Genomic DNA, 72,089 nt, shown 5'->3' on the forward strand with positions numbered 1-72,089 from the left:
ATTCTCCCAAGACTGCTTTCTGCAACTCAAAAAAGGGGCAGAAAGTCAAATTTTGCATGTATTTTGACCTTCTGGAGGCCCAAAACCCCATAAAAACTCAAGTTCATCCATGGGAATATGTAATTTTTCATGAAAAATCTAGAAATGCTGAGTTTTTGCAAAAAGGAGCTGCCATGACAAAGGGTCTCACCGGGGGTGAGACCCGTTGAGGAGCCAAAACCTGTAAATTTCCAAAAATTGCCAAAATTACCCAACATTCTCAAAAAAATTTGGGATTTGAGATGTGGCTAGGCTATTGAGTGCCATGATCTTTGAGTGAAGCCTCAGCCAAGATACGGAGTGGATTGGTCTTCTTTTTCCTTTTTTTGTGCCTTGGCCAACCGCCTTGAATCCGGCAATTGTAAGTTTGACATTTCTCTAAAACCATGACACCTGTGCAAAAAGTGAAGGAGTTTTTTCTTCTTTGGCATGTTGTGGAAAAAAACCTCTCTCAGTTTTCCAAAATTCATCTTTTATTGCTCTGGAACATCATTTGAGTGTGACTTGTCCCGATGTGTGAAACAAGGAATTTTGTCGAAATGGAGCGAAATGAAGGGGATAGGGGGCTTCTAAATTCTTGGGGAAATTTTTGGAAGTAGGAAGGGATGTTAGGAAGCAGGGGAAAGTCGAATCTCAGATATTGAGTGAGGGGAAGGGGTCCAAAAGGGAAAAACACAGGCCCAACCTAGAAAATTGCCAGGTTGTAGCTAGAAACTAAGGTTTGTGCAAAAATGAGGAATTTGGCGGATCTAAGGGATGGGAAGTGTTTGATAAGGTACTTTAAGGATAGGGGAAGGTGTATGAACATCAGGAAACAAGTTTTTCCGATGATTTGACCGTCCAAGAGAAATTAGCTTTCAAAACCCTAGGAGAGGGAAATGACCCTGCCTAGGCGCAACTGAAGCATGAATAAGGTGTAAAATGACTCATTCGACACTGACATGATAATGAAAACCCTCTGGATGATGATAGGCTCAGCTGAATGATGACATGGACTGACATTTGGGCAAACCCTAGACCTAATGCCTAGTGACCAAATTTTGCTTGAAGACTCACTGAAATGACAAAATTTGACCTTGACACTCTGAGACCACTTTGTAAGAGTGTATTTGATCACTGTAGGAAGGATGGAAAGACTGACACTAACAACTGCCACCTGTGTCCACAAGATCTCCTATTTTTCAACTAATCTTAGAATGTTATAGTTTCCAAATACCCTTCCACCAAATCTGAGATATATTGTTATAAAATCACTTGAAAATTACAATTTACTTCTCTTTCTATCAGTTCTCTGCTTTTGATTCTCCTTTGATTATTCTTTCCAAGCCTAAAAAACTGGAATTGGTGATATTGAAATTTTCTAAATTTGTCCTCAAGCCTTTAACTGCTAATTGATTCCTATTTTCTTTAAGAAGTAGAATTTGGATAGAATATCATCAATTGATTTTACTATTATTCCTTTAATATCATTAGCATCTTGATTTCTTGAATGACTTGCATGCTACCTCTCTTCAATTTAAGCCCCACTTATTTTTTATTATCCATTGTTTTAAGAAACTCCTGGAGTCCATATTGTACTAAGCTGAAGAACATTTTTAACAACTATAGCATGCCCTGATTAACACGTTTCTTGTAAAGAGACTTTAAAAGTTGTACTTTATTTCAAAATTCCCCATGTATATCTTATAACCATGAAAACCTGTATATCAAATACACCAAGAAAGAAAGTCCCAAGCTGCCAGAACATTGATCTTCTCTTTACCTTGACTTCAAAAGAAAAATGGTTTAACAAATTCACCACATATTCTTTAGAGATGTGCTAGAACTTAATTCCATCTCTATGTCTTCATACCATGATGGCAATCATCTTCTAGATATTTGTTAAGCAGTTCATCGAGCTCTAAAGAAAAAACTTATTACAAGGAAGACCACATGGAGAGACCTTATGGATAGAACTGACATGCTTAACTTCAACAAACCTTGAAGAATTGAACAAATTTCTCCTCGAATAGGGCTTTGATATACTTTGAATATTTTTTTGAGTGTTACTCTAAAATTTTCAATGTCTCTTTTAAAGAATCACCATCCAAAATTGTTTACTGGGCATTTTTGAGCTAACCTACATGAATATGGACCTACTCAAGCTCCCTCTCCACTGCTTAGAATTTCTTAAATTCTCCATTTGGAACCATTCTTTGAGGTGTCATGAGAAAAATTGTAATTGTAACAGCCATAATCCTAAATCCAGTAGAATATAAGTTGACTTGATAAAAGATAAACCATTAGATTGACTAACTACAAATTTCAAGGATTGTTGATTCAGGAAAGGCTCCAGAAGCCCACACTAATAGATGGTTTTGTCCAACATAGATTTTCCAAATTGAAGCTTGGAATCCAACAATGTATCAACACTGAGTATTGTGTTTGCTTCTTTGTAAAGGGAATTACACTTATTGATCCACACTCATAACTTGAGAAAAACCAGCTTGAGATTTCAAATATAAGGGAAAAAAAATGAATTCAATCCTCATCAAAATCTACATGAATTTTTTCACATATGAGAGGGCTAATAATCACTATAGAATCTAAATGTATGTACACCTTTAATACCTGCAATTAATTTTTGTGGAAACTTAGAATAAAATTGATCAAAACACAATCTCCATCAAGAAGTCTGTGGTTAATTGCTTCACCTTTACTAGACAAATCGTCAAAATCTACAAACAACCTCCAAAAAAATACTATCTCAAATTGTTGCTAACTGTATGCAATAAAACCCCATCAATGCAATGAACAACTAGAACTATTCCATATCTCATTGCATACATTTTGTTTTCTTGTTTATAGAAGCTCATCAAGACACACCTTTGTGCATGTATTTTTCAATAGTGAATTAAGAAAATGAGATACACTATTCTTGCATTGTGTATCCATTTATGATTTTCAATTTTGAAAAATATATAAATAATATTTTCAAATTTAATTTATGATTTGTGAGATGCACATGGACCCAAACCCCTTGTAGCAACATTTTTCTTTCACCAAGTCATATAATGGCATAGAGGATTGGCTTCAAATAAAATCGATTATCACGAATCGTAACTATATTTTCCGGAAGTGTAATTGATAAGCCTGTTTGATGTGACCAATAACCAATACCATGAAATATTGTACCAACTACATTGATAATCTCAAAAGAAGAATTTGTGGCATCTAAAAATCTCATAGAAGATATACTTTTAATCACAGCAAAGTCAAGCCTTCCATAGGAATCAATATAGCATACCCTTCTTTTGAGACTTAGCCACTTCAATAAATTTGTTGTAACCCATCACCTTACCTGGCAGAATTAACCTTTGTATTGTCACTTAAATAACAAGTGGATTGCAAGAGGGGGTCTAGGTGGTAAGTAGTTTTTTAACAAGGAGGTGCCGCAATCCACCTGAGCTTACCACATAGGAAAAATGGTTTTGGCGAAACAACCATTGTGGAACCCCCCTCCTTGTTAAATGTCAAAAAGCACGGTCATCATGCATTTGAATTATTATTGATTTTCAAGATCCAACACCCTCTATTGAAAATTTATGGCATTTTAATCATTTGGAATCCCTATCTTCATACTTGATGAATTTGATAAACGTGATAACCCATGGCATGATTTTGTTCCCTTTACTATGCTTTAAGCCAAGTATTCCTACAACAATGGTGTAATACCATATCATTCTAGTTCCAAAAAAACCTTTAAAACCACATCTTCATACTCGGATATTAAAAATGGTATTTTTTCTCTGTTTTTATATGTTGTGGGTACTATCCCACATTTGGGTAAGGAGAAACAATGTAATACCTTTATGTACTTGGGTACCCTCATCTTATTTTGATGCATATTGCATGCAGTTCTTCTCATGAGCTTCTCCTTAGCTTGTATCTTGATGTGTTGGCTTGTACTTGGCTTAATACATTGAACACATAAAATTGGAGATTTGGCCACCAAGCCCAATATTTTTGCAATAAATTAATATTTTAAATAAAGTATTTTATAAAAAATATAAGATTATATTTTTTATAAAATTAAATTTATTTAAAAAATAAAATCAATATTAAAAATTAACCCAGTAACTGGTATAGGAAACCTTATGGCCAGAATATTTACATATGTCTCAAAATTTAGTCAAAAAAATGAATTAGCAAATTTCAGAAAATCGATTTGAAAATGGAGGAGGTAGCCAATTTCCTCTTCTCCAAAAACAAACAAACAAGAACTGTTCTGATGCTTTGCAAGCAAAAATGGGTGTTGACACAAAACAAGATTTTCCAAAAGTTATCTTGATGTCATGAGTTAGTCTTCACATGTAAACATAACATAAGCAACATAATATCACATAACTCAAACAGGGATCATCAAGAGCATAACAAAGGATTTATTGATGAATTTCACCCCTCCTGAGCTACATCTTTGGGCCTTCCAACATAACTAGATCCCTCCATATATTCAGTAGAAAAGGGAGTACAAAAAAGTTTGCTGGTGAAAATGTGTGGCTATTGCCGCTACAAGGTAATGTTCTCCTGTAAATAACTCTCACATAAAGCAACAATACAAGGCATCTCCTACAAATATCGTATACTCCAACTGAAATGATCTTACAGGAGCATATGAGCACTTCAATTCCACATTGAAGAGTATAAACAAAACTTCTCTCAACATAACATAATGAGAAAAGTAAACCTGAGCTAAAACCTGCAAATAACATTTGTTGCAGTAGACTTCTAAAGGTGAGAAAACCCCTACAAGGCCTTTTCCATGCTCAGACACCTTCCAAAACTTCTTCAAAAACTTGATTGATCCATACACCCTTGGTCTTCAACCTACAAAAAGACTCCTTAGATGTACTCAAATCAGCAATTAGAGGTCACCATTGGATCCAGAATATCGATAAACCCTAGGTAGACTCTTCTTGAGCTCCAAAACATTGAAAAATCCAAAAGATATGGCTCCACAAGCTCTCCCCATTGAGTTTTGTTGTTAACTGTTCTACAAATCAAACCAACAGACTAACTGTCCTACAAATATGCCTTATTTTTCTCTAGCGGGGTGCATTTTCTTAGATGATTAAATTGTTTAATGACCCCTTAAGGTAGAAAATTTAGGCCATTTGGCCACATAAGATTGTGGGTTGGGCCTTAACATTTGCCTCCACTAGCCTAGCCCCTTAAGGATCAGGGTTGTAGTCACGTTGACACCCACGGGGCCGAGGGTCGGACCAATGACCCGCCCTAACTATTGGAGCCTCCAATGCTATGGCGCATGGTCTTATGCAGGTTCATATGCCCTTGTACCATGGCTAAACCTCTGCACCCTCCATCTAACGCCTTCTAGAATCTGCCATGGTCCTGTGGCAGGTTCATGTGACAGAGGGCTAGGGGCTAATACTTAGCCCCCTCTCCATTTGCACTCCAGTGGCTTTGGCCATGGTCATGTGGGATTTTGTGACCAAGGACCAGGGCTAGTCCTCACACCCCATATCCTTATGTGCTATGGTAATATACCGAGAATGTGACCAGGGGCAGAGGCTGGCAGCATTACCCCTCCTCCCAAAATTGCACCATATAAACTATAAATAACAATTTTAACCATAGTAATATAACAACCACCATGAAGGCCTAATAATAAGTCAATGCACTGCTAGTTTGGAGGTCGGGGGTTCGAACCACCCGCACCTCACTTCTGCCATACCATAATTTTACTTGTCCAAGTAAAACTTTCATGAACCAATAAAATGAGCCAAAACCAGCGAGCCAAAACATGCCAAGTTGTAGCACCTAGTTTCCTCAGGGTACACACAGTCACCCTGCTGACTCACCGTATGGTCCTCAGTTAATTGCCTAGTCAATAGACCTGCTAAAATTTTAATTGTTGGGCCAAATGGTCAACATGAGATAGCTTGAGAATACGGTGTTGGGTTGAGGTGAAATGAATGTCATTGGATTGAGAATGACGAACACCTCGACTTGACGTTGATTTCAATACTTTCTAGGCACTTTAATTTTTAAGCTAAATTTTGATCACCCGATCACACCTCCCCACTAGGAATTTTTGGTCTCCAAAAGTTACTTCCCTAGTAAATATAATGAGGTTGAAACTCAAAATCACCCAAAACCTCAATCCAACATTCTTAATTTTCAATTGGTTCCCTTCAAGCCCCAATCAAGGCACTTCACTTATCTTCTTCATGAAGACCTATTGTCCTATTAAGAATTGAGCCAATATTCTTATCATTGATACTAATGAGTGGAATCTGAACATTATCTTTAATCTCATCTTTGCATGGCTTAAATACAACTTCATCTTAAATATAAACTGCTAAAGATAAACTTGACTCCATCTTGGAAATCAGAAGCAACATAAAATTGCTTTACCATCCTCAAACTAAGCTTGTACATAAAAAGTACACTACTACAAAATTTAAATCATATAATTGGCTTTCCCCACAAAAACATAGTCATCTTGTACAATATTAAAAATAAATATTCTATTCACAATAAGTTTCATATCGAATACTTTCATTGGTGAGTACATCACAAACTTGTAGAAAAACTTGGATGACAACTTGGACATTCCATAAGTCCTTAAACATGTGGACTTATTAACAAGCCACTACATAACATCAATGAAAACACATACTTAATGGCCATAGTGACAATTATTGTTCACTTTACTAAAGTACACAAACAGGTAAACAACAACAAGTAATTACAAATTTACAAAGCAACTTTACAAACAAGTGTACCCCATCTCTCCCTCTCTTAGGCTTATAGGTCTCTTTTTGCATCATCTTTTCCTTGAAGGTTGCTTTTGCAGATTTTCCTGTAGATTCACAAGATCATTTAATCTACTAAAACAAGAGACAAGAATCTACTTCTAATTTCAACCAGCAGAAGACAATAGATTTATGAAAACAATATCAACAAAAAGAAGACAAATCAATGACACATAACAAAATAAGTTTTTATGGGAAGCCACTGCTCAAAACCTCGACTATCTATACTGAATTAATCAGAAATATGAGTGAAGATACAAAGCTTGTTCTCACTGGAACAATACTACACAAGTATGCTAAAATCTCTCCCTCACAAGCCTACTCTTAGCAAACACTTAGCCAATTTCCACTGCTTTCCAAGCCCCTATTTCCTCACACAATTCCTAGGTTGAATAGCCCATATTAATGGGAATCCAGTGCTTCCAAAACTATGCAGTTCAATCTAGGTCCTCTTATGCATGATATATACAACTCAGTAAATCATACAACTGATAGTACATTGTCCCTATACTCTAGTCTCAATTGGGTTTTTCTTAGAACTGACATGCATGAGTTTCCGATGAGAGAATATTCAGTTAACTAGAGTAGCACCTGTGGATGCACCATTGCACTAACTGACTGTTAATCCTCTACTAGTTCAAAAAACAGTTAGAACTAGTTTAATTGTCTATAACTCAGTAAACTGAGTCATCTAATTACAACTCAATCTAAACTCATAATGGACCCATAAAATTTAGGGAGAACACTTACATGACTTCCAACTCAAAATTACTAAGCCAATTAAGTCAATTAAACTTAATTAACTATTTACGAGTTGCTATGAGAATAGATTCTATTTTAATTCTTAGTTTAAATTCAAGGACAAATTTAAACTGGAATTTCTTGTTGCCATTTTTCTACTACCCCGATCTTGTCTCTGTGAAACTTGAATTTACATCTTAACAATGCCTTTTTCAAAAAATCAGTATCTTTCTCCTCCATGAATTTACTCTAACAACATGATCCACCTCAATACACAATCTCGTAGATGATGATATCAGATATCAATGTGCTTGGACCTATCATGAAAAAATAGATTTTCAGAGAGCTTGATACAACTCTGATTATCACAGTAAATCACTGTCAGATCCATCTGCTGACCAAACACACCAACCATGATCTTCCTCATCTAGATGGCACTACATACTGCATGACTTGCAGCCATGTACTTTGCCTCTACCGAACTGAGTGCAACCCATCTTTGTTTCCTATTGTACCAAGAAATTTCCACTCACCCAATACTGAAAATCCCTCCTGATGTGATTTTTAGGTTGGATGAACTCCCTGCCCAATCTACATCTGTGAAGCCTTGAAGCTTAACTCCCTCTACCTATCTGTACCATAATCCATACTGAGTAGTGCCCCTAAGGTATCTCAATACATGCTTTTCTACCTTCCAATACAACTTGGTATGCCTAAACATCGCTTGACTCAGTTGGTTAACTGCATAGCATAAATCTAGTCATGTATTCACCAAGTACATGAGTGAACCCACAAGTTTTCTGTAAACAATATCTTCCACTACCTCTCCCAAAGTAGAATCCTCCTTTCTCTAGTTACCAGCTAGAGGAGTCTCCATAGGCTTGCAGCTCTCGATGTGGAACCTCCTAAGTATCTCGTTGGCATACTTTCCTTGAGACACAAACAGCTACCCATCACCCTGCCATACTTCCATGCTTAGAAAGTAATGCATGAGCCCTATGTCCTTCATCTCAAACTCTCTTGAAAGTTCCTCCTTGCAAGATTTGATCAACTATTCATCACCTGTTAGTATGAGATCATCAACATAAAGTACAATAATCAACAATTTACCTTCCACCACTATGTGGTATAGGTTTGCATCCACTTCACTCTTTGTGAAGCCCAACCTGGTGAAGTAGCTATCTATCCTAGTGTACCAAGCATGTGGTGCTTTCTTCAGCCCATACAATGCTCTCTTGAGTCGACACACATGCAAATCATAGTTGAAGGTTTCAAAACCTTTAGGCTGCTCTATCTACACCTCTTCCTGAATCGTTCCATTAAGGAAGGTTGTATTCACATCCATCTGGTGTATCTTCCAACCCATCTGCACTGATAGTGCCAATATAGATCTGATCAATGAGCACTTTGCAACAGGAGAATAGGTATCATCATACTCAATACCCTCTACCTATGAAAAGCCACGGGCCACAAATCTAGCCTTATGCTTCCCCACACTACAATATGCATCTTTCTTTACCTTGTAAAGCCAACGGGAGCTCACAACGGACTTATCCTCCGGTCTTGGGACCACATCCAAAACACTGTTATGAACTATGGAGGCATACTCCTCCACCATGGCATCAACCCAAATCAACTACTGTATTGCTTCCTCAAAGGAAGATGACTTTGTCATAACACATTCACTCATGAGAGCCATGTATCCAATGTACCTGTCAGGTGACCTCCTCTTTTTACGCTATGATGTGGGTGCTCCCACATTCTCTCTAGCATCTAGAAACAATATATCCACCATTCTAGTGCACTTTCTTCCATCTCTGGAAGACTCTGCTTGAGTGGATGTCTCCACTCCCAGATCCTCTGCATGTGGTTGCTCCACATCAATCTGAGGCTCCTCCTCCTTAGGAGTTAAAATCTCCTCAACCACATGTAGTTGAAGCTCCCTCTCAAGGGAACATCACATAGACTTCTCCTCATCAAATATGAGATCTCTGTAGACCACTTTCATCCTGTTGGTCGGAAAGTACACCCGATATTTGTGGGGTGTATCAATATACACCACAAATATCCCCAACTCTGTTTTTGGATCCAAAACCTTCTATGCATATTTTGTCCCATGGAAATATATTGATGACCCAAAGATCCTGATGTGACCAACATTTGACATCTTAATGGAATAAGCCTCCTCTGGTGTCTTCATCCCCAATATATGGTGCGGCCTATGGTTATGAACATAAATCATTTTGTTTCATGCCTTAGCCCACAAGTGTAGTGGGAGGCCCTGAACATGCAACATCGCCCTTGCTGCCCCAAATATGCTTTTTTTCTTCCTCCCAGCCACCCCATTCTGATGAGGGTTATGGGGTGTTGTCAACTCCCATTTAATCCCTTCCACTGCATAGAAGTTCTTAAACTCGTTTCAGACATAATCACCACCATTATCACTCCATATAGCTTTAACTTCTTTCCCAACTCTTTCTCCACCAACGCTTTAAACTCACAAAACTTTTTGAAGGTTTGATCCTTTTTCTGCATGAAAAATATTCAACATTTTTTAGAAAATTCATCAACAAATACAACATAATACATGTGTTTGGTTGTGGATGTTGTCAAGAATGGTCCATACACATCTGAATGGACTCATTCTAGAATAGCCTCTGCTCAACTATCTCTATCATGAAAGGAATACTTAGTGTATTTACCCAGAGTACACCACTTGCATGTATCAACTTGCTCTAGTGTACCTTTGGTCAAACCGATGGAGATCCATTACATGATATTCAAAGCCCCATGATGTAAGTGACCCAATTTCCTATTCCACAACTTGCCAACGTATCATCTTTGAACGATCTCTTCTTTAGTACTCAAAGAAACACAATCCTCTATCTCATATTATAGATATTCTTAACTCGAATCTCTATCTTCTTTACTTGACCTGTGGCTATGTGTCGAAGGAATGCCTTTCCTTTCAAGAAGATCTCATCATAGCCTCTATCCTCAAGCATGGAAATGGATACCAAGTTCTTATTTGATATGGGCACATACATAACATTCTTCAAGATGAGTCGAACCCCATGTTCCCTCTAAAAAGTAACCATGCCCAATCCAGTAGAACTATACCTTCCATCATCACCCATCTCGATATGCATCTGGAGATCTTTCATCTCTAGGACATTGAATAACTCCTTTTCGCTAGTCATGTGGAATGAAGCTCCACTGTCTAAGTACCATAAACATCCCATCATTGTTGACACCATACATGTAATGAGGGAAGAGTCCAATTTGAATTGAGAGGCCAAAGCCTCACCTGCCACTCCTCCTGAGGACTTCTTCTTGGACTTATTAAGTGGACAATTTGTAGCAAAGTGTCCCAACTCATGATAATGTAATCATTTCACTTTTTCCATGTCTTTCTTCTTTCCTCCATGATAAGAATCTGATATGGAATGGGAATCTTTCCCTTTCCCCTTATTCTCCTTAATCGCTAAGGCACTGTTCTCTTTATCATCAGTCTTTAATGAAGAGCCATCCGCAGTGTTCCTCTTGATCTTCTCCTACATCAAATCCGACCATAATCATTCCCAATCTGGCAGCTTCTCCCAACCATTGACACAGTCCTAATAACTATGCCAACCCTTCAGGAGTCCTAAAAGAGAAAGACTCACCATATCATCCTTGGAAAACATGATTCCAACACTTCCAAACTCATCACAATATTGACTAGACTTGGTCAAGTATTTTCGAATGGTCTTGCCTTTCTCCATTTTGATTTTTTGTAGTTTGTCCTTCAGCACCAATTTCCTTTGGTCGCTGTTATTCTGATACAAGTCCATCCATTATTTCCACATAGCATACAAAGTTTCCTTTCCAAGGAGACTCAACACAATGTGGTCTCCAACTCCCTCAAAGATTATCCACTTTGCCTTCGCCACACACTCCTTCCATTCAGCCATATTCTGTGCATCTGATGTCGTTGGCTTAGGAATGCCTTGATCAACGAATTCCTTCAAGCCATTATCATCTAACACAAACTCCATTATTTCCTTCCAGACTATATAATTTGAGCTACCTTCCAAGGCATACTTGAGCCGTAAACCGTAGAACACCATCTGTTGATCATGAAGTATGTATTGCAAATTTGAATTTCACCTGTAACCCAAAACTCAAAACTTCAAAGTCTCCTCTAGGATACTATCTTCAACTTTGATGCCATGTAGATTTTCCTGTAGATTATCAAGCTCATGTAATCTACTAAAATAAGAGACAAGAATCTACTTCTACTTTTAGCTAGCAGAAGCCAATAGATTGATGAAAATAATATGAACAAGAAGAAGACAAATCAATGGCACATAACACAATAAGTTTTTCTGGGGAAATCCACTTCTCAAAACCCCGCCTATCTTTATTGCATTAATAAAAAATGTGAGTGAAGATACAAAGCTTGTTCTCACTAGAATAATTCTGCACAAGTATGCTCAACTCTCTGCCTCACAAGGATGCTCTTAGCCAACACTTAGCCAATTTCCATTGCCTTCCAAGCCCCTGTTTCCTTGTAAAATTCCTAGGATGAATATCCCATATTAATGGGAATCCAGTGCTTCCAAAACTGTGCAATCCAATCTACGTCTTCTTCCTGATTGCATCCATGATCTATATAACTTAGTAAATCATACAATTGATAGTACAATGTCCTTGCACTCTAGTCTCAACTGGGTCTTTCTCATAACTGACATGCATGAGTTTATGATGAGAGAATATTCAGTTAACTGGAGTAGCACCTATGGATGCACCAATGCACTAACTGACTACTAATCGTCTACTAGTTTAACAAACAGTTAGAACTAGTTTAACTATATATAACTCAGTAAATTGAGTTATCTAATTACAATTCAATCTAAACTCATACTGGATCCCTAAAATTTAGGGATAACACTTATATGAATTCCAAAAGACTTCCAACTTGAAATTCCTAAGCTAATTAAGTCCATTAAACTTAATTAACTATTTACAAGTTTCTATGAGAATATAATGCTATTTTAATTTTCAGTTTAAATTCAAGGACAAATTTAAACCGGAATTTCTTGTTTCCATTTCTCAATAGCTTTAGGATTGTTGTGAGTCCTTTTTTCTACCTGTTGATTCCCTTGCATTAGTTTTCACAATATCTTTTCCCTTCTTGGAACGAATCCTTGGATGTAATTTCTAACATCATCCATTGCCATGGCCATGCATCTTACAATGGGTACAAAATAACTTTCTCTTGCTTGCTAACAAGGAAGTCCTCTAATGCGAAGGAGATTCATTATGCTTGATTCCTAGAATCTGATCCATTATTTTAACCATTACCATTAGTTACTCATAGAAAGCCACCCAATGGTCAAATGCATCACAAAAAGTACAAGGATACATATTCCACAATCAGTCAAAATTATCATGCATTGGAAAATACCCTTGATATTTATACTTGTCTCTTGGACTACAACTTTGATGGAGTGGAGTGGATGATGAAATGCAAGGTCCCTTCAAGAATTCATCTTTCTTGAGAGATAAATGAACATTTTCACAAGGTGGTGGTGACATCTCATCCTCAAATGGTTGACGTGCTTCAAACCATTTAGAGAATTCTCCAAACTTCCTTTGACCATATCCCAATCCCTGATACTTTAGTCACTCCTCAACCATGATTGGATAATTTAGTGATACCTTGGCCATTTATGTCGATCCCTCCTCCTTCATGACCCATCTTGGATATTATCTTCACACCAATACCTTTGGTATGTTTCTCAAATGTTACAAACGAGGTCTTATGCACATAAACAAAAGGAATTGTACTTGAAATTTTTATTATCTCCTTAAATTTTCCATTCATCTTTTCATCTTTTGATGATGACAAAATTGCAGATGACTCTAGCCACCCACGCTTATCAACTAGAATTGGTGAGATTCTTGAAGATGCTTGCAAAATTAACATGCATCATCTTCCTCATATGGTCCATAACCACAAGTTGAACCATGACCACATATTGGTTTCATTCTAGAGGTTTCTCTTACTGTTACAGGAGTGGAACTTTAGAAATTTGTTCTTTAAGCACATACTACAATTGAAGGCACATATGCCTCTTCTCCTCTTCAACCACATCTAGGATTCTTCTCTCCATACGAAGAGCCAAATTCAACTCCTCTCGATCTTGGACAATCTTCTTGTCCATTCTTGCAACTTGGTCAGATTATGCTCTGATACCAATTTGATCTAAAAATGGAGGAGGTAGTCAATTTCCACTTCTCCAAAAAAAAAACAAGGATCTTTCTGATGCTTTGGAAGGAAAAATGGGTCTTAACACAAAACAGCTTTTTCCAAAAGTTCTTTTCAAGTCATGAATTAGTCTTCACATCTAAAATTAACATAAGAAACATAGTATCACATAACTCATACAAGCATCATAAAGAGCATAAAAAATGATTTATTAACGGATTTCACCCCTCTTGGGCTACATCTTCGGGTCTTCCAACATAGACAGGCCGCTTCATATATTCACTAGAAAAGTGAGTCCATAAAATTTTGTTGAAGAAAACGCGTGGCTATTACCCTTACAAGGTAATGTTCTCCTACAAATAACTCTCACATAAAGCAGAAATACAAGACATCTCTTACAAAGATCCTATACTCCAACTAAAATGAGCTTACATGAGCATATGAGAACTTAAATTCCACATTGAAGAGCATAAACAAAACTTCGCTCAACATAAAATAATGAGAAAAGTAAACATTAGCTGAACCCTAAAAGTAATAGCTACTGCAGTAGACTTTTGAAGGTGAGAAAAACCCTACAAGGCCTTCTCCATGCTTAAACACCTTCCAGAACTGCTTCAAAAACTTGATTGATCCATACACCCTTGGTCTTCAACTTATAAAAATGCTCCTTAGAAGTGCTCAAATCAGAAATTAGAAGTCACCATTGGATCCATGATATCCAAAAACCCTTAGGTAGACTCTTCTTCAGCTCCAAAACACTAAAAACTCCAAACAATATGGCTCCACAAGATCTCCCCATTGAGTTTTGTTATTAACTATCCTACAAATCATATCAATAGACTAATTATCCGACAAATCTACCCTATTTTCTCTAACGGAGTGACATTTTCGCCCTCTGCCGGTGCATTTTGTGGTATGATCAAATTTTCTAATGACCCCTTAAGGCCGCAAATTTAGACCATATGACCACATAAGGTTGTGGGTTGGGCCTTAACGCTCACCCCCACTAGCATAGCCCCTTAAGGCTTAGGGTCATGGTCACGTTAGCGCCCATGGAGTCGAGGGTTGGGTCATCGGCCTGCCATAACCACTAAAGCCTCCAATTCCATTGTGCCTAGTCTTATGCAGGTCCATATGCCCTTTTCCCACGAACATATCATAACAGTCTTCAGCATCTCCTCCATAAAAAAAATTCTATTTACAGAACAACAACTAAACCTCCGCACCCTCCCTCTAATGTCTTCCAGACTTCTCCACGATCCTGTGGCAGGTTCATGTGACCATGGAATAGGGGCTAATCCTAAGCCCCCTCTCCATTTGCGCTACAGTGGCTTCATCCGTGGTCATGTGGGAGTCTGTGACCAAGGGTCAGGGATGGTCCTCCGGCCCCATACCCTTATGCACTATGGTCATATATCGAGAACGTGACCAAATGTTGAGGCTGGCAGCCCAACCCCTCCTCCCAAAAGTGTGTCATATAAACTTTAAATAACAGCTTTGACCATAGTAATATAAGAACCACCGTGAAAGCCTAATAGTAACTCGTTGCACTGCTAGTTCAGAGCTCGATGGTTCAAATGACCTGGACCTCGCTCCTTCCATACAATAATTTTACTTGACCTTGGGGTGCCACGTCACCACCCATGAGTGGGCCACATGGTACCATATTACTAGTCCAAGTTAAACGTTCATGAACCAATAAAAATGCACCAAAACCAACAAACCAGAACATTCCTGCACTTGGTTGGCTCAAGGTACACATAGTCACCCTGCTAGCTCATCATACAGTCACCCAGTCAACTAACTTGCTAAAAGTTTATCTCTTGGGCCAAATGGTCAGCATGCGATAACTTGAGCATACGGTGTCAGATTTAGGTGAAATATAGGTCATTGGATTCAAAATGACGAGCAATTTGACTTAATGCCAGTTTGATTACTTTCTAGTCACTTTCATTTTTGAGCTAAAATTTGATCACCTGATCAAAAATTTGTAGCCATTTCACTCGATCCCTAGGGCAAGAAAAAGATACAACACGTAGGATTAATTGTCAAGATAGAGCTCCAATCCATTCCTCATCAAAGTATTTATTCGCTTATGTATATTCTTCAAACATTAAACAACATTTCCCATTTGTATCAATTCTAGTTATCGTCCCATCCACCACTTAGTTTATGACTTACTAAAAAATTATTGTTATGGGAATATTTGGTAAGGTTTCCATCACTAAAATGATAAAGTCCATAGGTGAACCCTAATAAAAGAAAAATCTAAAATTTTTAACAAGCAAATATGGCACCAAAAGGCTTATTAATACAATGATGTGGTACTAACTTTTGTAACATTTGGAAATTCTTCTAATTACAGGCTAAACTGATCTCATAAATATTAGGGTAACTTAAGTCATTTAATCTAGTATTTTGTGTTATGCATCTCATATTTTTGGATGGATTATTTAAAATGAAAATATATTTCGATGGGTTGATTATATCTTAGAAGCCTTATTATTGAAGTAAGTTCCATTAATCTAGACTAGAAACGATGACCAATTAGTAATAGAGAAGAAAAAGGTGTTGTATAAGGGTTCATACTTCAAGAAAAAACAAAAACATGGGAGGTTTCTTTAGTGAACTTAAAGACAACCCAAACTACATGGTTTCCATAAATTAAAAATGAAACTCTATTATACTCCAACCATTAAATACACAAATTATAATAATGGAAGGTAGAAACCTCTATAATATTGAAACTATAATTTCATAGATTCAAGCCAAAACCTATGACTTTTACCAATAAAAACTGTTACATTTCCCAAATATGAAGCAAAAATATCAAAAGGGAAAAGTATAGTATGCAAGCATAATTGGAATGTGGAACAAATACACAACATATTGAGAGGAGTTACATGTACTACTATGTGTTGAGTATTGACTTTGAAATTCAAATTCCATATCTTTGCAAACAAGCCTCGTGTATTAGATATGACTATGAGTAAGCATATGAAAAATCCTAAAATGGAAAAAAGACTATTGAATCTTTAAATAGAGACAACAAGATGACTCTTGAACTTTTATATATAGACGAATCATTCTTTTATGACCATATGTTTAAAAATTGAGGGCTATTTTCTCCAAATTAATCCCAATACCATGAAAAAGGGGTGAATCAAAGAAAGAAGCTCATTTGACACCAAATGGGGAGGGCATAATAGCTATTATAAATACCCATTCTATCAAATTGGGGTGAATGGAATGTTGTAGCTCCTAATTTTCGGGGCTACATTTTTTCCCCTCTCCCTTAAGAAAAGGTTAGGCTAGCTTCGATATCTAATTTTTTTACTAAATAATTTTGTGGTCATTGATAATAATGCACTATGATACAAAAAATTCACCCAATCAAAATTTTAAACCCCTTAAGTTTTCCCAAGGGAAAAAATTTTCCACTATAATTTTCCATGTCCTGCGCATGCCACCTTTGGTAAGATGACCTAAGGTTTGGCCACTAAGCTACTTTTCTCTAGTGTGGGTGAGATAATATCATCTTTTGGGTATCGACCAAAGATTCAGAGACCCTACCAAGAGTTTGAAGAATCAAGGAGGCCCATGATAATATTTGGTCTAAGCCTTCGCCCTTCACACGTTTCCTCTCACCATTGGCTTTGTGACACTATATTATGGAGGAGTTAAAGTTCCCTAAAATAAAACATTCTATGTTTCAAATGAAAATGACCAAGTAGAGTTATTTTGATGCCTACCCTTAGGGTCCTAACTTCGACTATAAATTTCTTTTGTGACCCCATGATGGGGTAAATTATTGTGTTTAAGTTACGTTCATGTTAAGAGGCTATGAATTTGAGATGATGACCTAAAACTCATATGAACTATGATGTGAAATCAGTGAATCAAGTTGTATACATTTTACATTCTAATCCCCCCAAATCACTTTGGGTGCGAGAGGAAAAGCATGCTAATCAAGTAAGAACTAAGTGATTTTTTTTGTGGGTGGGGTGTAGTGGGTGCAAAGTGTCGAGAAAAAACCACAAATGCGTATCAGGTTGTAGAGATATGTATAATGTGGGATCTGTTACTTTAAAATCTAATTATATTATGTGTGTTGTACCTTGCAAAAAAAGATAAAATGTGTATGTGACGTGATTCTTACTTTCCTCCTATTATACTATGTGGTTTAGCCTATAATACTAAAGGAAGATGAAAATGGACTTCATATTTTTTATTAATTCCCCTAGATCACTTATATGTATAGGAGGAATAGCATACTAAACAAGTAAACCACTTCTATTCCCTATTCTATAATGATATGAGCAATAATGTAAAGGTCATCCATGTGGAAAAGGAAAATAAACTCGTATAATCTAGTGGTTAATTAAATGAAAAACATCCTAACTAACTTGTTAGAATTTATAGGAGCAGGGGCATATTATTAGTGGCTTCCATCAAACAGAGAAAATAGGAGAAACTCTCAATTCTTTGAAGCTTTATAAATCCACATAGAAATTGTACTAACAATTGTAAGGGAATTAGTGCAACTATTCTTTTATACCTTCACAGACTATCCCCAAAAATAAATAGAGTTAATTTCCATCATGCACGAGCCAAGAGGGACCTAAAATGAAAGTAGCATAAAATTAGAGATATGTAAAATAAAATTGAAATGAGGAGAGATCCTAGAAACAAAAAAAATGAGTAAGAAAATAAAGTGGAGTCATAAATTTATCATGTGGTTTATGGAGCAAGGATGTCCCAGAATCCACTCTATTGCAAGGTTGTTGTTCCTTATATAGAACCAACGAGAAAATGGTCAGAAATCCAAAAAAATAAATAAATAAACTATATCATGGAAAATTTTAGGGGTTAATATTCGTAGGTGGGCTAATACTTCATGTTTTTTCAAAATAGGTTTCGCTAATTTCCATTTCTTTTAAATGATTCACCCAAATTTTATAATATAAAATTATTTTACCATAAAAATCACCAAAATTTTATATATGCTATATAAAATCCTTAGAAAATTTAATATTTTCACAAAAATTTTGCTAAACATTTTATAGCTTTCATATTAGGGACTAATAAGATTCACGAATGTTTCTAAACTTTTAGATAAATGTTCATCCTTAAAATGTTCCCTGAACTATATCTAAACAAGATCAAGAGTTACAATGTTAGAACAAAGAAAAAAATGGAGGTAGGGAAGAAAGAAATCTCTTATATTTCTTGATTAAAAGTGTTACAATATTATCCCAAAGATACTAAATGGAATTGATAGGAAAATGGTCCATGTAATGCTATGAAAGGAAGGTCCCTTTTCATCATCTCTTTGCAAGTCTAATGATCTCTCATCAAGAAGTTATTTGAGAGCTCTAATGGTGAACTCTATAAGCACAAAAATATTCCAATTGCAAGATAATTTTGTTACATAATATTGCTTTTAACTTCCTTCTTATAATTGATATGAAAATGGAGAAGGAGGTCAATTTCCTCTTCTTAAAAATAGGGATCGTTCTCCGATACTTTGCAAAGAAAAATGGGTCTTAACACAAAACAAGTTTTCCAAAAGGTATCTTCTAGTTATGAGTTAGTTTTCACATGTAAAATTAAGAATAAGTAACACAACATCACATAAATCATAATGACATTCGTGAAGAGTAGAACAAAGGATTTGGTGATGGAGTTCACCATTCCTAGGCTACATCTTCGGGCTTGCCAACATATCTAGACCACTCCATATATTCAGTGGAAAAGGAGTACATAAAAGTTTGTTAAAAAACACATGGTCATTTCCCCCCCAACGAAATATTCTCCTACAAATAAATCTCACATAAACATCATGAAAACCTACATTCAGTCATGAAAACATTATCAACACAAGGTGTCTCCTACAAAGGCCTTGTACTCCATCCAAAAATAAGCATACATGAGCATATAAGCACTTCAATTCCACATTGAAGTACAAATAGAAAAATTTCCTCAACAAGACATTGTGAGAAAAGTATAGAAGAGCTGAACCCTGCAAGTAAAATCTGTTGCAGTAAAATTCTGAAGGTAAGAAAATCCTTGCAAGGCCTTCTCCAAGCTCAAACACCTTCAATAACTGCTCCAAAACACTTATTGATCCATACACCCATGGACTTGAACCTACAAAAATCTCATTTATATGTGCTCAAATAAACAAATGCAGGTCACCATTGGATCCAGAATGTCCAAAAACCACTAGGTAGACTCTTCTTGAGCTCCAAAATGGAAAAAAATCACAAAGATATGGCTCTAAAAGCTCTCCATGTAGTTTTGTTGTTATCTGTCCCACAATCAGACCAACAGTTTAACTATCCTACAAATCTACCCCATTTTCCACTATGGAGGTGACAAATTTTGCTGCCGAAGGTGCAATTTGTTGGATACTTAAATTTACCAATAACCCTTAAAGGTGAAAATTTTGGCCACATGGGCCATGTGGCTGGGGACCATGGCTAACGGCCGACCCCTACTAGCTTAACCCTTTAAAATTCAGGTGTGTAGTCACATTAATCCCATGGGGTCAAGGGTCGGGAAAATGACCCACCCTAACCATCGGGCTCTTTACTCCATGTGTTAAGGTCACGTCAAAGGCCATATCACCTGGGCCTAGTCCCCTTCACTAGCACCCATCTGTCAAGCCCTTTCCATGGTCCTATAGCACCCAGGTGACCTAGACCTAGAGCTTCCACCGAGCCCCCTCTCCATTGGCACCTTCCCGAATATGCCTGTGGTATCATTGGAGTTTGTGACAAAGGGCCAGGGGCTTAGCCCCAACACCTTCCTCCATATGTGGATTCAATAAAAATTAAATATAAGTTTAACATTATTGTTAATAAGAACCATCTGTAGAGCAGTGAGTAGAGCTTGGCATTGGTAGGATTGAGGTTGGTGGTTTGATCCCGCCCTGGCCTCTAGCCTAAACCATAAAAGTTTAGTGCAATCTAGAGGTGCCACATGGTAGCCCATGACTGGGCCATGTGGCACCATTACATTTTTCACACAAAACCAATCAAATTCGACCACCTGCATGAACCAGAGCTTGACCTACTCATTTTAGCTTCTAGGCCAAACGATTAGAATGCAATAACTTGAGCATATGGTGTCAGATTGAGGTGAAACAAACATAGTTGGATTCAGAACAACAAGCACTTCGATTTGAATCTATTTTCAAGACTTTCTACGCAATTTCATTTTTGAGCTAAAATTTGATCACCTGATCACGCCTCCCCCTAGGAACCTTTGATCTCCAAAATTGTACTTCTCCTAGTAAAATGAGGCTGAAACTAAAAATTACCCAAAAATAAATGCATATACTATCTCTTCAATTGGCGACCTTCAAGCGCTAATCAAGGCACTTCACCTATCTTCTTTGTGAAGACCTACTCTCCTGTTAATAATAGAGCAAAAATTATTATCGTTGACATAGGAACAAAAACACTTATGAGTGGAATTTGAACATTCTCTTTAATCTCATCTTTGCACGACCTCATCTTGAAGTTCAAATGTTGAAGATAAACTTGAATTCATCTTGGAATTCAAAAGAAATATAAACTTTCTTTACCGTCCTCAAACTAAGCTTGTACACAAAAGTACATTGCTACACAAATTCAATGACATAATTGGCTTTGCCTAAAAAAACATAGTCATATTGTACAATCTTAAACAAATATTCTATTCACAAAAAGTTTCATCTTGAATACTTGCATCGGTGAGTACATGAAAAACTTGTAGACAAACTTGGAGGACAACTTGTACATTCCAAAAGTCTTTACACATATGGAATTCTAAACAAGCCAATAACATAACGTCAATGAAACATACTTGTTGCATATAGTGATTATTATTGTTCACTTTACAAAAGTACTCAAATAGGTAAACAACAACATGTAATTACAAATTTATAAAGAAACTTTACAAATAGTCTACCTAATCTTTCCCTATCCTATGATTATGGGTTCTCTTTTTGCATTAACTTTGCCTTGAAGGTTTCTTTAGGATTGTTGTGATTCCTCCTTGCCACCTCTTGATTCCCTTGCATTAGGTTGCACAATATCTTTTTCCTTTTTGGAATGAAGCTCTGGATGTAATTTCCAACATCACTCATTTCCATGCCCATGCATCTTGTAATGGGTACAAAATAACTTTCTCTTGCTTTTCGACAAGGAAGTCCTCTCATGTGAAGGAGATTCATCATGCTTGATGCCTAGAATTTGATCCATCCTTTTAACCATTACAATGCATTTATCACACACAACCACACAATGGTCAAGTGCATCATATAAAGTACAAGGATACATATTCCACAAATAGTAAAAATTACCAACATTTGGAAAACACCCATGAGATTTATGCCTCTCCCTTCAGCCACAACTTTGATGATGTGGGTGAAAATGACATGCAAGGTCCCTTCAATAATTTATCTCGCTTGAGAGACAAATGAACATTGTCACCACCATCTTGGTGTGAAAAATCATCCTCAGATGATTGTTGTGCCTCAAACCATTTAGAGAAATCTCCAAACTCCCTTTGAACATATCCCAATCCTTGATACTTTGGTTTCTCTTGTACCATAATTTAATTGGTGATCCCTTGGCCATTGATGCTTAGGCCTCCTCCTTCATAACCCATTTTAGAAAGCAACTTCATATCAATGCCTTTGGTATGTTACTCAAATACTGCAAAATAGGTACTAATTGTACTTGAAATGCTTATTACCTCGTTGACCTTGCCATTCATATTTTTAGATTCTTATGATGATGACGACATTACAGATGAATCTAGCCACCCACTTTTATTGACTAGCATATGGTGAGAATCTTGGAGATGCTTGAAAAATCCACATGCATCATTTTCCTCATATGGTCCATAACTACTATGTTAACCGTGCCCACATATTGGTTTCATTTTGGAGGTGTCTTTTGCTATCACAGGAGTGGATATTTCAACAACTCGTTCCTCAAGAACATGTTGCAACTGAAGGCACATATGCCTCTTCTCCTCTTCATCCATTTCTAGCAATCTTCTCAACTCAATGTTCTCCATACAAAGATCCAAATTCATCTCCTCTAGCTCTTGGAGACTCTTCTTACCCATTCTTGCGACTTGTTTAGATGATGCTCTGATACCAATTGATCTAAAAATGGAGGAGGAGGTTAATTTCCTCTTCCGAAAAATATGGAACGTTCTTCGATTCTTTGCAAGGAAAAATGGGTCTTAACACAAAACAAGTTTTCCAAAAGGTCTCTTCAAGTTATGAGTTAGTTTTCACATGTAAACTTAAGCATAAGAAACATAAAATCACATAACTCATACAGACATTCATGAAGAGTATAACAAAGAATTTGGTGATAGAGTTCACCCCTACTAGGCTACATCTCCGGGCATGAAAACATAGCTAGACTACTCCATATATTCAGTGGAAAAGGAGTAAATAAAAGTTTGTTGAAAAATCATGTGGTTATTTCCCCTTCAAGGAAATATTCTCCTACAAATAAATCTCACATAAACATCATGACAACCTACATTCAGCCATGAACACGTCAACAACATAAGGTGTCTCCTACAAAAACCTTGTACTCCATCTGAAAATGAGCATTCATGAGCATATAAGCACTTCAATTCCACATTGAAGGACAAATAGAAAAGTTTCCTCAACAAGACATAGTGAGAAAAGTATAGAAGAGTTGAACCTTGCAAGTAATAGCTACTATAGTAAACTTTTGACAGTAAGAAATGACCTACAAGCCATTCTCCATGCTCAAACACCTTCAAGAACTACTCCAAACACTGATCAATCCATACACCCATGGACTTGAACCTACAAAAAGTTCATTTATATGTGCTCAAATCAACAAATAAAGGTCACCACTAGATCCAAAATGTCAAAAAATAAAAAAGATATGGCTCTTCAAGCTCCCCATGTAGTTTTGTTTTTATTCATGCTACAAATCAGACCAACAATCTAACTGCCCTATAAATCCTCCCTGTTTTCCTCTACGGAAGCAAGAAATTCACTTGCCAAAAGTGCAATTTGTTGGATACTTAAATTTCCCAATAACCCTTGAAGGTGGAAATTTTGGCCACATGGGCCATGCGGCCGGGAGCTAGGGCTAACGTCCCACCCCAGTCGGCTTAACCCCTTAAAATTTGGGCACGTGGTCACATTAATCCCTAGAGTCTAGGGCCAGGCCAACAACCCATCCTAACCATTGGGCTCCTTTACTCCACACGTTGGGGCCACATGAAAGGGTATATGGCTTGGGGTTGGCCCCCTTCACTAGTGCCCATCTATTGATCCCTTTTCATGGTCCTGTTGCAACTAGGTGACCTGGACCTAGAGCTTCTATTGGGCACCCTCTCTGTTGGCACTTCCTGGATATGCCTATGGTCTCATTGGAGGTCGTGACTAGTGGCCAGGGGATTAAATCTGACCCCTTCCCCCATATGTAAATTCAATAAAACTTAAATATAAGTTTAATACTATGGTTAATAAGAACCATTCGTAGAGCAACCAATAGAGCTTAGCATTTGTATGCTTGAGGTCGTGGGTCCAATCCTTCCCGAGCCTTTGGCATAAACCATAAAATTTTAGTGCGCTCTAGAGGTGCCACGTGGTAGCCCATGATTGGGCCACATGGCACCATTCCATTGGTCCACACAAAACCAATCAAATTCAACCACCTACATGAACCAGAGCTTGACACTTGGAAACACCTAATTGGTCCATACCTACACAATCACCCTGGATGATGTCAGTTGTATGGAAGTTGAGTCAACTACCTAGTCAGTAGACATGCTCATTTTTTAGTTGTTAGGCCAAATGATCAGAATGAAATAACTTGAGAATATTATGTTTGATTGAGGTGAAACAAATTTCGTTGGATTTAGAATTACGAGCACTTCGACTTGACATCAGTTTCAAGACCTTCTAGGAAATTTAATTTTTTAGCTAAAATTTGACACCTGATCAATAATCGTCCCAAATGCAGTGATATTTATAGGCCTAAGCTCATGCCTTACCTACCCTTTCCTCGTTGATGAGATTTGACCTTTCAATGAGCCAATGGGAGACAATGGGAGTCCTCTAGAGGATCCTTACCTGGTGATTTCACATTTAATTTGATTTTTCCCTATAGGTTGTTGAAATGTCACTTTTATGGATCCACACAACTATCAAAGAAACAACTATGGTGATCCCTACAAAACTGCTTAGCTAACTCAGTGTAGTTATATTTTTAAAATGGAAACCTTAGGAACCTTTATTTTTTTCTTATTTTTTATTTTTTCCAACAATCAGTAGTGCATTTACACATGTTATTCTTCATTGTTGAGTTCACTGGCTAGTGTAGTTGAGTGCACAATTTTTTAGTTATAAAACTCTACTGTTAGGTTCCCTTTGTACCAAAATATTATTTTCCTTTCTCAACTTAACTAAGCCAACCTATAAGAAACCCCATCCTCCTCAAAAAAACAGGCTCTCCAATCCTCCTATTTCCATATTTATCTCCTTCCTCAAATTGATTTATTTCCCATTGTTTACAATCATTTCCCTTCCTCAAAAAGGAATATGTTGTTGATAATAACTATTTATATGAGGATGTAATTCTAAGACCCAGGTGGAGTTATTAAGTGGAATTACTGATGTGGATGTAGAGATATCATGTGGTGTAATATATAAGGGTCCATTTCCTTACAGTGGAACAAGAGTCACACTCTCCAAGTACTCGTACTCTATTCCTTAGTGAATCCCATCAATATTTAGACCCAATCTCTAAAACACCTATTTTAAGGTACTTTTTAGAATTACTACAAGTGTATGAGTTTGAGAAGGGGACCCAACATGACCAGGTAGATTTGTGTCATCTATTCTAATCTAGATAATATAGTTTGGAAAATAATATGTACAACATAGTAAAGAATGGTGTATAGGTTTGGTTATACACCACTAGATCTAAATGATTTTAGTTTCAAAAATATATACTAACTTATACAACATTTATTACTCTAATATGAGGTGCATATTGATTATTGTATAGTTTGCATCATCTAAAAGGATAACAAGTCAAAAGCCTCAATGAACTGCATAAGCCATCAATCAAGATTAGTCAATCCAATGATGTGTTGTGAAGTTTGACACTCTATCACTTTCTACCCTTTGCTTAAATTTCTTTGCATCCCTTGCTATGTCTCCACATGGCTACATGGAGTGGCTTCTCCATAAATTCACTTGAACTTTGAACTCTTCATGTCATTCGAATCATACCTTAGTAGCCAAATAATTCTCTCCATGTAACTTTGGATCAAGATTCTACAACTTAAGTTATCAATCACAATATCCACCTATTACTTTCGTTCATGATTGCAATGGAACTTTATCCAAAACCACAAGTTTTGGTTTTCCTTTAGATCCTTGGTTTTGTTGAGATCCTTGAGCAATTTTGTGACCTTGTAGGTTTGATTCTCAGCTATGGGTACTTCCTCCACAAGGTTTATAAAAATTTTCTTTTAGTTTCCTCATATTCAAATTGAGTCTTCAAAATGCCATTTCATTTAATGGTGTTGCAGTACTCAATGCATAGGTAAACTTATGGGAATTATAAGTTCTTCATATTGAATTTGATTTATGTTCTCTTTAGGCCATGTAATGACCCAAAATTGAATGTGCAACTAATAATCAACACACAACTATTCAACTAGTTATCGTAGAATTTTTGAAGAACACGAGCAAAGACAACTTACTTATAGCGATGATATTCCTTACTTGTGATTTCAGAGTTGAGCCTATTTGAATCTTGTTAACCAAAACAATGTTTTGGGGATGACTCTCCACCCAATTGTAGGATCAACTGCACATAAATATTTCTAAAGTTGGTCACCCTCGATCTATCAATGTACTACTGCTAGAAAATATTTTGCCTCAAACACTTTTCTTCCAATAGAAGGAATGAATAATATCATCCTCCTCATCATCCATTAAATAGACCAAACGATTTGAAAAATGGAAAGTGATCTACATGCACACATTCCATGTATCAACTTGCCAACTTTTATTTCTTTATTTTAAGTTTTACCTACTACAATATTTCTCTTAATTTTAACTCTTTCTTGTTTTATTCATTTTTTAACTTTTTGTTATATTTATTTATTTTACTATGTACTATTTATTTTTGTATATATTCATTTATAACTCTAGTTTATTATTTACTATTAATATATCCTCTTCATTATTTATTACTTATTTACTATTATTATATTTCATGTTGGGTGTGGATCTTGATTATCTTTATGATTTACAGGTATTGCTTCAGTTGGGTGTATACCCCAGGAAAAACGTATACCTCTCCACCTGGGGAGGGGTGCGAGGGAGTGAGCTAAAAACAGATGAAAATTTGCCTTGTAAAATATTGTAATTTCACAGTCAGTTTGGGTCATTCATTAGGAAGATGATCGGTATAATTTATGTTAATTTAGGTTTTTTCTTTTTCGCTAGAAGGAAACCGTTGGTTTATATGAGGGAATTATAATGCAATTGTGGATTATTATGAGTGAGAAAGGGAGAGGAGACTATGTGAGAACAAAGAGGAAATTATAACAGATCTGTTGTAGGTTGTATCTCTTCATTTTATTGGATAATATAAAATGAATGATTTTTTGTTTCTCCATGAACATAGCCCAAATTGGGTAAAAAATGTATATCTTTGTCTCTCTTGATTTATGTGTTTCCGTGTTTTTGTTTCCACAATATTTTATATTTTCCATTGCTCTATCATTTAATTTTCTAGCATTTCCTTTATTATTTATTATTTATTTACTATTACTATATTTTCTTTATTCTTTATTCTTTATTCACTTGTATATTAATATTATATTATTATTATTTATTATTATTATTGTTACTATTATTACAGGGCATTACATACTCCCCCTCTTGAAGGAAGATCATCCTAAAAATAAGTTGAATTATTTAACTTTTTATTTTATTTTTATTTAGTTATTTATTACTTTACGTTTGCCCTACATCCTCTGTTGAACTAGTATACCAAAAAATATCTAAAGTTTTCACATTACTAGGGAAATCCCAAGGAAGCTTAAGTCATTCTTCCCAACTTTCGGGACTAGTCATAAAGCCTCATCGATCTATACCATAGCCCAAGGTTCACGCTCAGGTTCAGATCTCATCTTCTTCAAGGAAAGCACCTGGGTTAGTAATCCATCTAGTAGTACTTCAAGCATATCGAAAGGATGGCCCACTCCCTCCAAACTCACTAAGGCGAAAACCCCATCCATCAAAGTCCTTACACCCCCACTATATTTTGGCATCGAATTCCAATAACAGGAACTTAGAGTCCTCAAGATGGTCCCATAGCCCCTTAAGAGATATCCATCAAGAGATATACAAGACAAAGGAACCACTAACACATGTAGTCTTAATTGAGTTTTTCCCCAGCCCATATGGTGTTATACATTCTCCCTCATAGGTATGGGATCCTACGATATCATAAAATAAACTAGCCCTCTCGACCCATTTGTGGATTTCTTATCAATCTTCACATCTCATCATGTAATGAATGCATTATTTATAATCACATTATCATAAAAATAATCCACATGCCAAGTCTTGCATGTCATAACATCATTGTTAATCACAACATTATGATAAATAACAAACTGCATGCTCATGCATGCCATAAAGTCTGCATGCAATTACCACATAATTCACATCATGAAATATCATCATAAGTTATAACATCAACATATCTACATCAATGATATATCATGATGTCTCATATCATATCATCATAAATATGACAAACATAAATATCAAATATAGAGCAATAATACACTATATTTTTATTATCACGATTCAAACATAATCAATTCTCTTTGCTTGTATGAAAATGAATACTAATGATAAGATTATTTAACATCCATTTAAGATCTATGCTATCTCATTGATGCTATCTTCATTTATAGTTTTTAAGAATTTTGAACCACTCTTATCATTATCATCTATATAAAGATTGTATATGATTTGTTTTCTTGGCAATAACTTATCTCAATGCTAATGACACAAGTTCATATATTATGAAGTCTCAATATATCATTAATCCAATCATGAAAACTCGGTGAAAATTAATCAAGTTCACATTTTATTAGTTGATTCTCATTTCTTTTGTCAATTTCTAAATAACCCTCATCACCCATTATCTTGTTTTCCTAATGTATAAAACACAAGTTAATATTAACAACTACAATTAACATATAAATTTGCTAACCTAAGAGTTCATCTTGAATGGACTAATAGAATCTTCTTCAATCCACCTTAATTTTGAAAATCATGGAAAGCTATTAATCTTTATGAATTATCCCATTAGCCTAACCATAACTAGATTCACATCAATATTATTAGGTTGCTATCAACTATCTTTTCCAATAATTATGGTCTCAATCATTGCATCAATTTTTCAGTCAACATTGTCACTATGTAAAGTCAACTTTATATTACAAAATGGCTTTCAAGCCATTTTATTAATCAATAAGATACATATATAATATTTATTAATACCTTATCATAACTCACCAAAATGATTTCTTATTTCTATATGTTTATTTAAAAAAAATAAAAATAAATAACCTCTTTTTTTTCTTAATTAAAAGTATGGAAAGAGAACTATTCAAGAGATAAATTTCAACTTTTGATTTGTAAAATCCTATTAAAAATATTTTAAAATATTTCTTGAAATTTAAATTTAAATCCTTACCATTGGCCTAATAATTATTGATATTTGAATTAAAATTAAAAAAAATTTATGTTAAAATAGTCCAATCTATAAATTTCTAAATTTTAAACGTTTAAATAGCCTAAAATATAAATCAAATATCTAATATGGAGAACTTAGCCAATATCCAACCCCATACAAATTTGAACCCTGTAACCTTTAAATAGATGAATATAAAAATAAAAGATGAATATGAAAGATTTTATATATATCTTAGAGCATAAACCTAGTGTGTCATATAATTGAATATGTAGTAATTTAAGCAATGAGCACTCTTTATAATTACAAAACTATTCCGATTACATTTATAATATTATAGATTTAACTACTTTGCTTTTGTCCATTTCAAATATAAAAATTAAAGTTAATGCACAATTGAAGTAAAAAGGAAATTGAGATTGGTCATGCACAAAGAAAACAACTTTCACTTCCATCACTTCCATCAACATGCATCTATGCTTTGGTCATCCTGGTAATTCGATTTCCATTCTAGCCAGATCACAGAATTCATTATAGATTTGTATTTGGACATGGGATTATATTTAAATAGATTTATTGTGTGCTTGCATAAAATCAACTAAAATATCCACCAAATACCATGACTACCATGTCTAATGAAGAAACTTGAGAAGTCAAGAAGGAGAATTGTGTGAGTGAATGTTGAGACTCATTCTTATGAGTCAAACTTTAAAGTGAAATTCATGATTATGAGAATGGCGATGGGAGGTAAATTGGGTCTCAAATTTTTCAGTAGTTTTCTAGTCAATTCTCATAATCATGAATTTAGTAATCAGTTTTCCAATTTTTATCTTATGAAAATTTCTCAATTCAACAAGCATGTTTAGATTTCCAAAAATAATCTGATTTTTGTTTTCACGACAAGTGTTGTCAAATTGTAGATACAAAACTTCAGGAAAATTACCAGATTGGTGAGAAAGTACATCATGAATTATTTTATTGTCATATTTTCATCATTATGAATATTTGGAGTTGTGAAGTATACCCTTGGCAACATTTTCCCATTGAATACCATAAAACTGACCAAGTGATATTGAATAAAATTTTCCTCCTGTAAATTTTTAGGTGTGCAAACAAAATGTGGCATAAGTGTTTTCTTCTGGTCCATACCATCAATTATTAACCCCAAATATTTATTTCAATTATCATCACACTTCTTTCGATGCTTGTACAACTTTTTCCTTTCACTTATTTGTTGTTCACGATGCTCTTCAAGTGCTTTGACAATGGAATTTACACAACATAAAATAAAGCCATTAATAAATATGTTTTCATAGTTGATGACTATACAATTTACGTTATGAATGCTTACCTCTTTCTGCCCCTTCAAATTTATCCCTTTTTTTTTAAGAGAAGCACATGTACTGTAAACCCCCATCCTTGTCTTCTTAGGAATATGGATATTGTTGAATTCTTTCTTCTATATCTTCACAAAATATTGATATGTAATAAATCGACCATTTCCTTCAACACGTTCTTTATATTCTTTGTATAAGTTGTAGATTTCTCGTCTTCAGAAATTATCTGGAATATGTATTGTGTCTCTATTTGGCATACACTCCATGATTTGAAAAAAAGTCTTTCATCCATGACATTGTAGTATTTGATAATGGCCAAAACTATTGTTTATGACATACTTATGAATAAAATGTGGGATCCTTTTCCAAAATTGCTTGAATTCTTGACAGACGAAAATCACCCATTGAATGAAAAATTTTGAAAGCCTTTCTACAAATAAATAAAGACACAATATGATAATCATAACTTGAAAATATAGATTGCGTGCACCCCACTAAATATGAATTTTGCATGCTTTTATTCATTCACAAATATCTCTTCCTTTTCTCCAATGCAAACTTGAAATCCATATGTTTCAAGCAATCCTTTGAAAACATTCACTTGAAATGAGAGCACTGATAGAACTTATTCTCGTGAGATATTCTACTCTACCCCTTGTATAACTATAACATCTTGGATTAATACGAAAAGGTATGCTCCTACTCCTCGATACAATATTTGCTAGCAACATCTTCGTCGTTGAATCTGTTGGCATTATGATGTATGTGTTGTACTTGATAGCAACCCACTTGTAGCATAACAACTCACCTGTATATGGTAACTAGATGAATCTATATAAAAGACATCAGATATGACAGAATGCATGACAGTAGTGCTTACAGATGTGATGAAATGCATGGCAGCTTCAAGGAATCATTTTAGAAGGCAACTCACTCAAATGAAAGTATAGCAGGTAAATAGCAAAGAATTATAGATCAGCGTTCACAGAATGAAAAAAAAGAGGTATACGTAGGTTCGCCATTGCCCAAGTTGTGTATACATGCAGGTTCACTGTATACAAGTCGCGTATACGTACACACGCACTTTCACAGAAGGAAAAGCACGTATACCTTGGAAAACTAAATTTTTGGTCCGAAGTATTTGGTCCATGGTATTGGTCCAAGGTATCTGGTCTGAGGTATTGACCCCAGGTATTTGGTCCAAGGTATTGGTCCTAAGTGGTTTTGGTCCATGGTATTGAGAAAGGCCTAAGACTATAAAAGGAGGAGAAGATCATTAGGCCAAGGTGTGCAAGTATCGAATATCTAATGAAGTGTGAGATCTAATATGCAGGTGCTATGCTTGATTTGAACCGAGAATGAACCTTAGCGTTTGATGAAGGATAAGATCTAATGATGTATCAAGATCTCAAGGCTTGAAGTGAATTATCTTTATGTGGTTTGATCATTTATCTGAATAACTGGCGCATGTTGTAGTCTATAAATATGATGATTTGGGTATGACTGAAGTCTGGAATAGTTGTAATGTTTAAATCATCATTTACAGATCTATACACAGGTTCACTTTAGAAAAATAGCGTATACATGCTAGTTCTGTATATCAAAAGAATGTATACATCATAAATTTGATTTGTAGATCTGTACACTGGTTCGCCTTGAGGAAAGCGCGTATGCATGCAGGTTCGACACATGCAAGTAGCATATACCCTATAAAATATGTTTTAGTTGCTTTTGTTTGCTGTTGTAGTGGTCTGGGTTCTGGCTTGGGTTCTAGTTACCGTATTCTGGTGACAACATTTTGAATGATCAGATTGATGGACTGATTGATTGATTCGGTTGTGGTTGGTTCAAAAGGGAGATTGGTTGATGCAGATATATTTGAAGATTGATGTTGTTGATGGATCCAGTCTAAATATTTATGAAACATGGTTGGTGAGCTCCAGTATTGCAGCAATGATGCTGCAACTCCTGGGGCTCCCTACTTTACTTTTATCAACCTGGTAGTTCGTAACAAACTTGGAAGCGACGATGTTGTATGCACAAGTACTAGCTCTTACTGTAGGCTGCCACTTGATTAGCTGGCACAAGTTTGCGAGGAGCTTAAGCCAACTTCTATGAGTTCTCAGAAGAAGCTTTTAACTGTGATGGAAGAAAGCTAACCCAAAAGAGGCTAGTCTATTTTCAAAAAGAAGATGAAAACTGAAAGGAAACGCAAACCCTAACAAACCCTAGTTTTACCCATTAACCCTACTTTTGCAAGAAAAGAGATTGAAACTACTGAAATGGATTCCATTGACGATTGAAAAGCTAAAATGCATGTATTCAAGCTACTTCTGAAGGAAAATGAGAAGAAATCATCTTTTTGTACTTTTGAGAAATTTTATGCAGAATTATTATGTTTGTGTTTTACTTATTTGTGACTGTGCAGAGGCTTGGTGGCGAAGGGAGATAGCGTTTGCTTTTGCAGGAGGTTGGGAAGGTGTGGAGAGGACCTAAGAGGTCCCTAGCACCCTTCTGGAGACTTCCATTCTGATCATACTTCTAAAAATCACTCGCGTGAACTTCTATAGGAGGTTGCAGGGGATCTATAGGATGTTCTACAGGAGGAGGCCGAAAGTGGTTTTTTTGGAGGTTTGAAGGTGGAAAATCGATGGGAAAATGGAAATTAAGGCTGGATGGAGGTGTCAAAGGGTCTAGGACTCTGTCAATGAAGATCAGAAATGAAAGAGATGGTTGGATTTGTTCAAATATCAAGGAAGCAATTTTTCACAAAAACGTAGAAATTAGGTCAGCTTGGAGAAGTATGGCGAATGAGTGGGTGAAATCTTGAGAGATGGACTAGAGAAGGTTGTGTGATTGAAGAATGATAAGCTAGAGTGTTCTACAAGTGAGCTGCACACTTACTCTTCGAAACTGGCCCAAGCAAGAACTAAAAAAATAGAGTTTTGCCTATTTAGCCTAATTCTGACCTAAAAACCAGAAAAGTGCTGAACAGAACTTTATGGACAGGAAGTTATGCAAGAAAGTCATGGAAACTAAACAAGAATAGATCTAAGCATGTAAATACAACTGATATCAACTTTTCCAACTTGAGATCTCACACTAGCAATTGCATTGGAAAGCAAAAACAGTGTTTTGGTGACAGCAAGAGTGCCTTGGTCTCAATTCATGGTCCCAAGGAGGGATGTTATAGACATTTTTGTGCCTTACAGCATAGAGCATGAAATGTCAATAATATAAGGGATCCAAAGTCCCTAAACAAGTTGTTCTTACCCTTAGAGGAACAAGGTCAGCAAACCACAGCACTGCAAGTCAGTTCTCCACTGAAAAACACTCAAAAACAGGTCAGTTTTGGATCATTGCAGCTGCTCCACTAGGCATCTGCGCTGCATAGCAGGTACAACAAAGGCTACCTGCGTTGCATAGCAAGTAGAACAAAGGCTACCTGCGTTGGGCGTACTTGGACATGTGGAGGAATCTTTTTCTCAAAGTGCCAGTGCCCAGGAAGCTTCTAAAAAGACACTTGATGATAAGATTCGCCTAATGATGAGTTAAGAGCTTCTAAAACTCCAAGTGAAGAACTGAAGAACAAATGGAGTTGAAGAGGACAACAAGTCACACATCAAGCTGACTTATCTTCACTCCAAAACTCTATATAAGGATCTCATCCCATGGGATCTAGGAGGCCGGAATTTAGTGCAAAGAATTGCTGTTGGTTTACAGTTGTGAGCATTGGGTGATTGCTTGAGGGAGGTGAAGAAGAGATTTCTCTCCTTCGGGAAGGTGATGCTGGATTGGACCTCTCATGGTTGTATCACCGCCTGAACCTTACTTCCATATATTAATAAAGCTTTTGAGGTTCTTCTATTCGCATGTGTTTCAATGGTGTATTGTATTACTTGCGTCTTTGATTTATGCTAATCCTTGAATCGATTATGAATGCATGCTTCTTGTAGTTTCCTTTCTTTGTCTTGTTTGCAGGATCTCGTGTAGCTGGGCCCGTGAAAAGACTTGGAGCTGGGAGCAAGCGGCAATCAAAGGAGATTGGATCGACCATTTGTGCAAGACATCGGTAAGTGGATCTCTTCCTTTTATCTCTTGCATGTCATAAAGAAGAAACTTTAGATAGCTTTGCTTTCAGCTGTTGCTAAGGAACTGTCACCCTTAGAGTGGGTTAGGGTCATTCCGAGTTGGATACTTTCCCCCACAACAGACTGGCGACTCCGCTGGGGACCGTGTCTTGTTGGTAGCTTGTGTTTCTTGCTATTCATTTCTTAAACAAGAGTACCGAATCGAACTACATGCGAGTCCTTCGAATGCAAAGTAGAGGGCAGATACTCTAGCCCAGTGCTGGGCCTGTTTATGATTCGAAGAGCAGATCCACAAGGACTCTTTTTAGCTCTTTGTGATAGTGTTCATCTTCCTTTAATCATCCTCTAGTGTATACTTGACTGACAGCCTCTGATTTGGCCAAAAACCGCTCATTTTTGAGCAAACTGTGACCCGGAATCTGAGAGAGACGTGACTTGTCTCATCAGTGCAGCTACCACAAAGGCTACCTGCACTGCAACACAGGTCCCGAAGGGGCTACCTGCGCTGCATCTCAGATCCACAGTGCAGCACCTGCGCTGATCCAGTTTTGCCTTGTGCAACTTGGATTCTCCACTGTCTGTTGTGCAGTTTTCAGTATTGTTTTTGCAGCCAGTTGTCAACCTGTATACCCAGCTGAAACCACTTCTCTTTGCCTTCATTCTGCCTCAGTTGTATGAAGAAACCGTGATTGTTCTTATTGTATTTCTTGCTGCCATTCACAGTTTCCCATAGCGAAAGTGAACTAGTCTTGCTATGACCTCTTGAATCTAGACCTGTGAGAAAGTGTCGTTGTGATTCTAAGAGTTAGTTTATTGATGTTCATAGCTGCTTGAGCATTTTCTTTCGTTATATGGTTCGAATTTCAGTATTTCTTGTGTTGAAACGAGTGAATCTTAAGGTGTTCTTTTGATTGTTGGACAAACACTTGTTGCGTTCGCTTGAAATTGAATTCGAAATTATACAACAGCTTTCTTTTTGTAATACATCAACATTAAGGAAGAAGAAAAGAAATACTTGCATTGTGCATGTGCATTTTGACAGTTTGCATGTCGATTTAGGAAAAGTGCATCAGTGTGTGCTCTAGGATCTGTTTGAAAAGATGATGTCTTTATTTTCCTTCAGTAGTTAAGGTTTTCATAAGTTGAAAGAATTGAAAAAGCTTGCTTATCATTCTTAGACTGCATTTAGGAGTTGTATCATACATCACGTGGTGATCCGTAAAGGCAAACTGCTAAGCAAGATCAACCTAAAAAGAACTGAATTTATCTAACAACGCTTTGAAACATAACGAAACACAGTAGAGGTCTAGGTAGAGACGTGAACCGGCGTCGTTAAACATAGTGACTGTTGATCTCTACGAAGGTGGGTGATTCCTCCTGAGGGACGATAGCACTAATACGGACTTGTGCCCCCGCGTACCGTCGCGTATATTGGGGGACCCCTATAGGAACAAAGCCTTTATCCATAGGAAGCCGTGTCGGCCGCCCTACTGATCGCGATGCAGTGAACACAGCATTCACGAAGATCGACCACTCGTACCGTAAAACGTATTCTGTGGTTTCGCGAAAGGTTTGGCACACCCTTTCCTAGAACTCCAGAGTAGTTTCTTTTGGCCTTTTTCAAACTCTATAACTGAAAAAGTCCATCCGAGCATTTGTCACTTCGGGCTCGTTAATACATAGAAGGAGACTAGAGTCATCTTTAGCTTTTTCTCGACTCTTAAAAAGTGAAAAAGCAAGTTGTGTCTTAAAAAGCGTCGTCATATAAAATTCATTCTAAACGGAACATAATCACCCCTAATTCCTACGTTGATCTTAAGGTTGAGAACATGGAACACACCAACCAAGGGATTCCACAGCATGGGACCCCTAGCCCTTTCTCCTCTTGGGGAGAAGTTGGTGCGCCCCACATGGCCACATTGTCGCTTCCAGGACTGACAATTGGCCTGCCAATTTGGCTATTCTCAACCGCTGTAGTTCAGACCACCACGGTTCCTGAACAGTCGGTTCAACAGTTAGACCAGTCTAGAGCTACCCTCCAGCCTTCCACTTCTTGTGAGCCTTCCTCCGATCCTTCTTCTTCGAAAGGTCAAGCCGCCAAAAGCGGAGCTCCCATAGAAAAGAAGAAGGAAAAGAAGAAGAAAGAAAAGAAGAAAAAGGAGCCAAAGGCGCCTGGGGGCAAGCAGAAGGTATCTAACGAAAACCCACACACCGCACGGACTGGGCCCAAATCGCCATGTGTCATATGTAGAGGGAACCACTTCCACAGTGATTGTCCCAGTATTCCCCGGATACTAAGGGACTGGTCCCCTCGTTTGCACGATTCGGAAGCGTCAACCTCTGACAACCAGGTTGAATGCTTACCGTCGACCAGCGAAAGTGAAGGTCCTAGACGACGAAGGGGAATGAGATTCCCCTGCGAACTGTGTGAAGGCAATCACACCCTTCGCCGTTGTCCCTTTTTAGACGAAGCCAAGAGAGTTTTGGAAGATCAACCGGTGGCACCGGTGCTACTTCCTCCTGGATATCAAAAACTCGTGCCAAGTCCTTCGTTGGTCGAAAATACAGCTGCCCCGCTCATAGGGCCAGCTGAAGTGTCAGTCGCTGAAAGTGAACCTACTGAATCCGGACCGGACGAAAGTCCAAAGTTCGAAACGGCAGTTGACCCGGTTCTCCCTTCAGAAGTTTCATCTTCACATACCACAGTCGCTGAGGATTCATCTTCAGTTGACACCCCCGCCGAAGAGAATAAGGATGACACCGTCCATATTCTTTTCGTCAACTCCGATTCTGATGAGCATCTGGGCAAAGCGCCCACTCCTTTATCGCAGGAAGGAGCATCGTCAGGATCATATCCGGCCGTATATTCGGTCCCACCACCAAGCAACCTAGTTGTGTCCTTTGATTGGAACCAACTAGGCAGACCCCGGTTACCAGCCAGTATACCATTTAGAATTATAGTCCAAATATACAAAATGGTGATGGCTGGAACTATCATTGATGAAGGGGCATCTGTGAGTATCCTGTCCTCTATTGCTTGGAAAGCACTGGGTTGCCCGGCGCTTTTGCCCGAGACAAGGCGTCTCTCGGGTTTTGACAGGGGAACCAGTCGACCATTAGGGATTCTACCTAATGTGCCTATTACCTTGAAGGGGAAGGCCGTCAAGATGAATTTGATGGTCGTCCAAGGACCCTTGGATTATAACCTACTCCTTGGACGAGACTACATATATTGCATGGAAGCAATAGTCTCCTCACTCTTTCGAATAATGTGTTTTCCACACGAAGGAAGAATGGTCAAGCTCGTAGACCAACTTTCATTTCCGGGATCACGCATCGCGAATAGTCACATACCTATCCTCGATGGTCTTTTCGATCAAGAAAGGTCTCTTCCCCCGGTTCTTCTTCCTGATGAATGCGAGTGATTCGGGAAAGGAACGCAGGAGCCCAGGGGGCATGCATCCTGGTTTGCTCTGGAGGCAGAAAAAACCTTGGGTGTAAAGTAGAATTTCCGCGGGAGAATATGACTAGTCCGTACCCCATCCCCCCCTTCATCTTTGAGAATCTTCCTCTGAGCCATCTTCATGGAGAAGAAGGACAAGAAGACAAAGAGAGACTGGGAATCTCAGAAGGGGCTGTTAGGAGTGGGGTTGTTCTAGAATAGGATTCTTTTGTCAAGGTTACTTGTTTGACAAAGGTCATTCACCTTTGTCTAGATATGTAGGCTCTACCAAAGAAGGGGATCCGTTTGCGGCAGCAAGTAGTAACCATCTTTGGGTAAAAGGCAAGCCTCACCCATTAAAACAAATGTTTTAGAGGATAAGTAGGGGTAGCCTCCAAAGAAAGAGATTCTATTGTTGCAACAAATTGTAACCATCTTTGGATAACCTAATGATAGACATCGCCGAAGAGAGTTTCTGTTTAAAATAATTAACAGAACAATCTTTGGGTAACTAGAAAGAGGTAGGCCTCTCCCGGTAAAACAAATGTTTTACCTGCAAATTGAGGGATAACCTTGAAATTAGACTTACACCTGGGGGAATGCAAACCTCTTGGAATGCAAGCACGGGCGGCTATTTTGTTTTTTAGTTTTTTAGGTCCTCCCTTTAAACCTGTAGGTCTAACCCGTTAAACTCGTAGGATTAGCTGATACCCAGCTTGCATAAAGAGAGGATATGGAGCATAGCTTCGTGAGATAAAGCTCCATAAAAAATAGCTATCTCACACGAGACCTTCCTACTTTATGACTGGTAAAACGAGCAGTTTTGGCAAAGTTCATGCTCGTTAAAAAATAAACGCAAAACCGAGCAGTTTTCGCAAGGGTTCATGCTCGTTAAAAAATAAACACACATGTGAGCAGGCTTCCCCCCCAGTGTTCAAGCTCATTCAGAAAAAATGAACCGGTAAATAACCATTTGAGACCGTAAATTCATTAGCCATAAAAGCCTTGGTCGTGTTTGTGCACCGTCACCTCCACTTTTCCTTTGGCCGATCATTCACATCCACTTGATTGTTTACCTATTTTGAGGAACAGCTGCGAAGAGTGATCCCATTTAGCCATCCTTGTAATACTGCCGTGATTGGAAAATTCCAACCTGTACCTGGAATCTGCTGCTATCCCTGTTTATCACTCGTTCCTCGGAATACGAGTCTTCTTTGAGCTCTTTTCACTGACTCGTAAAAAATGAAAAGTTTGCCGAGTTTTGGCCTTCCAGCTCGTTAAAAGGACTGGAAGAGCTATCCCTCCTCTAGATTTTAATCTTTTTGGACCTGAGGGATTATTGCACAAAAAGATCGAGTGCTTGTCTGGTTCGGCTCGATAAAGATATCGAACATTCATCCCTTCTGTATTGTTTTATACTTTTTCGGACTTAAGGGATTAGATGACGAAAAAGGACCCCTGGAGTCCACTTTATGTACCCTTTTCAGACTCTCTAAAAATGAAAAGGACCGAGTTGTCTTTGTCGCTGGGCTCGTTAAAAATATTAGATAGCGACAAACTTGTCTTTAGACGAGAACGGGTTTCCCCATCGTTAGGCTCGTTAAAACATAGCGATGGGCTTGCCCGAAGGGCAGGTTATAGAACAAGCATATGTTATCCTCCTCAAGCTTGACAAAAATAAAGAGGTACTGGTCAGAAATGACTGGGGAAAATTGGGAAGAACCTCAAAGCTTAATGGTAGCAAGTCGCTCTTGAACATGACACTTTTGCCTCCGTAAATATCGGGTTGGGTTATTATCATTCACCGGTCCCTTCACCATGGTCTCGCCATACCATCCAAATGGGGTAATGCTACCGATCCATCACATCAGTGTCAAGATATGTTCAAGAGATGTCATTCAGAAAGTGTCAACTGGGTCCCATCCACTACCATACATCATCTTTCATCCTTCCATGACCGCCACCCTGGATCATATTTCACAGATCGTTTTCACCATCATCACTAGTTCCGTTCCGTGTCACTGATGTGGGATTCATTAAGGCCCTCCTTTGACGGATCGCTTCTTGTCGACATCAGCTCACTATCCAAGAAGTTGATCTAGGAACACCCCCTCAGTACTTTGAAGCTTGCATGCCTCAATGGCAAGTTTCTCACTTCCGGCGATAGGTATACATTAATGACCTTCGACCGGGAGACTTTGCATGGTGTTCGACGTCAGATCCTATATTCACACCACGTGAATTGTGCTGCAGTACCTTGAGGGTCATCATCATTATCGGTGATTCCTCTCGCGCTTGTTAACAGTTTACATTATTGACTGGTAATCAAGCGATGTCTTTCCATGTTCGACTCCAAGAAATTCTCACATGGATCGACTTGTACTTAGTGTGAAGATCGGAAGTTTGAAGACCCTGGATCTAGTTTCATCCATCCGGGCTGCGATATATATTCAGGAGATAAAAACATAGACATGTGCAGCAGATGATCATCCTACTAAAAGGATGATAATTAAAAGCATAGAATTATCAGTCTACTATCAGACGATCGTCTGTTTATGTACAGCAAATGTATTTATAAAGCTGAGCATGGGAAATGCCCGCATCAGCTAGATCATGAAAAGAAAGTATGAAAAGATAATGTATTGTATTGTATTTTGTTACAGGTCACCTCCCGGCGATTGAATGAACTTCGGATCCTCCTAATAAAGCATTTCACCCGATAAACGACCTCATACTTTAGGGGGCAACTGTTATAGACATTTTTGTGCCTTACAGCATAAAGCATGAAATGTCAATAATCTAAGGGATCCAAAGTCCCTAAACAAGTTGTTCTTACCCTTAGAGGAACAAGGTCAGCAAACCACAGCACTGCAAGTCAGTTCTCCACTGAAAAACACTCAAAAACAGGTCAGTTTTGGATCATTGCAGCTGCTCCACTAGGCATCTGCGCTGCATAGCAGGTACAACAAAGGCTACCTGTGTTGCATAGCAAGTAGAACAAAGGCTACCTGCGTTGGGCGTACTTGGACATGTGGAGGAATCTTTTTCTCAAAGTGCCAGTGCCCAGGAAGCTTCTAAAAAGACACTTGATGATAAGATTCGCCTAATGATGAGTTAAGAGCTTCTAAAACTCCAAGTGAAGAACTGAAGAACAACTGGAGTTGAAGAGGACAACAAGTCACACATCAAGCTGACTTATCTTCACTCCAAAACTCTATATAAGGATCTCATCCCATGGGATCTAGGAGGCCGGAATTTAGTGCAAAGAATTGTTGTTGGTTTACAGTTGTGAGCATTGGGTGATTGCTTGAGGGAGGTGAAGAAGAGATTTCTCTCCGTCGGGAAGGTGATGCTGGATTGGACCTCTCATGGTTGTATCACCGCCTGAACCTTACTTCCATATATTAATAAAGCTTTTGAGGTTCTTCTATTCGCATGTGTTTCAATGGTGTATTGTCTTACTTGCGTCTTTGATTTATGCTAATCCTTGAATCGATTATGAATGCATGCTTCTTGTAGTTTCCTTTCTTTGTCTTGTTTGCAGGATCTCGTGTAGCTGGGCCCGTGAAAAGACTTGGAGCTGGGAGCAAGCGGCAATCAAAGGAGATTAGATCGACCATTTGCGCAAGACATCGGTAAGTGGACCTCTTCCTTTTATCTCTTGCATGTCATAAAGAAGAAACTTTAGATAGCTTTGCTTTCAGCTGTTGCTAAGGAACTGTCACCCTTAGAGTGGGTTAGGGTCATTCCGAGTTGGATACTTTCCCCCACAACAAGGGAGAAAGGAGATCAAGGCATACTTGGTAGCCTTTTTGGATCTTTTTCTGTTATTGTAACAAACTATCTAATCAACGTGAAGCAAGAACAACTATTCTAATCATCAAAAACAACCTAATTACCAAAACAAGATTTAACCTAAACAACCGAAATTATTTCATGAATGCAAGAAAAAGCATATAAATACACAAAGGAGGTGTTGGGCACTTGGGTTGGGCTCAACCCCAAGAGCTACAACCCCCTAGGAAAGATCAGTGCTGGTTCAAAGCTAGATTCATCTTCATTGATAAAAAAAAATAGTTACATCACAAAACTGTCTGCAAAAAGAGCTAGAAAATGAGCTGAGTACAAGGCTGCACTAAAGCACGAAAATAGACTATCAATTGGCTAACCTACTAGGGCTTGAAGCCTTCTTATTTATACAAGTGAGGACTCCCAACAGTCCTCCTAAACTTTAGGAACTCAGCTGCCTAAAACTGCAGATAACAACAACTTCACTAAACCTGCTCGGTTGCCCCTTGGAATCATTATTTGTGGGCTATTGTACTCCGAGCTGTTGATGGAGAACTCAAGGAAGGAGTCATTTAATGCAGGAGACACCCCTCCTATAAGTCCTCAGCCCTGTTTCTTCAAGTTTGGCTGCCAGTCTACTTATAAATGCCTGGTCTTGGTCCAAAAATGTCCAAAAAACTGCAATAAACACTCATTAGACCATATGGAAAAGTGACTATCCTCATTCACTCTATTGACATAAATATATTAAAAACATGCACAAAACTATGGAGAATGATGGATTAAATGAAAATAATAGGCAGAATGAACCCATATAGTTACCCATTTCTGGCGCTCATCATCACCCCCTGCTGAATGTGTTGCTCATCCTCTGAGCAACTAATCCAATTCTTCATCTTTGATAGCTTTAACAGCTTCCCTGACATCCTAGGCCTCTAAGGTGATGTCCTCTTCTCTGTCATGAAAACCTGCCTTTCTTTCCACTTCATCCCATTGTATCTGTTCTTCCTCTTCCTTAACCCCTTCCAACAGTCCTAGCAGTAGTGGAGGACTGAGCTTAAGACCAATCCAATTGGCTTTCAAGTTTTGCATTGATTGCTTGTATAGGGGTACTCTCCTCATAGCTTCCCTCATTCTGGTTGGGGAGTGATACTCCCTTATCTTTGGGCTATGGGACAATGTATTTCATCTTCTTGTGCAAGCATGAAGGGAGTTATCACCAAACAATCTCTCCATATCTTCAAAGTGAGCAATAGCCTATGCTTGCCTTTCAACATAGTCAGGGGCAACTTGAGGATTGTTTGTAAGGTGCTAGTGGGAATATATGAGAGTTGAGGGATCTTCTGGTTCTGCCCTTATCATGAGGGGCTCGCTCAGCTCCCTGGCCATAATCTTCTGAATGTCTACTACTCTCTTTTCCTCATGGCTCAACCAAGAAGCCATAGCCATGAGTTGTAGGTCTCCTAATGCAACGTTTGGATCCCATAGATTCATGTTAAGAAGTTCCAGGTTGTGTAAATAGAATTATGTTAACTTGGCTTTATCTTAAGCTGAGCTACTATCACATAAATGCATAAACTGGTTATAATTCTGGAATGGGATTGTGCCCCTTTGGGCCAATGTTTTAATTTGGAATTGGAGCCATTGGTCTTTAAGATACCATGCATAGGATCTAGCTAGTTGTCTGCGTTGCAAGGTTTCCATTGCCCAGCTGGCCATGCAGGCCATTTGGGCTTCCTTTTCCTGCAACCGCTGTTTCAAATACTACACTTCAGCTACTGCCTGAGACTCTTTTTCTTATAGCTATTTCATTAGCATTTCAACATCAGTCTATGGCTCTACCTCTTGCTACTGTTTCTCTGCTGCTTCATTGCCTGCTAGGGGACCTTTTTGTTGTTGTTGCCCTTCCAAAATGGACGACCTATCTCCCTTATGAATTTCTCGTTGTTGTAAATGTTGTTTTAGCAATTCATTTTCTTCCTATAGTTGGGATCTTTTACTGCTCTCTATGTGCCTTACCATGGCCAACTCCCCTCTCAATTCTTTCAGCTTGTCTTCCATGTGCCCTATATCTTCAACTCCTTTAGATTTAGCAATTTGCATCCAGGTGTGGGTTCTAACCCTTTCTTTTTCTAATTCAAAGAAAAGAGGCACAACGAATTTTTGTGGGATGATCTTCCCACCTTCTAGAAGATTGTAATAGGAGCCTAAATTAGGCTGAGGGCTTGGTTCAGGTATTTCTTTGGCCTTGCCTTCCCCTTGTGACTGTTCTGCTGCCTTCTCTTCTAATTTTTCAGTTTCTTTCAGCTTGGCTAGTGTTTCCTATAGAGATGTTTCAGCTTCCTATAGGACTGCTTTGGAGTCCATCAACTTGATTCTTTCCTTCCAGGTGGATGTTTTGGGACTTCCTCTCTCATAGGTGATAGAGATCTTGGAGAGAGATTCTACCTTCTTTTCAGTAGGTGTATCCTCAATGACAATTGGTTCTTTTGATGTTGGTTGGGGCTTGCCACCTTAATCCTAGTGCTCCTTCTAGCTTTAAATACATAGAGATTTTCCTTTTTCTTTTTCCCTTTTGTTTTGCTAGAGTGCTTAATGTAGCAAGCACAGCTGCTGCTTCCCTTTCCAATGCTTCAGGGAATGTTTCTTTCTATTTTTCTTTTCCTTCATCTCCTGTAGCCTTTCCTCTATTTGTTGTTTTTGCTTGTGTCTCTGCTATCTCTGGTGGTGTCTTCTCTTTTTCTTGTTGGGTCCTTGCCTTACCTGTGGTAGTCTTCTTTTAGGCTTTCTTAGGACTTTTATTCTTAGCCTTTGTCATTTTTCTCTTCTCTATTTTTGAGGCTGTCTTCTTTTCTACCTTAGGCTCAGTAGTAGTTTTGTCAAATTTCTCCTCTTCTTTCTGTTTCTCCTTTGTTTTTCCCTCTGGTTGAATTTATTGTGTTTCCTCATTACTGTTCTTCTCAAGTTCCTTAGTTTGCTCCTCTTCTTCACTACTGGATGGGCTAATGTCCTCAGTCAAAGTTTTGATGTCATCTTCTTTGGACATATTCCTAAAAATTTCCCAAGCTATGGGGATGGTATATGTATTTAAGGCATCTTCTACCAACAGTTTGATGAGCCCATGGTGGGCCAACTGGTCTGGGATCCCTGCATTTAGCTTGGTGCCACATTCTATCAAAGACTGGAGGAGGAAATATGGGAGACTGAGTTTTCTAGCTGGAGGTAAGCCCATCCCATATCTCAATTCATGCAACAACCTGAAGTGATAACCATAAATTATGTTGAACCTCACTTCACATGTGATATACTTCATTATTTGGTAGCTAACTTCACTCCATGGAGGAGGCAAGCTTGTCCTTATGACCCCATTTTTATCCTCTACAGGATGCTCCTTAGGCTGAAAAAATGTCTTCTTAGCAACTTGTCCCAATGTTTTCTCCTCCTTGCTCCAAGGGAGCCCAAGTGGAAGACTTGTGATTCTACTAATAAAATCAAGTGTAAGCTCTAGGGTCAGACCCCTAAAACTAAGTATAGCATGTGTTTCAGAATGGGGTCTTAGGGACATAAAAAATTCTTCAGTCACCTCCTCATCATATCCATGAATTCTTTCAAAAAAGGGCATCCAGTTTGTCCTGGTGAAGAGGGCCACCACCTCAAGGTGCTCATATAATCTGTTGGAGTTCAAAGGTTCTTTTCTCATAAAACCTCCTGGCATGGTGTTGAGTGATTTTTAAAAATGCTCAGGTGAGAAAGCAGGCAAAACTGAAAATAGAGGGATAGATGAATTTTGTCTTTTCTGAAACCGGATAGGGAATTTTCCTTGTGCTTTCTCCTTACAACATAAAATTGCAATATTTCCCCTATTTCAAACTGCTTTTATCCTGAATTTGACTCTCGGCTTTTGGAAACAAAAACCAAATTTTTTTTTACAGGACAGAGAATAGATAACACAGGAGTTTTTTCAAAGAGTACACAGACTAGCAAATTCGGTTTTTTTTTTTCTCACAGGTTGGTTTCCACGGTTGTATGTTTTTTCTTTACAGTAGAATGTGAGAAAGAAGAAGACAGACTTTGAATGTAGAGAAGAAAATAGAGAACTGTGTAGAACTTAGAGAAAATATGCAGGCAGACTTTTAAGCTTCACTTTCCTTTCTTTCAGCCCAATACTATGTTTTTAATACACCACCTTATACAAATAGGTCATATGCAGAGAGGTTTCCCGAGCCTACCTCATTTCAAGCTCGAATTTTGACAAAAATCTCAGGTTTTCCTTCTGCAGAGCTGCTCTCTGCCCTTCCTGTAGAAATCTTCCGGCTCCTATAGAATGCAGCAGTGCTCCTATAAAGCCCGATAGGTGGGAGGGTTTTGAAAAGCTGGCAGAAAACTAGCGAAAGATGGTTGGTTTGCTATTCTGAAGGTTGTAGGTGAGTACTGCAATCAAGAACGTTTTGAATGAAGAATGAAACAAAGGGCGGCAGAGGCTTAGACTGCACTATCCTTTAACTGTTGGCATAATCTGTGGTGAGGAGGTGAGGTGGCCGGATGGGTACGTTATCCCCATCTGGACCATTGGTCCTAAATCACGGTCATAATTGTTCTGCATGCCGCCTGACCGCCATTACCTCCCTTAATCTCATTACACACTGCCACCACTACCGGTTCCGAATGTTTATCTCCCCGAGTTGACGTGCCACACATGTTGACTGCGTATCTGACCAGCAGTTTAAACTTGACGAGGCTCATTTGAATTCCACGAGGGGCTGTGAACTAAATGACGGTGGTCAGTTAGCTGGCCACCAATTCCATTTGATCGTGACCATCCCATAGTTCATGCAGTTTTGAAATAATATTCATGCAATCGAGGAATAGGTTTAGGCACTTACCTGCGTAGTCGTTGTTGTGTTATGCATGCTTCAGACTTTGGCACTTCATTTCCTCATTGTTGTTGCTGCTGGTGCTCTGCATGCTCGGCCTTTGGCTTATGCTAATGATCTCTCGTTCAAGCATTGCTCCTTGCATGTTTCATACGTCCTACTACGCTGACCCTGTCTCTGGAGTGTGTTTTTCAAAGGGATCAGCTGCTACTGGAATCCTATAGGATTTCCTGTAGCTGCTTCTCCTTCTGAAATTCAAGCTAATATTTGAGTAGGGCTAAAACTGTTGAAGAAGGTCCTGACTGAAAAAAAATAATAGTTGGAAGGTATCAAGTAGGAATGAGTAAAAATAGTTGCTTTTATTTGTCATCATTTATTTTTTTTGGGTGTTCAGAATGAAAGAAACAAAATTTCTGTATGTGGTTGTGCAGGGACAAGAAACGAGTGGAAATGTGGGTGTACAGGGATGGAATGGTGAATAGGAAGATGGATGGTGGCAGGTAGGTTCACATGCCTCATAGAAAAATTTCCAACCCTTGGGTCCTTCTATGAGATTGATTTTGGCCTTTCTATATTTTCTACAGGATCCTCCTGTAGAATACATAGAGTTTCCTGTAGGATGTGAAATTTCAAAAAAAATGAGACCAAAACTTGGGAAAGGATAATGGTGATTGGGGGATGGACTGTGAAGGGTGCATGCAGCCTGGCCATGTCTTTTTCCTCTTGTGTGACCCTCCTACAACCTGCAATGACCTTCCTGCAACCTGCAATTTATTCAAAAAAAGTTAGGCTTTTCTTTTATTTTTTCTTTTTTCTTTTTTTTTAGACAGATGGGGCACCTCTAAAAGGTTTTCACCCTTATTGCCTGCCCTCGGTGGCTCCAAAAGGTTTTCACCTAGGGATCTTTTATTCCATTTTCTTTTTTCTGTTTTTTTCATATTTTTTTTTTTGTTGCTCAGGGTGTGGGTGGAGTGGAGACAGGGATCTGCTCCACTACCAACACCGATTTACCCAGATTCTCAATGAACTCCTACTTGGAAAGGGGCTTCCTGTAGATCTTCAATCTGTGCCCATTGACGAGCATGGGGATGGCTTCTTCATTAATGGTCTGGATAAGGACTGAACCATTGTCATTGTATTTTTTTACTGCATATGGTCTCAGCCATCTTGTCCTTAGCTTGCTCTTGAAATCCTTGTATCTCGAATCATACAACATTGCCCAATCTCCTAGTTGAAATTGTTTTTCTCTGAGGTGTCGATCATGCCATATTTTTCTTTGAAGTTGGACTACCTCTGCGTGGAGAAGGGCATGCATTCTCTATTCATCTAATCCATTTAGCTAAAGCAATCTTTCCTTTTGCGCATGGTTGAGATCTAGGTCTAGCTGAGCTGCCATCCTTAATGTGTTATATTCAAATTCTATGGACAGCAAAACCTTCTTCCCATAGACCAGCTCATAGGGTGTGAAACCTATGGTGGTTTTCCAAGTAGTGTTATAGGCCCAGGTGGTCTCAACCAATTGGTCTGCCCAATATTTTCTGTTGTTGCTCACTACCTTAGTCAAAATCCCTTCTAAAGCTCTATTAGTGACATCCACCTGTCCATTTTCTTGCGGATGATAAGGGGTGGAAGTTTTGTGCTTAATCTTGTGATGTGTGAGTAGGTATTCAATCAGATTGGAGGTAAACTGACTTCCTTGATCTGTGACTAATTCTCTTGGATAACCAAACTTGTAGAAGATATTTTCCCTCAAAAACTTAGCCACTTTTTCTTCTGTTGCTACTTTGATTGCCTTTGTTTCTATCCACTTTGTCAGGTAATCCGTGTACACAATGATGTAAGACTTCTATTTTGAAGGAGGGTTGATAGAACCCACAAAGTCCATGCCCCACTTCTCAAATGGCTTGAAAGTCACTTGAGGCTACAGGGGCATCTCATCCCTTGGAGTAGGTTTCCCCATCCTTTGACATCAGTCACATTGGTTGATGTATCTCCTGATATCTTGATGAAGAGTGGGCCAATAGTAACCTACCTACAGAATTTTGAAGGCAATTCTCTTTGCTGCAAAGTGGCCACCACAGGGCCCATCATGACAGGTTAGGAGGATTTCAAAAACTTCCTCTTCCCTGACACATCACCTCAAAATCTGATCCAGGCCATGTTTAAAAAGATTGCCCCCAATCCAAGTGAATGGGGCACTTTTCCTCATGATCTTGCTCTTTTCTTTTGAAGACAGGTGTGGCGAAAACTGCGCTGAAACCAAATAATTTTCTATATTAGCAAACCATGGAGAGAGTACTAAAATAGAGAATAGGTGTTCATCTGGCATTTGATCATCCACCATTCCTTCTTCACCTATAAGCAAATCTAGTCTAGACAGAAAATCAACACAACATTTTCCTTACCTCGCTTATCAACAATGGTCAGATCAAATTGCTACAATAAAAGTAACCATCCAATGATCCGAGCATTTACATCAGGCTTATTCATCAAATACCTAATTGCAGCATGATCAATATGTATGAATGTTTGATAGCCAGTGATGTAGTGTCTGTCCATTCCCTAAACAAGTTCAGACACTACATCACTGGCTATCAAACATTCATACATACTGATCATGCTACAATTAGGTATTTGATGAATAAGCTTGATGTAAATGCTCGGATCATTGGATGGTTACTTTTATTGCAACAATTTGATCTGACCATTGTTGATAAGCCAGGTAAAGAAAGTGTTGTGTTGATTTTCTGTCTAGATTAGATTTGCCTACAGGTGAAGAAGGAATGGTGGATGATCAAATGCCAGATGAACACCTATTTACTATTTCAATACTCTCTCCATGGTTTGCTAATATAGCAAATTATTTGGTTTCAACGCAGTTTTCGCCACACCTGTCCTCAAAAGAAAAGAGCAAGATCATGAGGAAAAGTGCCCCATTCACTTGGATGTAATGTCTGAACTTGTTTCGGTTACAGTGTAGTTTAATTCTGATTTGGATAGGTTTTACTGACAAAATATATGGCATACAGTAGTGTCTCTTCAACTTGTCCTAAGGCTGGTCCTATAGCTTTGTTCGAGGCATCTGTGTGAATGTGGAAAGGTAGGGCCCAGTTTGGACCTCTCAAGATTGGGGTAGTTATCAGCTTACCTTTCAAGGCATCGAGAGCCCCTTGACAGTTGTCAATCCATATGAACTCAGCATATTTTCCCAGAAGACCAAACAATGGAGAGGCTAGCTTACTAAAATCCTTAATGAATCTTCTATAATACCTTGCCAAGCCTAGAAAACTCTAAACATCTCTTACCTTTTGAGGAGGTGGAACCCTTTGGATGATAGAAATCTTTTTGGGATCCACCTATAATCCTTGCTGAGAAATTGTATGACCTAGCATGGTCCCTTTAGTCATTAGGAATTCACATTTATCAAGACTAAGGGACAGGTTCATTTCAATACACTTGGCTAAAAATTTCCTCAGGTTAGTTAAAGCTTCCTGGAAGTTAGAACCATAAGGGGTAAAGTCATCCATATAGATTTCCACTGAATCATGAACCAATTCAGCAAATATGCTCAGTACTACTCTTTGGAAAGTGGCGGGAGTATTGCACAACCCAAAAGGAAGGACCCGGTAGGCAAAGGTACCCCATGGACAAGTGAAAGTGGTCTTATCTTGGTCTTCCGGGCTAATTTAGATCTGGCTATACCCGTTAAACCCATCTAGGAAGGAAAATAACTTCTTCTCTGCTAGGCCATCTAACACTTGATCTGTGAAAGCCAAAGGGAAATGGTCCTTCTTGGTGGCCTTGTTGAGTTCTCAATAATCTATGCAGATTCTCCACTTCCCATTTTTCTTTGGCACTAGCACCAAAGAAGAAACCCATTCACTGTCAGAGATGGGGTAGATGAATCATGCATCCAGCAACTTTTGCAGTTCTTCTTTGACAATGTCCTTAAGGGCTGGATTCATCATCCTTTGAGGTTGCCTGACTGGTTTACAATATTCTTTAATGTAAATGTGATGAGTACAGACTAAAGGGTGGACTCCCTTCATCTCCTTATATCTCCAAGTAAAAGCATCCAAATGGTTGTTCAATAGGATACACAGTTCTTTCTCCTGAGAGGTGGATAGGGATGAGTTGATCTTCAAGGTTCTTTCTGGGCCAAATTTCACATTCTTAACTCAAAGAGAGGTTGGATCAGCCACACAGAGATCAACTAAAGCATTGGCTTGGGTTTATTCCACCAACTCTTCTAATGGCAACACACTGGGGAGTGGATTTTGAATCGAATTCTCAATAATATTATCCTCAGTTTGAGGAGCCCCCTTGGTAGCTTTCACTATGCACAATGGTGCGAAGTAGACTTCATCCTCATCTTCCTCCTCCAACTAGAGAGGTAATTCATGTTCCAGCAGAGGTTGCGCAGCAGGATATAGGACTAGCTATTTGGACATATGCCCATTCTTGATGGTCATGCTCCCAGCTCAACCACTGATGTAAGCATTTGTAGTAGCCAACCAAGGTCTTCCTAGGATGAGAGGATAACTAGTGAGCTTTGCCTTTGGTTGAAGAACCAAGAACTCAGCAGGGTAATCCCAGGAATCAATGGAGACCATGACATCTTCCACAATCCCCTCAAGAGTCATGGTGGAGCGGTCTGCCAACTGCAGTACTGTTGAGGTCTTTCTTAGGGAACCCTAAAGCTTGAGTTTGAGCATAGTGTCCCTGGTCATTACGTTAATGGCAACCCTTAGATCAATCAAGATGTGGGGAATTATGGTGCCATTGATGTGAACATCGACTACAGGACTCCCAGGATCCAGATATTTTGGACAGATTACCTGTCCCAACATCAGGTCAGACAGTTGTCCTATGACATTGCTAGTTGGGGCATCTCTCTTGTGCCTGTCTGAGTGCCTGAAACACTTCTCTTTGATCAACTTGTTGTAGATTGGTACATCTTTTATGGCCTGGAGAAGTGGTATTTTTACACATAACTGTTTTAGTTCTCCCAGAAGTTCAGTTTCTTCTAAGGTCGGTTGTGTGGTTTCAGTTAGTCTCTTAGGAAAGGGTGGAATGGCTTTTGGTTCACTTTCCTGTTTCTCTTCCTCATCCTCCTTAGGAGGAGGTTGGCTATCTAGGAGAACCTTCCTAGATCATAGGTTAATCTCCTAAATCTCCACAGAATAGGTAGGACATGTTGTTTCTCCAGTATATATCTGTTGGGCCTGTCTGTTGTTGGGGTTCAGGTTCAGTTGAGCAGGTATTGTTGGCATTATGATACATGTGTTGTACTTGATGGCAACCCACTCGCAGAAGAACAACTCACCCAGATGACAGATCATAGTGCAGCAGGTCAGTAGCAAAGAGTTGATGATCAAACTACAAAGAATGAAGAAAGGAGAGTATATACGCAGGTTCACTATATACCAAGTCACGTGAATATGCAGGTTATACACAGGTTCACTATGTACCAAGTCGCGTATATACGCAGGTTTGCTATATACCAAGTAGGGTATACACACAGGTTATACACACAGGTTCACTATATATAAAGGCGTGTATACACGCAGGATTGCTGATCAAAAGTTGCGTATGCGTATGCACGCACTTTCATGCATGGAAAAGTGCGTACATGTGGGAAATCTTATTTTTGGGTCCGTGGTATTTAGACCTATGGTTTTGGTCCTTGTTATTGCGTCTGAAGTGTTCAACCCAAGTATTGGGTTCCTAGTATTGGTTCTAAATGGTTTTGGACCATGGTTTTGAGTAAGGCCTAAGACTATAAAAGGAGAAGAAGAACATTAGGAAAAGGTAATGAAGAAAGTCTTTTATATCTGATGAAGTATGAGATCTAGTATGCAGGTTATGGGTTCATGATGCTTTGCTTGATCTAAGCTGAGGAGGAATCTCAACAGTTGATGGAGAACAAGATCTAAGGATAGATCGGGATCTAATGGCGTGGAATGAATCATCTCTATACGGTTTGATCATGTTTATTCTAGATCTGTATACTGACGCATGTAATGTTCTGATCTAGGTATAGCTTAAGTTTGAAATAGCTGCAACTCATGAATGAATATTTACAGATGTATATGCTGGTTGACTTTGACAAAAGCGCGTACATACGCAAGTTATATACATCTAAGTAGCGTATACCATATGAGATATGATGTTTGAAGTTACAGGTGGTTTTGGTTGTTGATGAGTTTTGATGACTGTTTACTAGTGTCAGTATTCTGCATATTCAGTTTGGTTGATTGTGTTTAGCTTCAGTGTTGATGGATGAGATCTATAATGGATCAGGATCATAATTACTTATCTTTATGTGACCTGATGGACTATATCTGGTTGCTAACATATGTGTTATCCTTGTATATGTAATGATCTGGGTATGTCTGAAGTCAGGAAGTGTAGTGAAGTTATAAGTAAGTAATTAATGACATATACGTTGGTTCGCCTTGTTGAAGTTGCGTATACATGCTGGTTCGACACTTCCAAGTAGCGTATGCAATCTGATGCATGATTTTTGATGATACAGTTGGTTCTGAATATTGTTGCAGAGTTCAGTGTTCTGCTCTATGTTCTGGTGACTGCATTTTGTTGACAGGGTTTTGATGATTCGGTATTGGGTGATTCAGAGATTGATGATGCTAATGTTGATTGATTGTGTGCTTCAATGATATTGATGGGTCCAGTATGAAAATTATATGAAATGTGGACTTGCATATTATGATGTTGTGCTTCAGGAGTATCCAGTCTGAAAATTTATGAAACATGGTACCTGGAGGATGAAAGAGAAGGTTGTAGCCTTTTGTAGGTTGGCACCTACGTACTAGTACATCAACTAGTACAAGAGCTAAGGGGGTGGTAGCTCCCTTCCAGTAGCAGCTGGAAAACGAGTGAAGGTTGGAGCATTCAGTAGGCCGGCACCTACGTACTAGTAAAAGTATCGGCTAGTACAAGAGAAAAGGGGGTGGTAGCTCCCATCCAAGAGAAGCTGGAGAACGAGAGAAGGTTGTAGCCTTCTGTAGGTAGAAGCCTGTGTACTGGTATAAGACTGCACCAGTACAGAAATATTGTAAAAAGAAGTTTCTTATTAAAAGAAGATAGAGACAACTTACAGCAGGTGGTTTTCACCCACATTGGATTTCCACCTTATATCATGGTGTTCATGTGTGCTTCTTGTGTGTGATGATCTGTTCTGGTTTACTTCTCTTGTTTACTATTCATATGGTTAATAATGTTCTGATGCACTCATTAAGGATCAACTAACTGAATCATAAGTTTACTAGATATACGCTTGTTGCATTAAACACAGTTGCATATACACGTGGTTTGCCTTAACTGAAGTAGCATATATGAATCTGAATATGGAAATGAAAAAGTTATATTGATTTGATAATACTGATTCACCCCCCCCCCCCCCCCCCCTCTTAGTATTATTTCCAACAATTGGTTTCAGAGCAGGTCCCTTGGTAGAAGCTTGATTGCTTGAAGGAGATCCGTAGAACAATGGGAAAGAAGCTTAAAAACAAAGCTCCTAAGAAGAAGAAGACATCTCAGAAGAGCTATGACAGTGGAAGAATCAGTTGGGGAATATGTGGAAGAAGCACTTCAGAATGAAGATGAACAAGCAAAAGAACTATCAGGTATGAATTTGTTATTCTCTGGTGATACATTTATCCATCCATTTGGAGATGATGAAAGTGATAGCGAAACAACTGAATTTTCTCTTATGGGTGAGCAAGAAAGATATCAAATAGAGGCGGAATTTAAAAGGCTTACAGACAAAATTAGAGATCAAGAAGATCTATTGAACAAAAGGGAATGTGAAGCTACCAAACTAAAAGCTCAACTAGAGGAAGGAAACGAGGTAAGGAAGTTATTCAAGGACAAGGAAGATCAATGTCAAAAGTTGCAGGATGAAGTGACATCGTTAATAAATGAAGTCAATGAAAGAAGCACAACAATCAAGAAACTTAGAGATAGATCCAGTTACTATGAAAGTCTTCAAGCTACAATCCTCTCGCTAAAAGAATATCTTGAAGAATCAAATAAGAAGAATAAAGAAGTACTCCAAGCTCTTGAAAAACAAGAAAACGAAGCTCTCGAACTAAGACAGCAGTTGGAAGAAGGAAGAATAGCTGAAGAAAACATGAAGAAGCAGTATCATGAAAAGGAGGAGCAACATCAGGTTGAGGTAAATATTCTAAAAGGTAACTTAGAAGAAAAAGATAAGCTATTACAATTTCAAGATAGTACTAAGATCTTAGATGATATTCTTAGTAGTCAAAGGTCTCCTACTATCAAAACTGGTCTTGGTTTTCATGAATCTATTGAAGGTGAATCTAGCTCACAAGGAGAGGCAAGGAACTCTAATGAGAGATCTAAAATAATCAACAAGGAGATGAGAGGACAACCCCATCAACAGCCAAGGAAAGAAATTCTTCAAAGAAAACATTTTACTCCTCTGATGAATAATGTTGAATGCTATATATGTCATAATCTTGGACATGTTGCAGCCAGATGCAGAAGAAGAATGATTCAACATCATCACATAGAAAGATCATCATGTTCCAAGTACTTTAAGGGATATTGCTTTGCTTGCAATATGTTTGGTCACAGAGTTATTGATTGCTACATAAGGAATATGAAACATCTAAGATGTTATGCATGTAACAAGCTTGGACATAAAACAAAGGAATGCAGGAATAAAGTACAGGCACCATACCAAAAGGAGAAAACACCATCACACTTGAAGATATGGAAGAAGGAGGAAGTACAGTCAGAAAGATGTTGCACAACACAATATACATACAAAACAGACTCAGAGGGAGCTGAAAGTGTAAAACTTCAGTTTCCTAAATCTCATACACAAGGTTAATAAAGGGAAGTCACATATATACGTGATTTAGTTACTGCACAGTCGCGTATATGCTATTTTGAGGAAAAGCAGTGGGACATGCTTAGGAAAAAGGGTCTGATATGATTCAGTCCATTATTTGCTCTGTTTGATAATGGTTACAATCTTCTAATGATGTGTGGAAATGTCTTGAAGTGTTTTTGATCCTAACTTGATGATGATGATGTCTTGACGCTTATTGCTAATATATACATGATCATATCTGACAGTAAATAAGATGGCACAGGTTCAGGGGGAGCATATACTTTTAATAATGCATTGTTGGCATTATGGTTAGTAGTCCTTGGTGATGATGCTTATATGGATAAATGGTATATCTTGCTATGATATGGTTATGAGTTTTCCATGATAAAATCTCATATGATTCTTGGGGTTACATAGTTGGTGTTCAGATCAGATTTGTGGTTGATTCTCTAATGATGCATATATAGTGCTTACATGGTAATCTTCATAAGGATAAGGAGAAGTACAAAGCTTGAATACACAATTTCATTACTTGATGATGAGTCACTCATATGCTATTGTCAACATATAATACAGTTATGATGCAGGATTCCTATAGTTCTTGGCGTTCACATGGATGAGGATTGTTGTTGTTGATGATATCAAGAAGTCTTGACAAAAGATCTTGAGCTCAAGATACATAGTGCTATATACAGTATGTTGGGTACATGGATAATTACTCAAAGTTGCATTGTTGGAGACATGATGATGATGAGTTCTTACGATGACAGGTTGATACTTACATATGTTGATTGATACAGATGAGGGATGTCCCCGAGTGATGATACATGGATGATATATATAAGATCATGTAGATCTTGATGTTGATGAGATGGCTATGGTGTCTTTCACATATGATATAATGTGAATGATTTTATAATGCTCAAGATCAAGAGGATGAATTGATATCTATATGCAGACATATCTTGTCACAGGTTGATGCTATCTACACTAATGGACATATACAAGTTGCTGGTCTAGATGCTGTTGACAGATGCTTATGGAGCAGATCATACACTATGTATGATAGTTGTTGATGACTATCATGGTCTTATTTAGATGTTTGGTCTCTGTTATAAATGTCATGTATATCATTCAATGTAAAGGTCATATCAAGACTCATGATGTAATAGTTTGTCTCTATCTATTGTAGTCATTTGATGAATTACTTTTGGTCATATGATGTAAATTGTACCCCCACTATGCATGGGAAGGATGATGTAATATTTCAGTTGTGTATAAACAATTGGTATTTGGTATATCCCCACTTGGTTGGGAGATGGATGTATGTATGAGTCTTTGGTGATAGGAAGGTCATTTATGATGTATAGAGTCATGTTCTTCTTGTAGAACATCTTTTTACAGACCTTGCTTACAGTCAGGGGGAGCATGAGCATGAACAACACACTTCAGCAAAGCAGAGATTCCAGAATGTACTCAGAGGGAGCATGGAAAGATTGGTACACCTTGGCATATACAAAGGGGGAGCTCAATCAGAGATTTCAACAGGTACTCAGGGGGAGTATGGACAACATAATGTTTATCAAGGAAAGAGAATATCTTGGTCTGCCCTTTGCCCTTGATGTCAAAGGAGGAGAGTGATTTGGGTTGTTGCCATCAAGTCCAAAGGGGGAGATTGTTGGAATTATGATACATGTGTTGTACTTGATGGCAAACCACTCGTAGAAGAACAACTCACACAGATGACAGATCACAGTGCAGCAGGTCAGTAGCAAAGAGTTAATGATCAGACTACAAAGAATGAAGAAAGAAGAGTATATATGCAGGTTCACTATATACCAAGTCGCGTACATATGCAAGTTATACGCAGGTTCACTATGTACCAAGTCGCGTATATACGTAGGTTCGCTATATACCAAGTAGGGTATACACGTAGGTTATACACGCAGGTTCACTATATACAAAGGCGCGTATACACGCAGGATTGCTGATCAAAAGTCGCGTACGCATATGCACGCATTTTCATGCATGGAAAAGCGTGTACATGTGGGAAAGCTTATTTTTGGGTCTGTGGTATTTAGACCTATGGTTTTGGTCCTTGGTATTGCGTCTGAAGTGTTGAACCCAGGTATTGGGTCCCTAGTATTGGTTCTAAATGGTTTTGGACCATGGTTTTGAGTAAGGCCTAAGACTATAAAAGGAGAAGAAGAACATTAAGCAAAGGTAATGAAAAAAGTCTTGAATATCTGATGAAGTATGAGATCTAGTATGCAGGTTATGGGTTCATGATGCTTTGCTTGACCTAAGCTAAGGAGGAATCTCAGCAGTTGATGGAGAACAAGATCTAAGGATAGATCGGGATCTAATGGCATGGAATGAATCATCTCTATACGGTTTGATTATGTTTATTCTAGATCTGTATGCTGACGCATGTAATGTTCTGATCTGGGTATAACTTAAGTTTGAAATAGCTACAACTCATGAATGAATATTTACAGATGTATACGCTGGTTGACTTTGACAAAAGCACGTACATACACAGGTTATATACATCTAAGTAGCGTATACCATATGAGCTATGATGTTTGAAGTTACAGGTGGTTCTGGATGTTGATGAGTTCTAATGACTGTTTACTCGTGTCAGTATTCTGCATATTCAGTTTGGTTGATTGTGTTTAGCTTCAGTGTTGATGGATGAGATCTATAATGGATCAGGATCATAATGACTTATCTTTATGTGATCTGATGGACTAGATCGGGTTGCTAACATATGTATTATCCTTGTATATGTAATGATCTGGGTATGTCTGAAGTCGGGAAGTGCAGCGAAGTTATAAGTAAGTAATTAATGACATATACGCTGGTTTGCCTTGTTGAAGTTGCGTATACACGCTGGTTCGACACTTCCAAGTAGCGTATGCACTCTGATGCATGATTTTTGATGATACAGTTGGTTATGAATATTGTTGCAGAGTTCAGTGTTCTGCTCTATGTTCTGGTGACTGCATTTTGTTGACAGGGTTTCGGTGATTCAGTATTGGGTGATTCAGAGATTAATGATGCTAGTGTTGACTGATTATGTGTTTCAATGATATTGATGGGTCCAGTATGAAAATTAGATGAAACGTGGCTTTTCAGATTATGGTGTTGTGCTTCAGGAGTATCTAGTCTGAAAATTTATGAAACATGGTACCTAGAGGATAAAAGAGAAGGTTGTAGCCTTCTGTAGGTTGGCACCTACGTACTAGTACATTAGCTAGTACAAGAGCTAAGGGGGTGGTAGCTCCCTTCCAGTAGCAGCTAGAAAACGAGTGAAGGTTGGAGCATTCAGTAGGCCGGCACCTACGTACTAGTAAAAGGATCGGCTAGTACAAGAGCAAAGGGGGTGGTAGCTCCCATCCAGGAGAAGCTGGAGAACGAGAGAAGGTTGTAGCCTTCTACAGGTAGAAGCCTATGTACTGGTATAAGACTGCACCAGTACATAAATATTGTAAAACGAAGTTTCTTATTAAAAGAAGATAGAAACGACTTGCAGCAGGTGGTTTTCACCCACATTGCGTTTCCACCTTATATCATGGTGTTCATGTGTGCTTCTTGTGTGTGATGATCTATTCTGGTTTACCGCTCTTGTTTACTATTCATATGGTTAATAATGTTTAGATGCACTCATTAAGGGTAAACTAACTGAATCATAAGTTTACTGGATATACACTTGTTGCATTAAACACAGTTGCATATACGCCTGGTTTGCCTTAACTGAAGTAGTGTATATGAATCTGAATATGGAAATGAAAAAGTTACATTGATTTGATAATACTAATTCACCCCCCCTCTCAGTATTATTTCCAACAGTATTTTGGTTGTCTTGGAGGAGCAGGAGGTAATGGTTGTGGGTGAGTAGGTGGTGGAGGCAAAAGAGTGAGAGGAGAGTTGTATTGGGGCCTCCACCCCTGATGAGGTGCATTCCACTAAGGTTGTGGCTGAGCGTGAGAATGAAACGAATGAGCAGTTGGTTGAGTATGGTATTGAGATGGATATGACCAAGGAGGGGGTGTGGACCAGGAAGGATGAGCAAGGGGACCCCAAGAAGGCATGGAAGTGGCTTGATTGGGGTTTTAATAAGTTTAGGATGACCCTTGCATTCCCTGCTGGTAAGGTCTGGGTCCATGTGGCCTCCTTTGGTTCATGAAGTAGAGTGGCTCAGTGGCTCCTTCAACACTTTGGTACATAGCTTTAAATCTAGGTAAGGAAGGGCACTGATTTGTAGGATGGTCTTCTTCACAGATAAAAACACACTTCTATGGAGTGCAATGGACATTCATTCCTAGGATGCTTTCTAGTGCACCTGGGACAAAAGATGGCCAAAGCCCTCTCGGCTTCCTCTTGCTTCTTTTGGATTCGCAAGGTATCCATTTACATGCCAATAGTCTGTCTCATCTCTCTTTTGAAATCTTCCATCTAATTTTCAAATTCATTTTTAAGGAATGAACTAGATAAGGGGGTACTGGCTAAAGGTTGACTTCCCCGACCTCTTTTTCTAGCTGCCCTAGAATGGTTTCTAAACACAGTCTTTATGTCATCATAAGGTAGCTGGTAGATGTCTCCCCCAGCCAACAAATGGAGGGTGTCTAGAAGGTCTTCATGGACTCCTTTGAGCAGAACCAACTTTAGAGATTCAGAGTCAAGTGCACACCTAGCCCTTTTATAATTGATTTGAAACCTCTCTTCATAGTCTTCTAAAGATTCATCACTTCCCATGGTCATTTGAAAGATTTCTTCCTTTGTATCCTTTGACTTACAGTAGTCCCGGTATTTGTTGTTAAAGGCTTCTTGCATCTGAGCCCAAGTTGTGATACTGTTTCCAGGTAACCCCATGAACCAACATAGTGCTACATCCTTGAGGGTAGAGGGAAAGAGTTTCAAATTTTGCTTGTCTGCTGCATAGTCATAGGTTGGACAAAGGACAAAAAACTCAAACAAGAAGGTATCAAGGTCTTCAGTAGTCAATCCATGGAAGTGAGGTAAGTCTAAGGGACTTATGTTTTTCATCTTTGTGTCCCCATTGGTCTCCCGGATAGGAAAGGCACCTTCTATTGTCTCTCCATTTCCTCTAACGTTTCTATTTTCAACCATGGTCTCAGGAGGAATGGTTTCTTGCTCTTCTTCTGTTATAGGATCTTCGTATATCTTTGGAGGTTCACCTATAGGTTCTTTTGGATCACTGCCACCAAAGAACAGAGAAGGGTGCCTTAGTGATGTGGTGGGGGTGTTGGGTAATAATTTTCCTGAATTGTCTCTGTTTCTACGAGGCATGAAAGGGAATCTCTTTTTGGGTAATTTTTTTGTTTCTTTTTCTGCTTGTACCTACAAAAACTGAAATGGATTGAATAGAAAATTTCAACTAACTAAAATAAATCTTGCTAAAATGAAAATTGCAGGATTGAAATGAAAGCAGGAAATGACTAATCTATTTTGCTGAAATAAAAGCAAGAAATGCTAATCTACGCTTGTTGAAATGAAATTGTGGAATTGAAATCAATGTAGGAAATGCTAATCTATGCTCGCTGAAATGAAATTGTGAAATTGAAATGAAAGTAGGAAATGTTAATCTACGCTTGCTGAAATGAAGTTATGGAATTAAAATGAAGGCATGAAATGTCTAATCTACTTTTTCAAAATTGAAATGAAACAACTACTCTACTCTTGCTGAAATGAACTACTTAGCAGAAGGTTGCAGTAAAAAATAGAAGAAAAGCAGTAATCACAAAATACTCTTACGCTTCCCCAGCAACGGCTCCAAAAAGATGGTGAGTTCCAGTATTACAGCAATGATGCTGCAACTCCTGGGGCTCCCTACTTTACTTTTATCAACCCGGTAGTTTGTAACAAACTTGGAAGTGATGGTGTTGTATGCACAAGTACTAGCTCTTACTGCAAGCTGTAACTTGATTAGCTGGCACAAGTTCGCTAGGAGCTTAAGCCAAATTCTATGAGTTTTTAGAAGAAGCTTTTAACTGTGATGGAAGAAATCTAACTCAAAAGAGGCTAGTCTATTTTCAGAAAGAAAATGAAAACTGAAAGGAAACGCAAACCCTAGCAAACCCTAGTTTTACTCACTAACCCTATTTTTGCAAGAAAAGAGATGGAAACTACTGAAATGGATGCCATTGATGATTGAAAAGGTAAAATGCATGTATTCAATATACTTCTGAAGTAAAATGAGAAGAAATCATCTTTTTGTACTTTTGAGCAATTTTATGCAGAATTATTATGCTTGTGTTTTAACTATTTGTGACTGTGCAGAGGTTTAGTGGCAAAGGGAGATGGAGTTGGCTTTTGCAGGAGTTTGGGAAGAGGTGGAGAGGACCTGAGAAGTCCCTAGTACCCTCTGGAGACTTCCATTATGAGTAAACTTCAAAAAATCACTCACATGAACTTCTACAGGAGGCTGCAGGGGATCTACAAGATGTTCTACAGGAGGATCTACAGCAAGAGGCCGAAAGTGGTTTCTTTGGAGGTTTGAAGGTGGAAAATTGATGGGAAAAGGGAAATGAAGGTTGGATGGAGGTGTTAAATGGTCTAAGACTCCGTCAATGAAGATCAGAAATGAAAGAGATGGTTGGATTTGTTCAAAGATCAAGGAAGCAATTTTGCACAAAAACGTAGAAATTAGGGCAACTTGGAGAAGTATATTGAATAAGTGGGGGAAATCTTGAGAGATGGACTGGAGAAGGTTGTGTGATGGAAAAATGATAAGCTATAGTGTTCTACAAGTGACTTGCACACTTACTCTTTGAAACTAACCCAAGCAAGAACTAAAAAATAGAGTTTTGCCTATTTAACCTAATTCTGACCTAAAAACCAGAAAAGTGTTGAACAGCACTTTATGGAAAGGAAGCTATGAAATAAAACCATGGAAACTGAACAAGAATAGATCTAAGCATGTAAATACAACTGATATCAACTTTCCCAACTCGAGATCTCACACTAGCAATTGCATTGGAAAGCAAAAATAGTGTTTTGGTGGCAGCAAGAGTGCCTTGGTCTCAATTCATGGTCCCAAGGAGGGATAAAGGAGATCAAGGCCTGCTTGGTAGCCTTTTAGGATATTTTTTTGTTATTTCAGCAAACTCTCTAATCAACGTGAAGCAAGAACAACTATTCTAATCATCAAAAGCAACCTAATTAACAAAACAAGATATAACCTAAACAATAGAAATTATTTCATGAATGCAAGAAAAATCATATAAATAAACAAAGGAGGTGTTGGGAACTAGGGCTAGGCCCAACCCCAAGAGCTACAACCCCCTAGGAAAGATCAATTCTGGTTCAAAGCTGGATTCATCTTCATTGATAAAAAAAAAAAAAAATAGTTACATCACAAAACTGTCTGCAAAAAGAGCTAAAAAATGAGCTGAGTATAAGGCTACACTAAAGTGCGAAAATAAACTATCAATTTGATAACATAATAAGGCTTGAAGCCTTCTTATTTATACAAGTGAGGACTCCCAACAGTTCTCCTAAACTTTAAGAACTCGGTTGCCTAAAACTGCAGATAACAACAACTTCACTAGACTTGCTCGGCTGCCCCTTGGAATCATTATTTGTGGGTTGTTGTACTCCGAGCTGTTGATGGAGAACTCGAGGAAGGGGTCATTTAATGCAGGAGACACCCTTCCTATAAGTCCTCAGACCTATTTCTTCGAGTTTGGCTACCAATCTTCTCATAAATGTCTGGTCTTGGTCCAAAATGTCCAAAAATCTGCGATAAACACTCATTAGACTATGTGGCAAAGTGACTATCCCCATTCACTCTATTGACATAAATATATTCAAAAACATGCACAAAACTATGAAGAATGGTGGATTGAATGAAAATAATAGGCAGAATAAGCCCATATAGCTACCCATTTCTGGGGCTCATCAGTGGTCCCTAGAAGAAAAGAGAAGGTTGTAGCCTTCTGTAGGCCGGCACCTACGTACTGGTAAACATATCAGCTAGTACAAGAGCTAGGGGATTGTAGCTCCCTTCCAGTAGAAGCTGGAGAATGAGAGAAGGTTGTAGCCTTCTGCAGGTATAAGCCTACGTACTAGTATAAGACTAGACCAGTACAAAATATTGTAAATAGAATTCTCCTATTATTCAAAGAAGACAAAGACGATTGTAGCAGGTGGTTTTCACCCACATTGGGTTTCCACGTTATATCTTAGTGTTCATGTGTGTTTCTTATGTGTGATGGTCTGTTCTATTTTATTGCACCTGGTTATCATTTATATGGTTAATGAAGTTCTGATGCACTGATTAAAGATCAACATATGATGAATTAACTAAATCATAAGTTTACTGGATATACGCTAGTTGCCTTAAACACAGTTGCGTGTACATGCGAGTCGCAGTAACTAAAGTAGCGTATATAAATATGATTATGGAAATGAAAATTTATTGATTTGCTAATACTGATTCACCCCACCTTCTCAGTATTATTTCCAACAATTGGTATCAGAGCAGGTCCTTCAAAAGAAGCTTGATCACTTGAAGGAAGATCCATCATCATGAGTAATCAAGAAAGCAGGGGATCCATCAGATCGTCAATCTTTGATGGGAGCAACTTTGTTTATTGGAGGGTAAGAACCACAGCCTATCATCAATCTCTTGGAACAGATGTCTGGGAAATCGTGGAAGGAGGATATACGTTTCCATCAGCAATTCCTATAGATACAGTAGGTAAAAAGTAATATGAAACCAATGCCAAGGTTGTCAATACATTATTGGGAAGTTTGTCACAATCAGAGTTTGTCAAAGTTATGCAACTCAAATCAGCCAAAGAAATATGGTTCAAAATCGTTCTAAGCTACGAAGGAGACTCTCAAGTAAAATTTACTAAACTAAAAACTCTCAGAATTCAATATGAAACACTCAAAATGCACAATGATGAAAGTATAGCTAGTTATTTCTTACATATAGATGAGATTGTTAATTGCATGAAGAATCTGGGTGAAGAGATAAACGAATTTACCTTAGTTGAAAAAGTTTTAAGATCCTTATCTGCTAATTTTGAATCAAAAGTATTTTCCATAGAAGAAAAGCAAGATCTACATACTATTACTATGACACAGCTTCACAGAATCTTAACTGCCTTTGAGATGAGAAAATGAAGTCCATCAGATATGAAAGAAGCCGCATTTAATGCTTCAGCAAAAGGAAAAGAAGAACTCAATGAATCATGACATATTCAGAAGAAGAAGAGGAAGCAAACTTTGTCAAGAAGATTCAATGGGGTTCCGAAAGATTCAGAGGTAAACTACCTTTCAAAAGTTTTGCATGTGGTAGAGTCGGTCATTATGCTACCAAATGTCCTCATAAAGATAAATATGATAAAGGGAAGGAATCTGCAAAATGGAATAGAAAAAAAATTGTAAGGAAAAAGAGCTACTATACTCATGAAGATAGTGATGGTTTATCAAATAGTGATGGAGATGAAAATAGTAATGACTATAGACTTCTAATGGCTTATGAAGATGATGATTTTCTGGATGCTTTAGACGAAGATGATCTTTATGAAGAAATATCTAAACTCAAAATCTATTTAGAAGAAAAGAATATGATTATAGATACCTTGACATACCAACTTGTTGAAAGAGAAAAACATGATGAAAAGCTAGAATGTGAAATTGTGGGTATAAGAAAGGATCTTGAGAAAACAAAAGCTCTCAATCTTAGATTTGCCAAAGGATCAGAAACCTTAAATGAAATTATCAAATTGCAGCACTCTCCTCTGATAAAGACAGGTCTTGGATATACTAAAGAAACATCTCAATCACAGAAGTTGTCAACCTCCACTAAAATCTATCTTGATGCAGCAAATAGCAGTGAACAGTTTGGAAACCGTCAGCAAAGGCATAAAGCAGATCACCAGGTGAATCAGGCTCAATTTACTCCAAGGATGGAAAAAAGCCAAAATCAATCTCAGGTAAATCATACTCAATTTTCTTCAAAGATAAATATCAATAGAAACTACAATCAACAGGTCAGTAGATTCGATAATTGCAGGAACTTCTTTAATGTTCAGTGTTTCTCATGTCATAATTTTGGACACAAAGTTGCTCAATGTGTTACTTACAAAACTATCATGACTAGAGAAGCACGAAATGAAAGGAATGTGACAAGGATCAAGAAAAGTTCCTATAATAACTTTTATCTTCTTGAAAATGAAATAGAATGCTCAATCTATAACAAATTTGGCCATGAAGAATCTGAATGCAGGAGTAAATTTCGGCAAATAGCTCAAAAGGAGCAAACTCCATTAGATCCCAAAATATGGAGAAAGAAAGAACTAAAAACAGAAAGATGTGGTATAGCCTTGTATGCAGAAAGACAAGAAAACAAGTGGTACTTCGACAGTGGATGCTCAAAACACATGATAGGTGACAAAGAAAAACTACACTCATATAATGCCTTAGAAAAGGAAAAGAGTGTCTCATTTGGAAACGACACTCCTGCTGTCATAAAAGGTAAAGGCTCTATTTTCTTGAAAGAAAAAGTTAAAGCTGGGAATGTTATGTATGTTGATGGCTTAAAACATAACCTATTGAGTGTGAGTCAAATGTGTGATCAAGGAAATGAAGTAGTGTTTTGATCAAATGGATGTGTTGTTCGTGAGCTTGATACAAGAGAAACCTTGATCAAAGGGACAAAAACTCCAAAAAACCTATACATACTCAAGGAAGGACAAAAACAATGCTATCTAAGAAAAAATGATGAAAACTGGCTATAGCAGAGAAGATTGGGACATCTAAGCTTCTCTCAAATAAGAAAAGCATGCAGATTCCAGGCTGTTTGTGATCTTCCAGATATCAACATTTCTGAAAATATTATATGCAAATCATGTCAATTCGATAAGAAAACTAGATTTCACTTCATCGAAAAGGAAGGGTCAGCCAGTAAGCCTCTTGAACTTGTTCATACTGATTTATGTGGACCATCAAGGAAAAAGTCGCCTCGTGGAGAAGAATAATTTATATTATTCATTAATGATTTTTCCAGAATGTGTTGGATAGGTCTTCTAAAGCATAAAGATGAAGCATTTGAAACGTTCAAAGCCTTCAAAGCTTTGGTTGAAAATGAATCATATCACAAAATCAAATGCCTCAGATCTGATCGAGGAGGGAAATCTACCTCAGATGAATTCTTTGACTTTTGTGAACAACATGGAATAAAAATGCAATTCTCCACCACAAGGATTCCTCAACAAAATGGAGTGGTAGAAAGGATGAACAGAACTGTTCAACAAATGGCTCATGCTATGATGGATGAATCTGGAACTCCTGCAACCTTATGGGGTGAGGCTGCATTCACCGCTGTCACTATTCTCAACCAAGAAAATGTTCAGGTAAACAACACTCAAACTCCACACGAACTATGGTATGGTAAGACTCCTACTACAAAATAATTCAAAGTTTTAGGAAGAAAATGTTACATAAAAAGGACTGATGAAAAATTTGGTAAGTTTGAACCTAGAGCAGATGAAGGTATTCTTCTTGGCTACTCTTCTCTAAGTAAAGGATATAAATGTTACAATAAAAGACTTGGAAAAATTATTGAAAGTATTGATGTTGTGGTTGATGAAACATGTAAAAATCCAAAATAGATAAAAACTGAAGATTATGACAATGAAAAAGATGAGGATCATTTTCCCACATCAAATCACATTGATTCTGAAGAAGAAACCAATGAAGCACCAGAAGAAGAGATAACGATAGAAGAAAAGACTCCGTCTAGGTATGTCTAGAAAAATCATCCAAAAACTCAAATTTTAGGGGAAAAAGGGGCAGGTGTGCAAACTAGAAGAAACATTACTGAAGCTTCAAGCTATCTAGCATTACTATCTTCCATTGAGCCTCAAAATGTAAATGAAATATGTAGAGATGAATGTTGGATCAAGGCCATGAATGAAGAACTTGAGCGAATTGAAAAGAATAATACTTAGGAATTAGTTCCTACACCTCATGATAAGAATATCATAGGAACTAAATGGATATTCAAAAAAAATCGAAACGAAAATGGAGAAGTTATTAGAAACAAGGCCAGATTTGTTTGTAAAGGATATGCTCAACAAGAAGGTATATATTTTGAAGAAACTTTTGCACCTATTGCTAGAATTGAAGCCATAAGAATGTTTCTTTCTCTTTCTAGTTTTCAGAAATTCAAAGTATACCAAATGGATGTAAAATCTATCTTTCTTAATGGAGACTTAGAAGAAGAAGTCTATATTGAACAACCAGAAGGATTCATTATTGGAAATGATGCAAAACTTGTATGCAAACTCAAAAAATCTCTCTATGGTCTAAAACAGGCTCCAAGGGCATGGTATTACCGTCTTGACAAATATCTCCACCAACAGGGTTTTTCAAAGGGGTCAGTAGATAGCAATCTATATACAAAGATGGACACTGGTAAATTGCTAATAATTGTTGTGAATGTTGATGATGTCATTTTTGGTAGCAATGAAGAATCCATGAGTCAAAATTTTGCTTCAGTAATGCAGCAAGAATTTGAAATGTCCTTACTTGGTGAGCTTACCTATTTTCTTGGTCTACAAGTTCAAGAAAATAAAGATGGTATTTTTCTCTCACAAACCAAATATCTCAAACAAATCTTGAAAAAGTACAACATGGAAGATTCTAAACTAGTATGTACTCCAATGGTAACAGGATGCAGTCTTAGCTCAAATGATGAATCAACAGTACTACATCAACCAATTTATATATCCATGATTGACAGTCTCCGTTATCTAACAGGTACCCGACCGGACATCGTGCATGCAGTGGGAATAGTTGGAAGATTCCAAGCAAATCCAAAGGAATCACACCTTCAGGCAGTCAAAAGAATTTTCAAATATCTTCAAGGAACACAAAACTTTGGCTTATGGTATCCTAGAGATATAGATCTTACACTTCATGCATATGCAGATGCAGATTGGGCAGGAAGTGTTGATGACAGAAAAAGCAGTAGTGGTGGTGCATTCTATATGAGTTCCAGGTTAGTGTCTTGGTTAAGCAAGAAACAAAGCTCAATTGCATTATCTACAGTTGAAGCAGAATACGTGACTGTTGCATCTTGATGCACACAACTACTTTGGATGATGAAAACCTTCCAAGACATTCAGGTCACATGTACTCCACCCATCTCCATTCTATGTGATAATACAAGTGCCATAAATATCTCAAAGAATCTAGTCATGCACTCCAAGACCAAGCACATACCCATCAAATATCATTTCCTATGTGAACAAGTGCTTTAACAAAAGGTCAAATTGGTGTATGTTCCCTCCAAAGAAAAGGTTGCTGATATATTCACTAAACCACTACCCAGAGAAACATTTGAATATCTCAGACAAAAGCTGGGAGTAGTTTCTGCATCATCCTACTGTTAAATCCTATTTTTCAGAGAAAGGTGGTTATACGCGAGTTTCATGAAGTGTAGTCGCATACATATGCGAGTTTCTGTGAGCACAGTCATGTATATGTTGGTTTAAAGAAAAGCAGTAGGCCAGACTCGGAAAAAAAGGGGTCTACTATGGTTCTATCAATTTTCTACTCTGTTTGATGAAAACATGTGGAAATATATTGGTCCTAAGAAAGTTGTTGATAACTTGATGTATATCTAATTAATGATGATGCTTTTATATCTCTTACTGACATATGAAATGATCAGATCTGACAGTGAACAGGTGGAACTGGTTCAAGGGGAGAACATGGTTGATGATATTTTGAACTAATGATGGACATATATAGGTTGTTGGTCTAGATGTTGTTGACAGATGTCGCTGATGGTTTAGACCATATGATAGTTGTTGATGACTATCATGGTCTTGTTTAGATATTTGGTCTTTGTTATATATGTCATGTAACAGTCATGGAAAGACCTAATTTGTAACCCCACTATGCATGGGATGGATGATGTAATGTTTCTTGTTTTTGACATGTATACATAAGTTGATATATCCCCACTTGGTTGGCTAAATGAGTCAAATTTGGTATATCCCCACTTGGTTGGGAGATGGATGTATGTATGAGTCAGTGGTGATAGGAAGGTCATTTGTGATGTATGTATAGAGTCATGTTCTTCTTTTAGAACATCTTTTTGCATACTTTGCTTATGTTCAGGGGGAGCATGGACTCGATCATGGGAGCTCAATCAGCACACTTCAGCATATCAGATAATTCAGCATGCACTCAAGGGGAGCATGACCCTTTTCCCTTGATGTCAAAGGGGGAGAGTGACTTGATGTGGTTGTTGCCATCAAGTCCAAAGGGTGAGATTGTTGGCATTATGATGTATGTGTTGTACTTGATAGCAACCCACTTGTATTAGAACAACCCACCTGTATATGGTAACTAGATGAATATACAGAAGAGATATCAAATGTGACAGAATGCATGACAGTAGTGTTTACAAATGTGATGAAATGCAAGGTAGCTTCAAGGAATCAATTCCGAAAGAAACTCACTCAGATGAAAGTATAGAAAGTAAACAACAAAGAATTACAAATCAGTCTTCATAGAATGAAGAAAAAGAGGTATACGCAGGTTCACCATTGACCAAGCTATGTATACACGCAGGTTCACTGTATACAAGTTGCGTATACGTACACATGCACTTTCACAAAAGGAAAAGCATGTATACCTTGGTAAACTAAATTTTTGGTCTAAAGTATTTGGTCCATGGTATTGATCCAAGGTATCTGGTCCGAATTATTAACCCCAGATATTTGGTCCAAGGTATTGGTCCTAAGTGGTTTTGGTCCATGGTATTGAGAAAGGCCTAAGACTATAAAAGGAGGAGAAGAACATTAGTCCAAGGTGTGCAAGTATCGAATATCTAATGAAGTGTGAGATCTAATATGCAGGTGTTATGCTTGATCTGAACCAAGGATGAACCTTAGCATTTGATGAAGGATAAGATCTAATGATGTATCAGGATCTCAAGGCTTGAAGTGAATTATCTTTATGTGGTTTGATCATTTATCTAAATAACTGGCGCATGTTGTAGTCTATAAATATGATGATCTAGGTATGACTGAAGTCTGGAATAGTTGTAATGTTTAAATCATCATTTACAGATCTATACACAGGTTCACTTTAGAAAAAGAGCGTATACACACTGGTTCTGTATATCAAAACAGCGTATACATCATAAATTTGATTTGCAGATCTGTACGCTAGTTCACCTTGAGGAAAGTGTGTATGCACGTAGGTTCGACACATGCAAGTAGTGTATACCTTATAAAATATGTTTTAGTTGCTTCTGTTTGCTGTTGCAGTGTTCTGGGTTCTGGCTTGGGTTCTGGTTACTGTATTCTGGTGACAGCATTCTGAATGATCAGATTGATGGAGTGATTGATTGATTCGGTTGTGGTTGGTTCAAAAGGGAGATTGGTTGATGCAGATATATTTGAAGATTGATGTTGTTGATGGATCCAGTCTGAAAATTTATGAAACGTGGTCCCTAGAAGAAAAGAGAAGGTTGTAGCCTTCTGTAGGCCGACACCTACGTACTAGTAAATATATCAGCTAGTACAAGAGCTAGGGGGTTGTAGCTCCCTTCCAGTAGAAGCTGGAGAACGAGAGAAGTTTGTATCCTTCTGTAGTTAGAAGCCTGTGTACTGGTATAAGACTGCACTAATACAAAAAATTGTAAACAAAATTCTCTTATTATTAAAAGAAGACAAAAACGATTGCTGCAGGTGGTTTTCACCCACATTGGGTTTCCACCTTATATCTTGGTGTTCATGTGTGTTTCTTATGTGTGATGGTCTGTTCTGTTTTTACTGCACCTGGTTACCATTTATATGATTAATGAAGTTCTGATGCACTGATTAAAGATCAACATATGATAAATTAACTGAATCATAAGTTTACTCGATATACGCTAGTTGGATTAAACACAGTTGCGTGTACACGCGAGTCCCATTAACTGAAGTAATGTATATAAATCTGATTATGGAAATGAAAAATTATTGACTTGCTA

Source organism: Pinus tabuliformis, chromosome 9 (assembly GCF_031772625.1).
Source record: "Pinus tabuliformis cultivar Carrire ecotype Pingquan chromosome 9, CPIR1, whole genome shotgun sequence".
Classification (NCBI taxonomy): Eukaryota; Viridiplantae; Streptophyta; class Pinopsida; order Pinales; family Pinaceae; genus Pinus; species Pinus tabuliformis.